Source organism: Miscanthus floridulus, chromosome 15 (genome assembly GCF_019320115.1).
Source record: "Miscanthus floridulus cultivar M001 chromosome 15, ASM1932011v1, whole genome shotgun sequence".
NCBI lineage: Eukaryota > Viridiplantae > Streptophyta > Magnoliopsida > Poales > Poaceae > Miscanthus > Miscanthus floridulus.
In genome coordinates, this window is record NC_089594.1 from 81,751,612 (window position 1) to 81,823,700 (window position 72,089).

Genomic DNA, 72,089 nt, shown 5'->3' on the forward strand with positions numbered 1-72,089 from the left:
TCCTAGCGTAGCTAGCGATGCCCGAGCACCGAGGAGTCCCTGGCGTAGCTAGCGATGTCCGAGCACCGAGGAGTCCTCGACGTAGCTAGCGACGTCCAAGCATCGAGGAGTCCCCGGCGTAGCTGACAACATCCGAGCACCGAGGAGTCCCCGGCTGAAGGGTCGAGATGGCGACTAGAGGGGGGGTGAATAGTCTTTTCTAAAACTTAATCGCGTCGGCTAACCGATACAAATGCGGAATTAAAACTATCGGTCTAGCCAAGACTATACCCCACTATAAATGTTCACTAGCACCTTGCAAAGATAACAATTATGCAACAAAGGTGCCGGACTAGCTAGAGCTCTCCTAAACAATTCTAGGAGCAAGGTTACACAAACCTATGCCACTAGTACTTTAAGCGACAAGGGAGCTCCTACACATGCTAGTAAGCAAAAGCACAAAGCTAACTAAGCTCACTAGCAATGCTCAATAACAAGGCAACCAATGCCTAATTAGAGAGCGCAAATACTTAGCTACACAAACTAAGCAATGTGACTAACAAGGTTACTAAAACCAAATTAGCCACGCAAGGGAGCTACTTCTATGCTACACAAGCAAGAAGGTAATTAGCAAGCTACACAAGCTATCTAATTACAAGAGCAACTACACAAGCTTAATATGTATAAAAGTAATTGCAAGCTTGTGTATGGGGATGCAAACCAACGGGAAGAACAAGGTTGACACGATGATTTTTCTCCCGAGGTTCACGTGTTTGCCAACACGCTAGTCCCCGTTGTGTCGACCGCTCACTTGGTGGTTCGGCGGCTAATTAGCATCACCCGCTAAGCCCGCACGTCGGGCGCCGCAAGAACCCACCCCTTGAGTGAGGGTAGCTCAATGACACGCTTTACTAGAGTTGCTCTTCGCGGCTCCCGCGGGGTGAGCACAATGCCCCTCACAAGCACTTCTCCGGAGCGCCGCACAAGCTTCTTGCGCGCTTCGACGGAGACCACCACCAAGCCGTCTAGGAGGTGGCAACCTCCAAGAGTAACAAGCACCACCGGCTTGCAACTCGATCACCTAGTGCCACTCGATGCAACCTCACGATGCAATCGCACTAGAATCGCTCACTCACACAATCGAATGATCACTATCAAGTATATGTGTGATGGAGGGCTCCCAAGCACTCTCAAGCATGGACACAAAGTCCCCCAAGGTGCTCCACTTCAGCCATGGCCGAGGGCCACTTCTATTTATAGCCCCAAGGGCTAAACTAGCCGTTACCCCTTCACTGGGCAACGGTCGGGACGACCGGACGCTCCGGTCGTGTTGACCGGACGCTGGACCTCAGCGTCCGGTCGCCCACAGACGACCACGTGTCCCGGTTCCAACGGTCACTTGACCTGACCGGACGCTCCAGCACTCAACTGACCGGACGCTGAACCCCCAGCGTCCGGTCGTTTCCAGTAAGCTCCCGAGCATGACCGGACGCGTCCGGTCGAATGCGATCGGACGCAGCCAGCGTCCGGTCACACTCCAGCGACTGCTACACTCCACGTCAGCGCGACCGGACGCAGCCTGCCAGCGTCCGGTGCATTCAGATCCAGCGTCCGGTCAGTTGACCGACGCCAGCATCTTCTCCATTCTCTTCACCCTTGCTCAAGTGTGCTAACCACAAGAATTTGCATCCGACGCAATAGAAAATAGACATTCCATTTTCCCGAAAGCGCCGAATCCCGCCTCACAAGCTCGGCGGGAGGGAGAGAGGGACCCAAACCCATCTCACCCCTACAAACACCACCGCCTTTGTAAATGTGCCAACACCACCAAGTGTACACCACAATGTGTATGTGTGTTAGCAGTTTCACAATCATTTCCCAACGGATGTTAGCCACTCAACTTGCCACGCCACTCGATCCTAGCGACAATGCAAAGTTAGATCACTCGAGTGGCACTAGATGACCGATATGCAAACAAGTTTGCCCCTCTTGATAGTACGGCCATCTATCCTAAACCCGGTCATAAACTTCTCTACACACCTATGACCGGTGAAATGAAATGCCCTAGGTTATACCTTTGCCTTGCGCATTCCATTCCATCTCCTTCAATGTTGATGCAACACATGCACCAACACGATCAACAATGATATGATCCACTTCATATCATCACATGATCATATTGGTTCATCGATCTTGACTCTACTTGCTCTTCACCGTTGCCATCGTCCATCGGCGCCAAGTCTTGCTCAAGCTTCACCGCCACGCGGTCCATCACTCCAAAGCCTTTGACTTGCCCTTCACGCTTGCAACCGGTCCATCAAGCCAAGTCTTGTCTTGATCTTCTCCACCTTGATCACATGACTCAATGTCATGTCTCATGTGCATTTAAGCTCCTTCATCATCACATGTGTGAGCTTTGCAACATCTCCAAGCCATTTTCACCTTCATGGCATATGTTGCTCACACACATGTACCTGTGGACTAATCACCTGTGTATCTCACATAAACACAATTAGTCCACCTAAGTTGTCACTCAATTACCAAAACCAAACAAGGACCTTTCAATCTCCCCCTTTTTGGTAATTGATGACAACTCTACAAAGATATGGAAATTAAGCTCTTTTGGATTCATGTTGCTTGCCCAAGCAATTTTATCATGTGAAAATGATTTTGGACAAGTACCACAAACCCGAAATGGTAGTATTAGCTCCCCCTACATATGTGCTAGAGTATTCGACTTTAAGTTTGCACATATGCATAGATTAAAAGTGTGGGAGAGTAAATACTACAAAATGATGCTAAGGTGTATAGAATAAACCTTTGAAGCGTGTACCAATCGTAGTTGCACTCTTAAGTTCATCCTTAGCACCATGGTTAGCTAGATATCACTTGATAATAAAACACTAGATACCTTGTGAGATCAACATTAAAAGCAAGGTACTAGCATTACTTGAAAAGCATACCAAGTGTCTAGCTATCATCCTATGCATGCTAGTTATCAAATCATCATTCAAGTTTTACAACTAGCATACACCACACAAGCATGCATATTGAATCTTAAAAGTTTATGCAATGCAAGCAAGCACATGAATATGCATATATCAAATGCAATCAATCAAAGTTCATGAGCTTGCTCCCCCTACTTGTGTGCTTCTCTTGTCCAAGACTTGTGATCCATTCTTTTCTCCAATGTTGCTCCCTCTTTGTCCATGTCCATGTCCAACCTCCTAAGCTTTCATATCTTATTTCTCCCCCATTGTACAATCTCTCCTCCATTCAATCAAGCTTTATATCTTTGTACAACTTCTCCCCCTTTGTCATCAATTTCCATAAAAGGTGTGCTTCTTATTGATGCAAAGGTATGCTCTTTGGGGTAGATGGTTGAGACTTGCATTTTTGATGGACATTACTTGAATATTGGAATGACACCACAAGTAGATACAATTTAGAATTTGCAACTTGTACTACTTGTATCTTATCATTCTTATGCATGGGTCATCCATTTTATGCACTTAAGCTCTTGTAGGTGAGGGATGCATTCTTTATTTGATCACTTAAAGTTGAGGATCACTTGTGGAACCATAATCTACTATGTATGGATACCACTTGAAGGAAGTGAATACCATTTGAAAGAATCTTCTAGTATGGAACCACTTGTTTGATTTATCAATAAAGACCATTTCTTGAACATTTGCTATTTTCATGAGTACCACTTATAGGATATCACTTGTGAGTTGAAACATACTAACTAGATATCCATTTGCATTGTTGTCTTGTGCTTGTACTCTTATCACTATCATGAGCTTCTTATGTGACTTGAACTAAATTGATTTGCTTAAGCTTTCAAGTCCGGTTTGAACCAATGACAAGCTTCTTCACACCTCTTGCAAGGGTTATCTTGCCAATGTTGTACTTGTCACTTGTTAGCAATCCAATTTAAGTCAAGTACTTGGGTTTACTAGCTCATGAACCAATTCATATACTAACCACTAGATCAAGTAATCATTCAAGCAATAGTGGTAGGCTATGAATTTCAAACATTTTATTTGCAATGCATGATCCTATGAAGCATGTACTATATGCACTAACCGCATACTAGTAAGGGATGAAATGATCATGCACATTACAATGATACCTTTGCTATGTTGGAGTAGAGGATAGTCATATAGATTCCAATTCATTACTCCAATAGCAATGTGAAGTCCAATTAAAAGCTTGGTGAAGACCAATAGATACCAATTTTGAATTCCATTCTTCACCCATATGAAATGAATACCACTTATGATCAAGTGCACTTTCTTGTTGTGGTTGACTTGCTTTATCTTTTGATCTTTGCTTGCATGAGAGCATCAATTTGAGAATACCACTTGAAATATCATGACTAGCTCTCTTTTGGGGTTTGCTTGCTTTTCTTGATCAACCCTTTTAATTGCTTCAACTAAGCATCTTAAATGTTCCTCGGATCACCACTTCCATGTTAGCCTTCCAAGTACCACACTTGGTTTACCTACACATAGGCGGCAAGCCCCTACACTAGGGAGAAGTGACCTCTCTCCAAGAACCATTCTTGATACTCATTTGAAATGATTTGATTTATTGATCCAAATGATGGACTTATCTTGATGAGTAAACTTGATTCCCTTTTTTAAGTCCTTTTCTTTCTACTTGTTTAAGTCCTTTTCTTTCTACCAAATGATCTCCAATCACAACTAGAACTTAAACTTTATTTTCATCTTGAGTTTGATCTTGATCTTTTAATTTGAGTACCAAAAGTGTGCAAAGTACACTCCTCAATCAAATGGCCTTGTATTCTTTGTTTAACATGATTCTAGATCATCTCAAAACCAAACTTAGGTACCTCAAACACTTGTAAACATGTTTCCAACTTGAGGACCTTTCAATCAAAGTGACTCTAGATCCATCCAATATTTGTCACTTTTCTGATAGATTTTGTACCCTTCAAAGAAATAATCATATATCCCAAAGTACAAATCCAAATACCACGAAATTTGATGGAGATGAGATTCACTAAGTTATCTTAGCAGCCATAAAAATTTTAGCTTCATTTGATCTCATATGAACTGCCAAATTTTAATTCTTCCACCACTGCTACATGCTGAAAACTGCTGCACTATAGCTGACAAGAACCACTCCAAAACCGAAGCATTTCTTATCCAATTTTCATGCCAATCCAATAAGTTTTCAATACTCAAACATGGCTATGATCACAGCTAGCTCAGATTTTGAATATAGGACAGATTTCAAGCAATTGAGCTATTCTTGACCAAATATGAATCAAACTTGATACTAACTTGTTTGAATACTTCCATAAGACATATATCCATTCAAACCACTTACTAAATGTCATCTCATGAATTTATCCAACACAAATCAATTCAAACTTGATTACTAAGCAATTATCCATTCAAACATCTCATAGCAAGCAACATTGCATATTTATCTAATTCAATCAACTCATATGCACCCAAATGAAATGATCAACTAGAGATATACCTTGGTTAGCTCATGATCATCCAACTAGCAAGCTTTATCTCAATTATTTGCAAGCCATCAAATATATCCAAGGAATTACCACCAACTTGAAATTTACACTTGTATGTTATAGCACATTTGGACTTCATTCAATTTGTCATGGCATTGGGATAATGATCATCACTTAGAAATACTTGGCTCAACTACATGATCAACAAGATGAATATCATTTGAACCAAGCCTCCAATGCCGATGGTACCTACAATCAATCATCCACTTTTTGATGGTACCCAAACAACTTTGGGTCCTCTCAAGTTAGGAGCAACATACTTAGGCAACGCCTTAGTATGATTAGCGGGATGTTTTGCAATTGCAACCAATGAGGTACCATTGCCATCCTTTCTAAGCATATCATGATTATCAATTGAAATAGGCTTAGAAATTTTACCTAGGGGACATGAATGTGCCATGTGTCCCCTTTCCCGGCATGAGTAGCACTTCCTCTTTGATTGAGCCTTTTCTTCCTTGCTCATGTTGTGCTTCTCATTGCCTTGCCTCTCATGGATTGCTTGAGCCTTCTTCTCAAGCTTGTTAGGACACTTAGAGGCAAAGTGTCCCATACTTCCACACTTGAAGCACTTGATATGAGCATAGACTTTCTTCTCATTGTCATTCTTGCTCATCATCTTGGCATCTTGTATTTGCATTGGATGCCTTGCCTTTCCACCCCTTCTTGTTTTCTTCTTCTTTATCATCAAATCACCACCATCTTCATGGTTGATCTTGATTTGCTCTTGGGGTGTTTTCTCTTGCTCAACTTGTGGCTTTGGTTGAGGCTTCACTTGTTGCTTCACCAATTCCTTGGTTGGGCACATCGAGGTAAGATGACCCCAAGTGCCGCACTTGAAGCACTTGACATGCTTAAGCCTCTCTTCTTCTTTTAGCTTCTTGAGCTTCTCGATGTTAGGGCAACCATTTGCAAAGTGTCCCACTTCATGACACCGGAAGCACATGGTATGAGAGAGCTTTCTTTGTTGTAGCTTCTTCATCTTTCTTTCTCTCTTCATTTTGCCCTTTGTCATCTTCTTTTCGAAGCCAAGGCCACACTTGTCACCATAGTTTCTTTGAGTTTTCAACATATGCTCAAAGGTGACTTTTGAGTTGTAGCACCTCTCCAACTTGTTGCTCAATTTCTTCACTTCATTTTTGAGCTCATTGTTCTCCTTCAAAATGTTAGTCTCACAAGACATAGAAGTAGAACAAGCATCTATATGTGAAGAGCATGGCATATCTAATAAATCATCACAAGAGGTGGATACATGCTTCTTGCCTACATCACAAGGGTTAGCAATAGTATGTGATTGATCAATTGACCCATGTGATGAGCTCTCATTATTTTTAAGTTTCTTTGTAAATATTTTAATGAGAGAAGCTTGTTTTTCTAATAATTCATCATGAGATGCAAGTAGTGTCTCATGATTCAATTTAAGCTCATCAAGTGAAGATTTATAAGCATTATTTAATTTCTTATGTTCTTCACAAGAGTTCTTTAGAAATGAGTTTTCATTTTCTAATTTCAATGTTTTAGCTTTCTCATTTTCTAAAGACATAGTCATGCTAGCAAGTCTACTAACAAGCTCATCATATGAATCAACATGATCAACCACATCATCATTTGATACCTTAGTGTCACCTTGTGACATGAAGCAATGTGGTGTAGCGGATGGGCTTGTAGTAGCATCATCATGGCTTGAGCATGAACCATCATTACCATCAAGTGTGCATGGGGTAGCATCATCACTTGCAACACTTGTGGCATCATCATCAACCTTGTCAAGTGAACTTGTAGTGGATTGATCATCATCATCCTCTCTTGACAATGAGGTGGAGCAATCTTCCACAATCACCAAATTGTGGTTATGCTCAACACACTCATGTGTCTCCTTCTTGGGCTCATCCTCCTTCATGAATTTTCCATCATCCCATGTGGAGGAATCACCGAAGGTGTCCTTGATGGAGTCCCATATCTCACGAGCGGTCCCCTTATAGTTTACTTGCTTCATCAAATCAAAATGTAAAGCATCCAATAGAAAACAACAAGCATTTGCATCAAGTTCATAGAGGACTCTTTGAGCTTTGGTTAGAGTTCTATGATCCAAGACATGGGAGAGACCACTAGTGACAACCCACCAAAATTTAGGTCCCTTTGCACGAAAATGATCAAGCATGTGATTTTTCCAAAGTGCAAAGTTGGTGCCTTTAAAAATGTGATTCTCACAATCATCTAGCCCATTAGACGCCATCCTCTCGGGTCGGTAAAGACCACAAATGAGAGACCGGGCTCTGATACCACTTGAAGGGTCGAGATGGCGACTAGAGGGGGGGTGAATAGTCTTTTCTAAAACTTAATCGCGTCGGCTAACCGATACAAATGCGGAATTAAAACTATCGGTCTAGCCAAGACTATACCCCACTATAAATGTTCACTAGCACCTTGCAAAGATAACAATTATGCAACAAAGGTGCCGGACTAGCTAGAGCTCTCCTAAACAATTCTAGGAGCAAGGTTACACAAACCTATGCCACTAGTACTTTAAGCGACAAGGGAGCTCCTACACATGCTAGTAAGCAAAAGCACAAAGCTAACTAAGCTCACTAGCAATGCTCAATAACAAGGCAACCAATGCCTAATTAGAGAGCGCAAATACTTAGCTACACAAACTAAGCAATGTGACTAACAAGGTTACTAAAACCAAATTAGCCACGCAAGGGAGCTACTTCTATGCTACACAAGCAAGAAGGTAATTAGCAAGCTACACAAGCTATCTAATTACAAGAGCAACTACACAAGCTTAATATGTATAAAAGTAATTGCAAGCTTGTGTATGGGGATGCAAACCAACGGGAAGAACAAGGTTGACACGATGATTTTTCTCCCGAGGTTCACGTGTTTGCCAACACGCTAGTCCCCGTTGTGTCGACCGCTCACTTGGTGGTTCGGCGGCTAATTAGCATCACCCGCTAAGCCCGCACGTCGGGCGCCGCAAGAACCCACCCCTTGAGTGAGGGTAGCTCAATGACACGCTTTACTAGAGTTGCTCTTCGCGGCTCCCGCGGGGTGAGCACAATGCCCCTCACAAGCACTTCTCCGGAGCGCCGCACAAGCTTCTTGCGCGCTTCGACGGAGACCACCACCAAGCCGTCTAGGAGGTGGCAACCTCCAAGAGTAACAAGCACCACCGGCTTGCAACTCGATCACCTAGTGCCACTCGATGCAACCTCACGATGCAATCGCACTAGAATCGCTCACTCACACAATCGAATGATCACTATCAAGTATATGTGTGATGGAGGGCTCCCAAGCACTCTCAAGCATGGACACAAAGTCCCCCAAGGTGCTCCACTTCAGCCATGGCCGAGGGCCACTTCTATTTATAGCCCCAAGGGCTAAACTAGCCGTTACCCCTTCACTGGGCAACGGTCGGGACGACCGGACGCTCCGGTCGTGTTGACCGGACGCTGGACCTCAGCGTCCGGTCGCCCACAGACGACCACGTGTCCCGGTTCCAACGGTCACTTGACCTGACCGGACGCTCCAGCACTCAACTGACCGGACGCTGAACCCCCAGCGTCCGGTCGTTTCCAGTAAGCTCCCGAGCATGACCGGACGCGTCCGGTCGAATGCGATCGGACGCAGCCAGCGTCCGGTCACACTCCAGCGACTGCTACACTCCACGTCAGCGCGACCGGACGCAGCCTGCCAGCGTCCGGTGCATTCAGATCCAGCGTCCGGTCAGTTGACCGACGCCAGCATCTTCTCCATTCTCTTCACCCTTGCTCAAGTGTGCTAACCACAAGAATTTGCATCCGACGCAATAGAAAATAGACATTCCATTTTCCCGAAAGCGCCGAATCCCGCCTCACAAGCTCGGCGGGAGGGAGAGAGGGACCCAAACCCATCTCACCCCTACAAACACCACCGCCTTTGTAAATGTGCCAACACCACCAAGTGTACACCACAATGTGTATGTGTGTTAGCAGTTTCACAATCATTTCCCAACGGATGTTAGCCACTCAACTTGCCACGCCACTCGATCCTAGCGACAATGCAAAGTTAGATCACTCGAGTGGCACTAGATGACCGATATGCAAACAAGTTTGCCCCTCTTGATAGTACGGCCATCTATCCTAAACCCGGTCATAAACTTCTCTACACACCTATGACCGGTGAAATGAAATGCCCTAGGTTATACCTTTGCCTTGCGCATTCCATTCCATCTCCTTCAATGTTGATGCAACACATGCACCAACACGATCAACAATGATATGATCCACTTCATATCATCACATGATCATATTGGTTCATCGATCTTGACTCTACTTGCTCTTCACCGTTGCCATCGTCCATCGGCGCCAAGTCTTGCTCAAGCTTCACCGCCACGCGGTCCATCACTCCAAAGCCTTTGACTTGCCCTTCACGCTTGCAACCGGTCCATCAAGCCAAGTCTTGTCTTGATCTTCTCCACCTTGATCACATGACTCAATGTCATGTCTCATGTGCATTTAAGCTCCTTCATCATCACATGTGTGAGCTTTGCAACATCTCCAAGCCATTTTCACCTTCATGGCATATGTTGCTCACACACATGTACCTGTGGACTAATCACCTGTGTATCTCACATAAACACAATTAGTCCACCTAAGTTGTCACTCAATTACCAAAACCAAACAAGGACCTTTCACCGGCGTAGCAGGCGATGTCCGAGCACTAAGAAGCCCCCAGTGTAGCTGGCGATGTCCGCAAGGTGAAGTGTGCCCACTTAGTCCTCAAGCATGAAGAATCCGAGCATCGAGGAGTCCCCGACGTAGCTGGCGATGTCTGAGCATCGAGGAGCCCCCCCACGTAGCTGATGATGAAGCACGAGCGACGAACAGTCCGATCAACCGGTCGGCGATGAAGTCCATGAACCTAGCGGTTCGACCAGTTGATCGGTGGAGAAGTCCGAGCACTAGGTGGTCCGACCACCTGAATGATGATCCTACAATACAAATATATAGAATGGGTGGTACATGATGTAAAAATATATGAACTCCAGAGAATAAATAGCAATGGTGATGAAATAGCGTATGCAGCTCGGCAATCAGTTAGTGTGAACACTTAGTGTTATTCTGAAGATGTATTTATATTTAATATAAATCGCCCGACTAGTTAGTGTATAGCTGAGTCTCCAACCCTAGTTAGCCTGTTAACCATAACGCGGAGCGTGGAGCCCGTGTGCATGTAGGAAGAACAAAGCGTCGCTAAGAACCGCTACCGACCACCCATAACGCAGAGGGCAGATGCTCATGCACATGTAGGGAGGAGCCGGAGATAAGGCCGTCTCTGGGGACATCCGAGAGTCAACATGACTGTTCGGGGGTTCACCTTAGGCTTAGCTGTATGTCATCTTTAAGATGGTATACATGAAAGAAAATCATTTGGAGAGCAAACATGGAGAAAATAGCTTGGAGAAATATTATGACGATATACGAAGATTGGAGAATATTTAGAAGAATATTAAAGCTGTGACTTAGCTTGATTCATGACCGAGTTGAGGAGTTGTTGAGTCGTAGTATCCAAGTAAAAGGATGTGGGCTCAATGGCTCGCTTGATGGCTTGACGTAAGAAGACAGCTTGCTTCTGGTTTAGATGGTTTGATGTAGTCGGACGAGTGCGCGAAGTCATAGTCAGGCAAGTACGTAGAGTCCTCGTCGGACGAGTGCGTGGAGTCTCAGTCAGGCTCGGTCAAGGCAGAGTCGGCGAGAGCTGGGACCTAGGAATTAGAGTCATACTTGATAGGATGGAGTCGGCCAGGGCTAGACAACGCTGATGTGCACATCAATCCACCGAGATGCTGTCGCGTGTCGATGTACTTGCAAAACACTGCACACCAACACCTGAGCGATTCGTGCCATCTTGTTGCATGCCCGCATGTAGCCACGTGTAGATGCAAGTTTCATCTTGATTAGTTTGCGTGGCCTGTACACGCGCTCCTTATTGGTCACGACACATGATCCTTGATCATCGAGACCCCGAATTGGAAATTCTTGGTGCGGTTGAGGTCGTCATGCTCCGTGTCGTTTCCATGTTGAACGCTGCCATCGATTCGTCATAGGTGTTGTTGAAGGAGGCCGTCGCAGCAAGATGAGTTGCCGCAAACATCGTAGGTGTTGTAATAATAATTTCTAAGACTCTATGTTGTATGAAATGGACTAAGTTTTGTAAGTTCGCACTCATTATTGGATCCTAGTGTGAAACGTGGATTATTTCAAGATCTCCCATGAGGTGTGCTCGATGGAACTGTTTGATGTAGATAACTTTCAGGGTGTTTAGTATCTAGTGAAAGACGAGCGCCTCTAAAAGAGTGTTATTTCAGGTGGTTCTGCCATAGGCGGCCTGCAGGTGGGGCCGGCCGGCCCCACATGGCAGCCATCTGCCCTCCGCTTCGGTGGTTTGCCTTCTGGAGTCTTCTAGAGTCTTCCCACATCGGTTTCGCTGCGGATAAACGTGATTTGCTTTGACAAATAGGCCCTCCTTGATGATTTTATGAGTAAATCCTCCTGTAAACATAGATTCACCAAAACTTGTAGAATTTATTAGTTTAAACCCCTAGACCTATGTTGGTGATCCTTTTTTTGTATTTATATAAGTTATATTGACGGTTTATGATGAACATTAACTACCATCAACATAGAGCAGAGGAGCCATTGGTGTTGAAATGTTATTATACATGTAAGAAAGTACGACCGCAAGTCTCGCCTTAGTCTAATGTGGAGCAGAGGAGCCATTGGTATTGAAATGTTATTGCACACATAAGAAAGTCCTGACCTCTATACATTTGAACATCGTCTGATAGTATCCTCAGTAGTTTTCTCTGTCTTCCATGTGATGCTTGTTACTGTGTCAGTTTACTGATTTTAAGTTTGGCTAACTTAATAGTAGCATAGCCTAGTAGTACAATTTGGTGGGTGCATTGTAGTGCTTTTGAAGTGTCATTTTTTGTATTTTGGAGTGCCCTCATCAGCATACCCCATGTACCCATGACATTCAAAATCAATATAAGTATTGTACTACAGCTGAATTAATGGATGAAACGGTGACGGGAGCTGTAACACCACCGTAACACATGTGCACACCAAACAAATAATTCAATTTGCAAACAAAACAAAGATGGCACACTAGTTTAGCTAAAATAATGACAACATCCATCATTGAGAAAATTAACATGTCCATAGACAAGCAAACAATATTGGTCCATTTAAAATGCATGATAGAGAGATACATCAAATGCAGCTTTATTTACTGCTCTGCTAATGAATCCAAGAACAAGGAAACATAAGGAAGATAGTATGGTCTGTAGATGAACTCTTTTTTAATGGTATGTCTACCATACCAAAAGACACGAACAGGGATGACATAAACTTTTTTGCGGTCCATGTTATATGCGAAGATTGTTCCATCCTTCCTAGCAAAGAAAATCAAATTTCATTCTAGGTGAACTGTGATCACTATGTTCTCGTCATCAAAATATGGGAAACCAAATCTAATATTAATCCTTCCAAATAGGATCCGCGTGGTGATCATATGCTTCAATATCCAATTATCAGTACCATAGTCTTCAAGGATCCAGGTTGAAAGCTTGGAATCATTGGGACCATTAACAGTACATAAACACAAGTGACCCTGAGCTTGATGCATGGAGTGGTGAAGACCATCTGGCCTATCAATTTTCCTCCATGTGTTTCCCTCCATATCCACTGCAAATATCATAGAGTACCTCCTAGAGTGCCACATAATGTGCAGACAACCGTTAAGAAACACACTTGGTTGTCTGTAAAATGTCACATCAGTATGCTCGCCCTATTCAAATTCCTTATAGATCTATGCTGTAGTTTGAGATGAGTAGATCTCCACACCTGCACACACAGCGTTGACATCCACATATTCAATCACATAGAAGTGCAACAAGGTTGTCGGATCAAATGCCAAGTGAGCCTCACCAACAGCATGGCCAACATCATGGGTGCTAGGCGATAGAATTTTAACTTCTAGGTCACTAGATTGCAGACAACATAGCGGTATCCATCAGCCCCAAGGCACCAGTAGAGGATGAGGCTGTTGCAGCAATCTGAGAGAGCTACATTGTCAATGTTGAAGGGCAATAATTCCAAGGAGCGGGGGCGTACACCACGGACGACGCTGGTGAAGTTTTGATTGTTGTTCTCACTATCGTAGAAGAAGCCAGCCATAGTCTGGGACAATTTTTTATGGTTGTTGGGGTCCAAGATGAGGTTTTTCCAGGAGCGACAGACACATTTGCAGCAGAACAAGGAGCGGATGGGGAGGCGGCGGAGGATCTTGAAAATGACATCCTTTGTGAGGTTGGCCGGTGCATTTCTCTTATTGGGGGCCTCCTCCATTTCGTCAGTGTGCAGTACAATGAGAGCTTCCTCAGTAATGAGATCACTGAAGAGAAAAATAATCCAACAAAGATCCATCAGTGAAGTCCACAACTCATACCAAAGTGTAACTTAAACAACCATTAATAATTTTCATGGTACAACCTCATGTAAATTTAGAGTAGCGCCACATAGATATATATATATATATATATATATATATATATAACTCAAACTAGAGTAGTAGTTAATGGAGCTATAACCATTACAATTTCAGTAGTTAATTGAGCTTCCTCAGTTTTCACAAGTAGAATGTCAGTGAATAAGTGATAGTGATCATCATTGGCATCAGTAGCAACATGTGCAGTTTAAATATTATTGGCCTCAATGATGTGAATGATGGACACAAAGCATTGATTTGCTTTCGATGCCTTCCTCTTATTTGGAACCAAATGGATAACTTGGTTGTCAACAAGGAGAAGACATAGAAAGCAAACATATGAGCTGCATCCTAATACATCCAACAGCCATGTAGACACCATTGGCACAGAAATATGGCCTCAAATATGTTACAAGTTCAAAATACCATAAGGACTCACCGGTGGCACTGGAGCATATGAAACAGAAATATAGAATTAAGTAAGCACTGGACAGAAAAAGTAGTTTAAGGCAGAAGCGAAGGGCCTGTATGTTTGCCTAGACAGATAGGTATAATCAAGTAAGCACTTGATAATTAACAGGCCTAATTGTACATAGGCATTTACAGTAAGAACACTGAACATATGCAGAAAACCAAGACACCAACAGAAAAACAACTAGTGCCACCTCCTAGTTCTTTTCATCAGCATTAGTCTAACCAGATCTGCAACGCTACAATGTTTCTTGTATTTCTCATGTTCAAGCAAGGACCAAAACAGTGAAGACATGAAAAGGTAAGAAAGGAGACCTACGGATCAGATCTGTCGCCTCTGCCGCGACACACGACGTACATGGACGCCAATGCTGCCATGCTCCACCGGGAAGACCCGCTGCCTAGCCTCCAAAAGGACGCCTAAGCCACCACATCACACTAGGGATCCTTCATTGCCGCCGCCGCCGCAAGTCCAATGGGCACAGATTTGTTTCCACTTGCAGGGGATACATACAATATATAAAAGTCAATCTGTCCACACAGAGAACATATACTACTATTAGGACTCCAAAGACATGTCAACACAACCAGGCGTCTAGCGCAATGGTGAAGACAATCTATTCCTTGATCTGGGTCCTAGGTTCGACTCCTAGGTCTCATGATTTTTTGAGTTTGAATTTATTAAACCCCGACGGCAACAAGTAACACGCAAGTCGTCGGGTCTCACAGGTCAGATGGAGATGGAGAAAGGTCCCACTAGCCATCGGGTCCCAAAGGTCGAATGGTCCCACAGGTACACATGACACGCAACCCGTTGGGTCCCACAGGTCGGATGGAGATGGAGAACGGTTTCACAGGTACAAGTGACACGTAAGTCGTCGGGTCCCATAGGTTGGATGTTGAAGGGTCCCGTAGGTACTCGTCGGATAGAGAAAGGACCGAGCGGAGACTTCTATGACGAATTGCAAGCGTCACGGATGAGTAACTATAGGTCCTATAGGTACACGTCGGATGGAGAAGGGTCCCATAGGTACACGTCGCATGGATAAAGGATTGAGCGGAGACTTTTATGATGAATTGCAAGCGTCACGGATGAGTAACTGCAGGTCCCACAGGTACACGTCGAATTAAGAAAGTACAGTGTGTAGATCTATAACGAAGCCATTTATAGATCAAATATTGTTCGTCACAGATATGTAATTAGTTCGATGACGAAGCCTTGTTCGTCATAAGTTTAAATGAGATCGTCACAGATGAGTCGCGCGAGTGATCTATGACGAAACCATGCGCTCTTCTATGATGTTTTTTGTGACGATGCCTGATTTCGTCATAGAAAGGAAGGGTTGCAGGATCGTCACCACTGATCTATGATAAAACAGAAATATTCATCATAAAAACAATCTTCTATGACGATTTCGGATTCGTTAATAACATTTTCGTTATAAAAGTGGATATTTCTAGTAGTGGCACGAGCAAGGTTCTAGACAAAGGTAGGGTGATAAACTATGGGGCTGCTTGGTTCCATCAGCAGCACTGCCTCGCCTCGCTGCATCAACGCGAGTCACAAGGATCTTGCTCTAGCCAGTGAGCTGAATTTGCTATCTCATGTGAGCAAGGAAAATCTTGCCCATGCATTTCTCGAGGTGATGAAGCCAGGAAACCAAACATGTGCCTTGGTTATCTATCTTGGCTTAGCAAGGTGCAATAGTGCCCAACAAACAAACCAAGCAGCATCTACCAAATAGAAAATAGGATATAATAAGGAGTGAATTTTGGGATCTCCTACTTTTAGAGGCTTGAGTAGAAACCTTGCTTTGGTTTAAGTGCCTGTTTTAAAGTCTACATTGTTTAGGTCCCATATTTTACCTATAGACTATAGGTAGTGGTAAGTCTCCCACCAAACAAGGCAACAAAGTAATTACATACATAAATGATGTTTAATCAGGTCACCAGTGGAGTTAGAGACTTGAAGAACCTGGGCATGTACATTACTCCGTCCTGTAATATAGTGTATTCTAGCATTCAAAAATTATCCTAAAATACAATGCATTCTAGAGGACAAATACCAATTTTGTATTAAATACTTTTTATTTATCAACCAATCACCATTAATTATGTTGATGATAGTGCCAGATTAAGAAATAAAATGAGGATACATGTGTCTTTTATATTCTTTCTTAATTTGTCTTAAAATTTCTAGAATGTACTATATTACAGGACAAAGAGAGTATCACTTATCTGATTTTAAGAATCCAAATCCGATTGAAATACGCTAGAAAAAGAGATAGCACCCACGTAAAAAAAGGAGAGGACCAATCTTTTTTATGTCTAAATAAAACGTGATCTTACTACTAATAAGAAGCTGGAGGGACAAACAAAATTAAGGGTTGTGGTTTTCGAAAACTATAGCTTCACATAACTACAATTTTATAAGTCAAAGGGACATAAAACCGTGGTTTAGAAAAAAGAGGTCATGTGTGAAAACTTCAAGAAGACTACAGTTTTAACAAGCCATGGTTTTAAAAACTATAAGATTTATTGCATCCAAACACTCAATAGCTTTTAAAAAACAAAATATTTTGTAAACCATAGTATTTCTCCAATACTAAAAAAAATACTTTACATCTAAATAGGGCCTAACCAAACTCTAACTACGAAGACGGTGAAAAGCTAGTATAGGCACCACCAGCAGCGTTGATTGTTTTTTTTTTTTCACTTGCGAATTTGCACCCCATGGGCAACGGGCTCTCAAAGGTCAGTCTCAAAGATGTGCACTTGACGTCTTGCAAGGACGCACACGTAATTTTGCATACTAGCACCACATTTCCCGAACCGGACCTTCGAGAACCTTGCATTCGTCTCCACGCCCCTCAACTCTGCCCTCCCCTCCACTCCATTATGCCACCCGGGACCCACCAAGCACCCTACCCCACCCATCAGGGGCCAAACCCACCTCAACCCACGTGATGAAACCCCTCGCAAGCATTCCCAGCACGCGCCCGCGACCGGCGACAGCAGGTCACCCCGCGGCGTCTATAAATACCTCGTCCCCATCCCCACCGCCAACTCCCCGTCCGCATATAAGCGCGCACGCGACCACCTCCCCCTCGCCTCCACTGACCTCCCCTCGACGGAGACGCAAACCCTAACCCACACATCAAGCCAGCCTCCCGGATCCCTCCACCCTCCTTCTCCTCGATCTCTATAAAAGACCGCGGATTTCGAAATTCTTTCCGCGGGATCTCTAACGGCCTCTCCTTTCCCGCGCGAATCGGCCTCGGATTGAGCTTTTTTTTCGTCCCGCTGTCGTAGTGAGATTGGGGATTTCCTCTGGTGGTGTGGGGGATTCGGGCCGTGGATGGCGGAGCTGGCGTTGGAGGGGAGCCAGCCGGTGGATCTCTCCAAGCACCCCTCCGGCATCGTCCCCACGCTCCAGTAAGTCAGCAGGACCTTGCTGGATTGGGCGCCCTCCCCCCGAAAGATTCGATTTCTGGTTGGGTTGGGGATGCGAGGCTTGGAACGCCGGCTGAGATTTGGCTGCTTTTGAGTGATTGGTTTGGTTGTGCTTCAGCTAATCATAATCCGCTGGGCTTGGTGTATTTGGCTGGCAGCGAATCTGGTGAAGCTGTAGTTTCAGCGCTTGTTGGTGGTATTGGGGCTAGATCCAGGATTCCAGGGTGGTGGAGTCACAAGGACCAATCCTCATGCGCAGTGAAAAGCTCATGAGTCATGACGATATTGCTTTGACCTGCCCTACTTCCCTGGAAAACAAATCGATTTAACCATGATAATGAAAGCTACACGAATTTGAAATATCGAGCTGGACTTAATGTTGAAAGTTTGAGATTGATGCTACTGGAGTGTTCAGGACCTCCTGAATCTTATTAGGGTGTTACTAGTAGAGAGGGTGGATGTGTATGTCTGAATGTATAACCTTGTGCAAATTTGTGCTGATGCTAATGCTTGGTTGTTAGTATTTTTCTGTATTTGTGTGGTTCTGGACTTCTGGTAGATTCTGGTATGAAAGTGAAGAAGGAATTAACTTAGTACCTCCTTATGTGCTCTTTATCTCTCCTGCTTTCATAGACTGTTATAATGAACTGAACATAGCTGCACATATTTGATTAACTAAGAATTTTACTCTTTTTATTTTGGCTTTTGTTGCTCTGGGGCGATTCTATTCTCTGTTTTTTCTTTGTATACTCAACACAGAGATGTTGATGTCCTTGCTGTGTTCCGCTCTATGCTGTTTGGTCTGGTAACAGGAATATTGTGTCGACGGTCAATTTGGACTGTAAACTGGACCTCAAAGCAATTGCCCTTCAAGCACGTAATGCAGAATATAACCCCAAGGTGGGATTGTTGTTTCAATGCATTTTTGTTTTCATTTTTATTCTGCACGTAGTGCTATCTATTTTGCCAAGGTTCTGTTTGTATGTAGCAACCACTGCTGGTGCTACTTCTCCAGAACTATTTTGTACATGTTTGCTTGTCTGTATTAAGGTTTTTGATAAATGAATGGATCACAGTGCTGTATTTCCAGTGTGGTCCGATTAGCATGTACTCTGGATAATACCATTGATTGAAAGCTTTTCTTTTCCTTTATGCTTCTTATCCCATAGTCATGGTTCATGTCTGTGGATGATGAATAGTCTGGAATGAAAACCATATCATTTCACATATGATAGATGTTGATCCGTGTCTTAACTATATGATTTATCTTCAAATTCATGCTTATCGCCTTGTAAACTTCTAAGAAAATACAGACCACATCTCTAAACAATTTTATCTCTCATTTTTCAATAAGTATTCAGCTATCAACTTATGATAAATTAGAATTCCATCTGTTCCTACATTTTATATGAATACATTTAAAAAATTCATATGCGTGTAGCTAATATGCTACGTTTTGATATACATACACATATTATTCTGCCAACTATGTCTAGCCTATAAATTGAAAATTAAGTACTTGGTTTTATCCCATTGCCACATTCAGTTCTGACATCAAGCAACTTCATTTTCATATTTTATTTTCTTCCAGCAATGTACTTTATCTTTGCTTTAATAACTATTTCTTTGTAAAACAGCGTTTTGCTGCGGTTATTATGCGGATAAGAGAACCAAAAACTACAGCGTTGATATTTGCGTCAGGGAAGATGGTAAGTTTAACTTCTATATCAGTGATGTTGTGCATGTTCTTTTTAAGTACTTCCTCTGTCCCTAAAAGAAAGCGATTTTAGCTTTGAATCTGGACAAGCGTTTGTCCAGACACAAAGCTAGAATCACATTCAAAGTTATATTAGGTATGGCTCTAACTCTCTACCATAAGAAGATGAGATTATCGGTAGCTATTTATGGTTTAGTTGTTATAGCTGTTGAAATTTAGTGTGAACACCTCATAGACACTTAACGGTTACTTTTCAGTTATCCTTTTGCTTGACTGTATTCCTAATGAGCTTCTGTCTAAGAAGTCATCATTTCCCTAATTGTGCACTAATATAAAGAAACACTTGCTGTGAATTATCAGGTCTGTACTGGAGCAAAAAGTGAACAACAATCTAAACTTGCAGCTAGGAAGGTAATTTCGTGTTCTTTTCTGTTCATCTAAATATTCTTAATCTGCTGAGGGGTGTCTGAATAATAACTGTTTTGCTGTTTGCAGTATGCTCGCATCATCCAGAAGCTTGGTTTTCCAGCAAAATTCAAGGTATGTATGTATTCCATTCTTCAAATTTGTGTGCTTTAGTTCTGGGATAAATGGCATTGAACTTTTGTTATTTCTGTGCTGTCAGGACTTCAAGATTCAGAACATTGTTGGGTCTTGTGATGTCAAATTCCCGATCAGACTTGAGGGTCTTGCATACTCTCATGGTGCTTTCTCAAGTGTAAGTTGCATTCCTTGTCTTTTTAACCATACTTCTCTCAGCTACCGTCTTGAATTGTCCTGCCAGTGTTCTGATATTTTGCTTGGCTTTCACTCTCCAGTACGAACCAGAGCTCTTCCCTGGCTTGATCTATCGGATGAAGCAGCCAAAGATTGTGCTGCTGATTTTTGTTTCGGGCAAGATTGTTCTGACAGGAGCTAAGGTTAGAAGCAATTTCCTGTGCCTTAGTCTGTCCTGAATGGTACATCTAAGCTATTCTTTTTTTTCTGACTGCATTAGACTATATCTAAGATTTTCTCTTTCCAGGTGAGAGAGGAGACGTACACTGCCTTCGAAAATATTTATCCTGTCCTCAGAGAGTTCAGAAAAGTCCAGCAATGGTATGTAGCATCTAAGTACATATTAACAGGCATGGGTAAATGGGGATTGCTATTCAACTATTGTGCCTAGTTGTTGCGGTCACCTTTTTTATCATTTTGTTTATGGCTGTTTCTTGATGGGGGATGGGTGATCACATCACATTTTCTCAGGAAACTTAAGGTTGTCACTTGGTGTATGCAGATAACTTATTGGAAGCAAGCAGGACAGGAGTGCTGAATGGGAAATGTTATTTCTGGCTGCCAGCTCCAACTTCCAAGTGTACATATAATCTGGACCTCGGAGGAGCCTATACGCTGCGGTCGCTGCCCATCGGTCCCATGAGACCTGATGCGGTGCACTTGTCGATGCCCACATGGATCATGCTTGGTCGAGTAGATTCATGGTCATGGGCAGCGATTGTAGCTTGCAATGCCTAGTGGAAGAAAGACTGAAAAGCAAGTTTTGGTCTTGGCTTTTCAAAAGTCTTCTCTAAATGTTTACTCCATAGATGAAAAAGGCAAATGTAGTGTATCTACTCCTTTACATGTTATGATGATACTGAAAAATTCGGACTTTTTGATGGATGGACTGTTGCTAACTGCTGTATTCAGAACAACGATAGGTGTTCTGCTTCTGCCATGGAGTAGTTCATTTTCCCTTTTGGAAATCCTTTGCCCTGGGAGGCTGGGACTCTGGGAGTGTAGGTGCAGCCCCAGCTCATGGAGTGACTGGATGTATCCAACTCTTTCTCATTCAGCAATGCTCACCTAACATTTAGAGACAGTAATGCCAGCAACTCCAAGCTTCGCTGCTGAATCTCCGTCGGATCAATTTGGACATCATGTGACATTTTTTTGTTTGGTCTGTGCGTAGCTTGCCCTCGTCACGCACTTTTTCCAACTGGGGTCTGGGGCACCATTCCTGTAGAAAGCCTGGATAAATTGGCAAAAGCCCGAAAACAAGGACGAACGAACGACGTGGCTTTGAGCACACGGAAAATCATGATGGCAGCATGAACCACAGAACCAGAAGAGCATCAGCTTCTTCTCCCCTCCCTCGTTTTTTACCCTCACGCGTTTCTCCATTCGGCCCCAATATCCCGCGGTAAAAATCTGCAGAAGCTTCCATGTTCTTTCCACCAAAAAAAAAGTGCCAGTTTGCATTTGTCTACCTGTAGTAAAATTCCCACTCGATGAATTTCAAGCTTGAGCAAAATAGAAAATGGGGGCCAGTAAGATAGACAGAAGAGGATTGGCAGATTTGTACGGTAGTTACATCTCTTTTGTTTTCTTGGGAAGGATGTAATAAAGGGTAGAAAGGGAGGGTAGCTCACATCACACATGTTTGGCTTATTGGAGCTTGCGTTTGGCGTCAGCCTAGGACCTGACGAAACTGACGAAACACCACACAGGGCACACAGGCCACACAGCACAACTGCACAAGCAAAGGGAGTGCGAGGGAGAGCAGTACGAAAATTGAAAGCAACCGGCCAGCCCGGCACGCCGTATCCGTTTCAAATCCACCACCCATTACCCATAGGCCCGGCACAAAAGTTAATGAAAAAGGGGGGCAGATTTGTTGGGGGATATATATATTTCATCCCGTTATTAATCCATTTCGTTATGTGTACATATGCTTTGCCATATTGCCAATATTTTTCTCTTCGCAAAAAATAAAAAAATGAAAATGTTTTTGCTCCATTAATTCAATTTGATAGACGTATATCAGTAATATATCTAGTGTTTCTATCTATTTATTTATTCGTCTTATTATGCAATTGATGTAGTGATACTATAATGAATCACCTAGGATTTTGATTTTCAAACAGTTGTCTTGACACGGTGCTTCACCTCTAAGAAACTTCCTTTTTAGGGTATTTATATTTACAAAATATCCTTTATTATTTCTATTATCAGAAGAAAAAAAATACTCCTACTAAACTTGCAACTTTTCCAATATATAAATAAAAAAATGAAACCCAAACCATCAAAAGCTCCCACGCAATGCATATGCAACCGACCCAAAAAAAAGCATGAATGAATGGATTGAAGCAGCAGCATACTTTAGGATGAAGCAAGCAAAATAAATAAAATGTGAAAAGAAAAAAACACTGGAAAACCCAAAATGAATTTCCATTTGTAGCCTTTCCACAGCTGTTGCCCAAAACATACCAAAAGAGAGAGAGAGAGAGAGAGAGAGAGAGAGAGAGAGAAGAAAAAAAAAAAAAACAGGAACCCCGGCGCCTTCCCATAAAAGCCTCTCCCTCCGCTCCCAAACAAAAAGCTCCCGAAATCCTCTCACCTACTCCTCTCCCTCTCCTCTCCCTCTGGCAGCGCCGCCTTCGCCGGCGGTTGCCTGCCTGCCTACCCCTTCCGGCAGCGCGTCGACCTCGACGCGCCTCCGTCCAACCGCAAGACAGGAGCATGGACGTGCACCCGGCGAATGCGGCCGCCGACTCCCTCGGAGACCTGTTCCCGCACCAGCCCGCCGGTTTGGTCAGTCTCCTCGCCGCCTCCCCTCCCGCTACAGCTCCCTGTTGGGTAGTGATATTTCTTTTGCAAGAATTTTTTATTCTAGGGTTTTCTTGTCTCGCCAAGAAGCGGCCGTTTTGTGTTCTGTGTGCGGGAAGGAAGTGGAACAGGGGGCGGTTTTCGTTTCTTGGTTCTTGCGCTCTTGCGAGGCAGGGGGTTTAGGCGTCGCCTGTTGGAGAATTTCGGTGTCTGTTGCGCGGTTTCTTGAGATTATTGTCCGCAGAGACCTGGGTCATGGTGTTCTTCCCTTCGTTTGTAGCCTGGTAGCGGTTTTGGCTTGCATGTTTGGGGGATGAAGCGGTTGCTTCGCCTCTGCGCTCTCCACTGCTTCAATCCTCATTTTGGAGCGGTTTGCCCGTGCTTTTGTTCAATTTCCTGTCCACTACATGATTCTTTTGTTCGGGTGGGGGAAATTTACCGTGCAATTCAACTGTTCTTGTCCTGAAGAACTGTGACGGCCCCTGAAATTCAGCTGAAGCTTTCGTCAGGGGTGGAAATTTCCCACAGGAGCAATCGGGCGGTTGCGGCCTTACTCTATTCTTTTCCGCTAGGGTTTGTGCTGTGCTCATCAATGGCATTATTCTCGCAATTAAGCAATGGAAAGGCGTGTCCTTTTTGGCCATTTGTGAGCTGTGAGGTCATGTAAAAGAGGAAGGGTTGGGGGAGAAAATGTGTGCTTGCTACCTTTATTGTTGATGTGCGTATGTTCCTTCCCTCCTGACTCCTGTCATGGTCATTGCGTAAGTGCATCCCATTGTTTAATACCCTGTGCTCCTCACTGTGGTATGATGCCTACTTGAGATTGTGACGGTGATATTTCGGTTAGGTGTCAATTGGTTGGGTGGCACTTGCAGTGGTAACTGTACCACCAGAGACATTGACAAGCAGTTTCTTTGAAAATTATTCAGTTTCTCGGTGGGGTTCTGATGTTGGACATTTAGAACCCAAGGACAGTTTTCGTTGCACCCCCATTCTAAGACAATGACAAGGGGTTTCTTTGAAAATTCTTCAGTTTTTGGGTGGGATTCTGATGTTGATGTTAAGGGATGAAAGAAGATATCATTTCTTCCCGTACCCCCATTTTGGACTTGGTCACATGCTTTTCTGTTTATAAGACATGCTTTGCAAATATAGTTTAGTTCAGCCAGCTTGCAGCATTTACGGCTATTCAGTCGATCTTGCACCAACTGTACTGCTTAATTTAGATTGTAACTGAGAAACTGCCATAGTGTTTTGCGATTTCTTTGAAAATTAATCAGTTTCCAGGTGCGATTCTGTTGTAGAACTTACAGAATTCAAGGAGATATCATTTTCCCTGCACCCCCATTTTGGACTTCACATTTTCTGTTTATAAAACATGCTTTGCGGTTGTCGTTTAGTTCATTCCGTTTCTATTCGGTGTTCATTCCATCGCACTCCAACTGTAATGCTCAATTAGATTGTACTAACTGAGAAACTGCCATAGTGGTTTGCGGTTTCTTTGAAAATTAATCAGTTTCCGGGTGCGATTCTGTTGTAGAACTTACAGAATTCAAGGAGATATCATTTTCTCTGCACCCCCATTTTGGACTTCACAATTTTCTGTTTATAAACATGCTTTGCGGTGGTCGTTTAGTTCATTCCGTTTCTATTCGGTATTCATTCCATCGCACTCCAACTGTAATGCTCAATTAGGTTGTATAACTGAGAAACCGCCGCAGTGGTTTGTGGTTTCTTTGCAGATTATTCAGTTTTTGAGTGGTATTCTGATGTCGAGCTTCCAGAATTCAAGGATATATATATCATTTTCCTTGCACCCCCATTTTGGACTTCTGTCACATTATTCTGTTTATATGACATGCTTTGCGGTTGTTGTTTAGTTCATTCTGTTTGTAGCATTTACTGCTATTCATTCCATCGTGCACGAACTGTAACGCTTATGTAATTAGATTAGATTGTAAATAAGAAACTGCCATAGCTGTTTCTGCTGGCACAGTGACAATTGTAAATGCAGGACGTTTCTGTTCAAATATCTCCTTTTGTCAAATTTATTTCCGTTAATCCCTAGATGCTCCTCATGCTTCATGATTTTGGTTGAGAATTTGGCCTATATTAGTATTTTTGTTATAGAATCTGTTGGAGAGGGGAAATTGATTACTCTACGTTTCTACTCTTCTTTGCGTCGAAGTCTTACTGGAATAATCCGTATCTGAGTAATTTTTCACTTGTTCATAGGCCCTAGAACTAGAAATTCTATTCATGCTTTTACCGTTCTTATTATCAAATTCAACCATGTAGAACCAGAGTTTAAAACTGAATTGTCGGTAGTTATTTTGGCCATTGCATTCTTACTAACTGTTTCCATGCCATGTTACTCTTTACTTCGCAGGAGAGTGATGAGAGCAACATAGAATGGCTCTCTGGCTACGTGGAGGACTGCTTTTCGAGCTCCACATCCTACACAAATCCTGTTTTTGCAAGATCTGCTCCTGCAATGGCAAGCCAGGGTGCTGGAAAACCAAAGTTACCGCCACCTTCATCTTCCAATGGCAGGAGAAAGAAAAGGAGCCTGGCCTCTGTTATGACCAACGACGATGATCAACAATACATCATCCCATTGTATGTTGAGCCACCGCTAATCCTAATTGATCAGAAGCATTGGATGGCAGAGAGCGAGCTGATCCTCCCCAAGAAAGACAAAGACCAAGAGGTTTGCCAGCAACAAGGGCAGGAAGAGAAGTGTGAGAAGGGTGTGCAGCGGCTGGTGAAGAGGTGTAGCAATTGTTTGTCATGCCAAACACCACGATGGAGGGATGGCCCATCAGGGCCCCAAATGCTGTGCAATGCATGTGGCCTGAGGCTTAAGCCAGAGAATAGGTATGCCACCATTTCTGAGGAGCATTGTGGCCAAGAAACCAAGAAAGAACAAGAACCAGGAGCACAGCGAGATAAGAAGAAGATGAAGAAGAAGACATATGTGAATGAGCCCCAGTCGTCAGATCAGGCAGAGAAGCGCTGCACCCATTGCTTGTCCTCCAAGACCCCACAGTGGAGGGCTGGACCTTTGGGACCGAAGACTCTTTGCAATGCCTGTGGCGTGAGGTACAAGTCCGGCAGGCTGCTGCCAGAGTATAGACCTGCCAATAGCCCGACTTTTGTGAGTTGCATACACTCCAACTCTCACAAGAAGGTAATGCAGATGAGGCAGGCTGTTGCGCAGCAGCAGTGAAGCAGCGATGGCCAAGAACATCTCCAAAATCTATGGCCATCACATTGGAAGCGTTAGGGGCTCTCTTAGATCGTAGTTTAGTCGATGCTCAGAAGATGAGAACAGAGCATGGTTATAGTAGGCATCCTCTTGTTAGCTCTAGCAGTGTTCTACCTGAGAGACTGATTTGCTAGGTGTTTTAGACGTCGGATTCAATACAATCTGGTGGTTGCTTGGATATTATCCTGAATTGTCCTATGGGTTTTCGGCCTATTAGATATTCAAGGTTTTAAATTGAGCAGCCTCTGAAATTTGTTTTCTTGAAGAAATCCATGCCTGGGAGTAGTAATCGCAATTGTTTCGTGTCTTGTGCAGAAGCCTTGCTAGAGAAGGGAAGCAATAACTCCAAGACATACCATAGACCGGCTAACTGAGGCCACATGCTGTGTACCTTCGATATCGTGTCTTGTGTGGTAACTTTAGTTCCTGATTTGTGTAAACAGAATTGTTATGAAAAGCCATCGGTTCCTGGAAGATTTGGCCATTTGGGAATGTACATTACCTCACGCAATCTCATCAAATGAATGGCCTTTTCTGGCACCAAGACCTTCAGGTGCAGTGCAGTGCTTTGCTTTGCTTTGAACCAATGGCCTGCTAGTCCCAGCAGGTTCAGAACACAAAGATATTACAGTAGATGTCTGCAGGTCAAGGTCGTGTACCACGCTGCTTTTGGGGTCGAGACAAATCCATCCTATTCATTCATCATGATGTGTGAGCCTTTTCACCTTTTTTGTTGCGCATGGATTCGAATGCCCTTTAATTCTTTTCCTCTTTGTTTTTTAGGTCCAATACAACAATGGCTTTGTGGGATGGGACACAAAGTACAATGCTAACAAAGCATTCTCCTCATCATCATCACTATCCTGGTGTTGAATTGAAGCTCAAGCTAGGTTTATTTGTACCAGTATCAAAATTCCAAAGGAAACCTGGCTTGTGTTTTTGACATCTAGCTCCATGGCACCAATGGCGTGATTCGACTGTCTTTGGTCAAGTCTCTGTGGTTGGAAGAACATGGTTGCAGTACCGGTGCCTGCAGTGCTCATGTTGATGGCTGTATGTACTCTGCTCGCATTGCCAACAGACTACAGTGCTGCCAGGACAGTAGTGGCCCTGCAACACATGAACGTAGCCCTGCTGCATTTACATACACTTTTTTGACTGTTGGGCTCTCTTGCCCTGCCAAAGTGCCAAACCCAGTTTTTTTTTTTTTTTTTTTTTTTTTTTTTTTTTTTTTTTTTTTGCAGCAGGCAATGACCGAGCACATCACTGCTGTTCAGTTTCGTGAGCGCCACTGGCCATTCTTCAATGCAATTCTTTGACGATGTACTACCTCTCCTTACAAAGGAAGGCAACTCTAGATGTATTTTTAGCTAACTTGTCTAAAGTTTAACCAAATATAGGTAAAAATATTAATATTTATGAAACCAAATGATTATAGTATGAAAATATCTCATGATAAATCTAACAATACTTATTTGATATTATGAATATTGATATTTTTTATTTATAATTAATCAAACTCAAGATACTTTAACTTGCTATTGTGCTAGAATAGCATTCTTTTGTGAATGGATAGAGTACATATATTTTAACTTGGTCAACTATAGGACATGTTTTGAACACATGGATTCTTGTTGTCCCAAGAGTTCTAACAAAGCATCCCTGCAAGAAACACAGTTAAGAAGAAGAGACCGCTGGAGTTGTGATGGGGGCTTTTTCACCGTATGCCAAGAGTGGTGGTTGGGGCTTTCTCATTAGAGAAAGCGATGGAGATGTGGTGAATGCTGGATAGGGGCGAGTTGATCACTTGCTCAACGCCCTCGAGGCAGAGTTGATTGCTTGCCTCCATGGTGTCCAGGCAGCATGCAACCTGGGGATTGGAAACTTGATCCTGGAAACGGATGCAACGTTGGCGAAACAAGCTTTGACGACTGATGATCTTGCCAAATCGATGCCTGGAGGTCTGATAGATGAATTAAAGTCTTTAGTGTCATCAAACTTCATAAATTTTGAGTGTCTCTCGGTCAAGAGTTCGTAATAGGGCAGCTCATGAGCTTGCCCTTGTCGGTGGCGGTAGCGTCGCACATTACGTGCACTGTCCCGGATAACGTTCATGTAATTGCCGTCGAGTAATTCTCAACTCAGTTGGAATGAAAATCTACCCAGGTCAAAACAAAAAAAGAAACACACTGTACTGCTTTTATTTCACACTGGCTGACGCAATATACAGAATACAAAGTGTGTCAAATAGTAGTAAACATCACAAGTCTATAAACGATGTAAAACAACGACCACAATGAACTGGACATCGTCAGCAGACAGATGTATGTTGAAATCAACAGAAGCAGAAGGGCACCGAAGCTTTATTTCTGTGATGAAAATGGTGAACATCTCCAAAAACAGTTGCCAGAATTGTGCTCTAGGGCTCGACCACCATGCTCTCTGCTTCCTTCTTGATGGACTGGAACAGCACTGATGAGAGGTAGCGCTCACCAAAGCTTGGGAACACGACCTGCGTTGAGGAACAAATTGGTTTTAGGACTTAAAAAAATCATTCCCGAGCACATTGACAAATCTAAATTTTCTGAAATTCCGGTCAAATGGCGTGTCAAAAGAATATACAATTTAGTATTTTTTAACTAATGGGCGATTCAGTTGATCTTCGTCTACAGAGTGTTGGAAAGCCTTAGCTGCCAAATTGGGCCCAATTGTCTCAGTCCAGCCGAACAGATAGGCCCATCAAAAGTCACAACTAAGTCAGGTCTCAAAAGTTCACAAACTATCACTGAAGTGCAGATGTTGCATTGACAAAACGACTGAGTTTGGTATCCCCCCCCCCCCCCCCCCCCCCCCCCCCCCCCCCAAACCCCCCATAGGGACTTAGGTCTAAATATACAAGTAGAACTATTCATCTGTGATTTATTAGACATCAGATGAATTTCCATGAAAGACTCATGTGACTGAAAGAGCTACACACCTTAAAGTGCTAGAATTCAGAGGGAGGAAATGTAACACTTACAACAAATAGCTTTCCGGCATTTTCAGGTCTCTTGGCAAGCCTAACTGCCGCAGCCGCAGCTGCACCAGAAGAGATTCCAACCTACAGAAGTATAAATCATCAATAACCGAGGCATGCAAATTATTAGTTCTTAATAGTAGAGAACAATGAGACCTACCAACAACCCTTCTTTCAAAGCAAGAGACTTGGCAGTTTCAATAGCTTCATCACTTGAAATCTGGGAAACAATTGAAGGCACCAAAATGTTATGCCAGGTAGAAGAAAGCAAACGCAAAGACACTTGAGTACAAGATAAAAGTGGATCAGCCATAAATTCCGTTAATGAGGGGAAAACAGTACTGTAACCAAAGAGAGTAAAAAATAGCATGCTTGTTTATATACTTCATAATATGTTACCCCACATCCAATTTTTTATGTGGTTAGTGTCTAATGAGGCAATTCTAACTAAGGACAACATGATCAAAAGAAACTGGGTTGGTGATCCAGACTGTTATTTTTGTGAATGCAATGAAACAATAGACCACTTATTCTTTAAATGCTCTGTAGCCAAGGTGATTTGGGCATGTGTGGCTAGATGCATTGGTGCTGCGGATATCCCTGGAAATCTAAACCAATGCTGGAGTTGGCTGGAAAAGTGGTTGCCTCTTGACAAAAAATTCCATGTATGTGGCACAGCAGCCATCTGCTGGGCTATCTGGAAGGCTAGGAACAATGCTTGTTTCAATAACAAGATCATTAAAAACCCATTAGAGATTATCTGTCATGTAGGGGCGCTAATGAAGTTCTGGGCAGGACTTTATGCAGAAGTGGACAAGGAAGCGATGAAGGGGCCAATTTAATGCTAAAGCTGGCGATGGACATTCTTGCCGCCAAGAAACCCAAGCTGGAGACTAAAGGGAATGAAATTCAAGAATATCAAGATGGTGACCAGTTCAAGGAATGATCAGGGTGTTGAGCTGATGCTGCCCTCACCATCGCTCCATGGGGTGCAGGAGGAATACGACTTCTATCTTTTCTTTCTGATGGCTGCTATATGGCGTTATTGTGTAACGTTTTCAGTTTGGCTTACGATGGCTTTTGCTGGGAAGGTGATAGGCAGTATTGGGTGGATGTTATTAGAACTGTCTGTGGTTAGCTTAAGTCACCTCTTGTGCAGGAGGTTAAGCGCAGTCTGTTGGTTGGTTGGTGATCCTCTTGCGCTGGCGGTTAAGCGCACTTCTGTTAGCTGTCTGGTCTTTTCTTGCTTCTTCTTACATGTCTAAAAACTGCTTGTATTTCCGTTCATGTAATGGAAATGGGGAACATCCTCGATTCTAAAAAATAATGAGGGATATATAGGTCTGACATGATATTGGAATCAGTGCACCACTTTGACTAATAATACTATGAACATATACCATTTCAATCAAATAGAAGAAAGTAATTACAAAAAACATTTTCCATGATGACTCTAGTAATAACACCAATATTATGACGTCAGTCCATATGGTTCTTAGAAATCAGTGGTCAGAGCTAAAAAGGTCTGACCAACAATCCTAAATGGACTTAAACATGGGATCAGAGGTAGTATGCCCTTTCTACAGCCCAACTTAATACAGAAGAACATACCTGTAGAGTTTCATCAAGGAGGTCAACATCCAAAACTCCAGGGATAAAACCAGCTCCAATTCCTTGAATCTTGTGTGGTCCTGCATTATGGGCACTTATATCTCATGAGTCCAAAACAAGAAGCACAATAATTTGTTGGAAGAAAATAGTTCGCAGGGGGGTTACTTCTCCAAAAGAGATCTGTATTTGTATAGTTGACCCCAAAAAAAGCCTTACAAGGTCATGTCAGAAATTATTAGCTATCTGATATTCTTGTTTCAAACCACAACTATCTGGATACCATTTCTTATATCTCCCTCACTTTTAAAATGCTTCACATGCCCAAGTGCTAAGCAAAGCAATTTATACTACCATACACTCATAATGATAAAAAAAGTCTATGTACTTAGGAACATATTCAAGGTGCAAAAATTACCAGGTTTTCCACCATTCAAAACAGCACTCTCCACTGGCTCCACACCATAGAGCTACATAGAGATAAACAATAACATCTAACTCATCTGGTACATTGGAAAAAAAGAACAATTATCAAGGTGTCAGCTAAAACTGCCATGCATACTTACCTTGACATTAGGATTTTGCTCTCTGAGGTATCGCCCAGTACCAGTTATGGTACCTCCTGTCCCGATACCAGATACAAGGGCATCAATTTTTCCTGCTGTAGCTTTCCAGATTTCAGGCCCAGTAGTCTCATAGTGAATCTGTGTAACATATTTCAGCATGAGACTTCAGAAAGTAAATATCAACATGGCTAACAGAAAATTGTCCAAAATAAATGCTATGTTATGCTGCACCTTTGGGTTAGCTGGATTTTCAAATTGTTGAAGGATGTATGAGTTGGGAGTCTTTGCTTGAATCTCTTCCGCCTTTTTGACAGCTCCTTTCATTCCCAGGAGTGGGTCAGTAAGGACAAGTTCAGCACCAAAAGCCTTCAATATGATCCTCCTCTCCATGCTCATGGAGGCAGGCATTGTCAGTATAAGTTTGTAGCCCTTGGCAGCAGCCATAAAGGCCAGTCCAATGCCTGTGTTGCCGCTAGTTGGTTCAATCAGAACACTCTGGCAACAATTGACATGGAAAGCAAAATATTAGTACAATCTAATACCAACATCCTGAAATTTATACAAATATAGATTTACAAGCAGTTTGCAGAAAGTGTTGACTATCCTATAACTATAACTGAACTCCCTTGCTGCTACTGCCATAGAGAGTTAGAGACTCAGTTAAACCATGTATAAAACAAGAAATCAATCATTTTTAATCTTATATAGATGGTTAAAACTAGATAGACACTTTAGCAGGTCATTCTAGCATCACCGATCAAGCGAAACAAATGGCTTCAGTTTTGTACCATGGGAGTCAACAATACCAGGTTAGGCACAAGCAATGGTTGCTTAGGTCATTTACGATGCAGAATAACACCGATGCAGGATAATACCAATTGGATTCTCCATCGAGGACTAGGAGATGTATGCTATTGTAGGATGGGGGAAGAGCTATCCAATAACTGTAGGTTATAAAAGTGCAGCCGAAATGGAGAAGGGAGAAACTGACTTGCCTTCCTCTAAGAAGATATATAAAGCAAGCTTGCTTCTTGTACTTAAAATATATATACTCCATTAAACAAAGGCTCAAAGCACTATGTTAGTGATGTCCATGGTACTCTATCTAACAGTTGGACAGATGAGAGCAAACACTTTTTTAAATAAAGCATCTGCTCCAACAAGGCACTACTAGGCACAAAGCAACGCAGAATAAACTTATAATCCCAAGTACTCAACAACCACAGGACATGATAACTTTCTTATGCAAGCTTGATGCTTGAGGACGAAAATGGCAGCTAGCACGTGCTTCTGGATTCGGCAATATAAAATTAGCATTCCAATTGAATATAATAAGGCAGTGGGCACTGGGCAAATCAAGAACCCAAGCTATTTCCCTAGAAACAACAAAGGAAATGCTCCAAAAGGTTCAGTCACCCACCACGCCTGGAGTGATCAGCCCCTTCTCCTCTGCGTCTGTGATCATGCTGTAGCCAATCCTGCACAAATACAACACGCACTTTCAGTCAAAGAATACTGAAGTAAGGTAAAAGGAAGACCAAAACTTCCAAATAAAGAATAAGGAAAAGAAAGTTAAAATCATTGGTGCAACATCTAATATTTTACTCAAGTAAAACATCGACCTGAAGTTAAAATATACTCAAAATAATAAGGAGAAATATGAAATTTTACAGAAGCAAAACATCGATCTGAAGTTGAAAAAAAGAGCCTTCGGTCAGAGAAAGCAGAAAGAACCGCACCCCTCGTGCTACAGCAACAGGGGTGAGAAGTGAGAGAGCTCCTTCAGAATCAGAAGCGCTACCTATCCTTGACGCTGGAGCAGGGCTCCATGGACTCGAGCTTGGCAACGACGCGGCCGACGCACCCATTGGTCACCTTATTGAGGTACACCAGCGGGGTATTCCCGATCAACTGCGCACATCACAAAAGAATCAGCTTTTACGGGGCCACATCGAAATCGAAGCAACAACCGAATCCGCCCCCGAAAGAAACCGGCGGAAATGGGCGGCGGGCGCTCACCTCGGTGATGTCCTTGGCGATCGACGGCGAGGCCTCTCCCATTGGGTCACGAAGCTGAAAAACCAAGGGGCCGGGAGAAAAAGATCAGAACTTATCCAAGATAGGCACACCAATTGGTTTGGTTTGGTTCCCTCCGCGAACTGGCGAGAACAGAGAGAGAGGAAACGTACGGATTCGGCGCAGAAATCCTGGGGGTTCCTTTCGCGGACGGACTGGCGGCTCTCGTCGGAGTTGGGGGTTGGAGAACTTTGGAAGAAGCCGTTGGAGATGATGGCTGGCTGGTGGCTTTATGCAGGCGAGGCTGCTGGCGCAGAGGAGGAGCAGCTCGGGGCGCCTGGTCCAAGGTGAGCCGTGTCGCTGCAGGTGGGGCCCCGCGAGGAGATGCCTTCGATGGCTGGTGCACGTGGACTTGGCACGGAGCGGAGGCCGACGTCGTTCGTTGAATCTGGACGGCGTTTGGCTCCGGCCTCCGGTATCCGGATGGAGTGTGTGGAGTGCTGCTGTGCGCATGCCCTTGCACCTTGCTGCACGATGCTGGATTTAGATAAATAAATAGGTTTATTACAGCTTTGAGATTCTTGTTTCTAGATGATGCTATATAAGTAGGAACTGTAGCTGGGCAGAGTAGCAACAGTGTTCCTAGCTGGTTTGTTCGGGAGGCCGTAAACGATCGTGGATTATTTACTGCTGGCTGGTTTGGTGTGAGAGAAAAAACACTGTTCCTAGCTAGAAATTTACGATCGTTTACGAGCAAGCGAACAGGCTTGTTTGCGCATTTGAAAAATGTGTTTAGTACTGATCTTGTTGAAAATGTGTGGGTCACATTATTTAGGTAGAGGTAGACCTGAACATCCATTCATCCATGGTAGATGCAATCGAAAGTCCAAAGCGACAATAGATTTCTATCTCGCACAACAAAATCAGGTAATCCCTCTGTTCAGTTGTAAGGTCTGTTAGTAAAAAGCCCTTCAGGCTCAGGCTTCGGTACAGCAGAGATGTACGGAACCGAAAAAATGTTGCTCTTCTCATGGCTCGAAGTTATTTTTGGCCGGCACGGAGCCTGCTGTTCACTTGCTATAGTGATCTACAGTGAGCCAGAGCCACTAGAAGCGGCACCTGAAGGCTCCTAAGACATTTTGACATTTTGTTTGGATATAGTCGGATTGACATCAATTCACGAATGTTGGGGTGGATAGAAGTGAAACTTGAACTAATAAACTTCACCCTAACATATGTGGATTGAGGTGATTCTGACAACATCCAAACAAGACCTAGAAATGACAAAGACATAGATGAATTGATCGCAGATCATCGGTTATATAGTTCAATTTGATTTTGTTTTTTAAATTTTGACCAGATCTATATAAAAATCCACACATCAAGCTAGTTCCGTTAAAATCTTCATATAATAATAGAGCATTTATTTGAAGTCATAGACATCGAGATATATATTTTCCTAGCTAAGACGAAGTTGGTCAAAATTAAAGAAATTTGATTTAGAAATGGTAAAACCAAGGTAAACTATAATTTAGAACATAAGGATCGAAACAGATAGTGCAGTAATAGCAGTTACGTTATTTACGTATAAGTCAAAGTCATCTTAATTACATCACTATACACAGTCATCTGGAAATTATGGATTACTCTACAACATGGCAGTAGTGAGAGATGTTGCAAGAAGTAACACCGACGGAGCAGCCTGTATCGGCCACAAATCCGTCGTGGATGTGGATATGAATGTGCATGACGTGTTGTCCATTTCTATCAAGATCTATGTGTGTATGTATGGACGCTGGCGCAGGGCCAAACCTGCATCTTTCGAGCTAAGCATGCATCCTACGATGCAGATTTTTTGCAGCCTGTTAAATACGAGATATACGTTCGCATACAAAGTATTTCGAAGTATTAGATAGATATAATGGTTTTTTAGACACTTGGATTTTTAAAAGTTGCTGGCCAGGTGTTTGAATACAACGACTTTGTAGTTTACTAGCAAACAATCCATGCGCGAATCTAATACGCTTAGAACTAGATACGAGCTGTTCTAACTCATATGAGCATGGATCACGAGTCCAGGTCGTATATAGGACACAGAAGGCGCAAGGATATTTTAAAATTAAAAAACAGGATAGAAACCCTTCACTTTTTAATGTTATTAGACAGAGATATAGATATATAGGCTTTCTAAAGTTTAAGAAACTTTATTCATGATTTTTTAACTACAGTTTTATATTTCTCTGAGACTTATAATTGCAGTCGTATTAGATAAATATAATTTTTTTTCAAACCCTTGGATTTTTAAAAGTTGCTGGCTAGGTGATTAGATACAAAAGACTTTGTAGTTTACTAGCAAACATGCATACCCATGCACGAATCTATCTAATATGTCTTAGAACCGCACACGAGTTGTACATTCTAACTCATATGAGCATGGATGATCACGAGTTCGGGTCGCATGTGGGACAAAACGTGGGTGCAAGGATATTTTAGGAATAAAAAACGGGTTCTCTTCACTTTTAATATTATAACTAGAGATATATAGATATATAATTTGGTAGAGAAAAACTATAGTTTTGTTGAAACCAGCTTAGTGTTTTTGAAGTTTTATATTTCTCTGAGACTTATAATAATTACAGTTTTATGATACCATAGTTTTCGAAAACAACTGTCATCAAACCTCCGGCGAGCTGTCCAACGGTGATGGCAAGCAGCCTGTTCGGCAGCCCTGAATTGGTTGGCTGGAGCTGGGGCTGGACCAGCAAGCCCAACCAGCCAATTCCAGCCGCCAGCCATTCCCAGCTGATTATTGGCGCCAACAACAGGTGGTTTTCATATAATGGCGTCAAACCACAATGCACATAAGATTGTTTACAACACATTTGCAATCCGCAATTCATAGTTAAACAAGTTACAGGTTCAACCAATAATTCACAGTCCATTTGTTCCATCCATACAACACAAAGATCATACACTACAAATACCACAGCAGGCATATATGCAACACAAACATTGTGGCCTTCATGATCCCACTAACCAAAATGCACGCATACCTGCAACCTACAGGTGCACATACACCACCCGCCTTCGAGCTACTCCTGCGATCAGTACCCATTGTCACTCATAAACAAATCCATAACTGCCTAATTCAAATTGAATTACTAAAGTAGCTGCATTACCTTAACTTTACTAAATCAGATACCACTCCACACAACCATAGATATCGACTCCCTAACTGCAGAGGTTTGGGTTCCCCGATTTAGCTCAACCCACTCCGGTAGCTCATACGAAGGTGGATCAGCTCCGTACTTAAGCAGCCACAAGTAATTTTCTAATGCAAAGCATGAAATGATTATCATAGCCTGCTTCTTCCTCTTGCAGTACGACACCCCTTTCAGAATATGCCAACGTTCTTTCAAGCCCCCAAACCTCCTTTCGATGACATTTCGCAGCTTCGCATGAATGTAGTTGAATTTTTCCTCCCGCTGCAACCGATGCAAATCTACGCCCCTAAAATCGTTCATATGATACCTTGTGTTTCTGAAGGGAGTCATGTAACCTGGCATGTCCATGTATCCCGCGTCCGCCAGGTAGTACCGGTCTACAAGAAATGACAACAGATCACCAATTAGTCCTACTGGATGAGGAAACACAACACAACAGATGCCATTGTGGTTTGTACTCACAACAGAAACACCTAAAGACAACTCTGGACTATGAATAAGGCAAAAAAATAAGTAGTCCGAGTTGCATCAAACTAACTTATACTGAGCCAAAAGGTACCAACATCTAGGTATAACAGAATAATCTTCACCACACATATATTACTGCACACCTAGATAGTGTCCAAATTCAGATCAAACCATTCCAACAAGACCACAATCTTGACCTATTTACACAAATAACCAATCCAATTGCATCAGCTACTGTGTACCACCATGTACTTAGCACACCCAACAATATCGTTGCACCACCGGTAATACTTATATTCATGATAACCTACGTAACTATTGTCATACACAAGGAGTGGGAAAGTGGCAACTATTGAATCATTAGCATTTCATCCAATCATCTCAGGCAATACATGATAAAAACAAACAACAAGCAATCAAGGTCCTTGTAACCTATGCAAGCATTGTCATACACAAAGCTATATTTAAGCACTGCCAAGTAAAAATCAGTAACAACATGACGGAATTTTTTTTGCTAGGCATCACAAACCTGCTGGGGGATGCGGGAACCAACCGTCGTCCGGACAGTCTTTCAACACCGCCATGTCATGACATGCCCCCGCCTTTCCGGCCCCCACATATGTGAAACGGTCATCCATATCCACGATGACACAAACATTAATTGTTGTTTCGTCTTTCCTATTGAAGAAATTAGTCTTTGCTTCACGGTTAACCTCAACCTTTATGTGCGTGTCATCTATAGCACATATGCATCCATCAAACCATGGTGCATATGCAGCAAGTTTCTGGCTTACACGTGCGTACTTTCTATCTGCGGGCACTAGGACAGGTTAGAAGAACGGCTAGGTTGATAAGTCCAATACCAACCAGCCCAACCAGCCACATTCAGCCCTACCGAACAGGCTGAAGAACTAGAGTCCTACTACGTCAAAGAGCAACATGTCAATTGGAGCACACGTTGTTTTCCATGGACACCGAGGAAGGAACAAGACAAGCAGCGCGCAAGAGGATGGATGCATGGATGCACAATTGCTCATATGCTTGCCAGGTCCATCCGCGTGGTGTCCATCATTCACGACGATGCTCGGTCCTGGTACGGCACATCGCAGACATGGAAGCATTATATATAATATCTCCATTGCCTAGTCTAGTTACTAACTTAATTTGCTTCGCGTACAACTGTCCATTACATAAGCTATAGATGGATGTAATGCATTATTGATGTATACATTATTGTTTTTCTTTTTTTCTTTTTGCGAGACATTGATGTACGCACATGTTATGTGTATATATATTGTCATCGCTATTATCGGTTATTGTGGGGCATGTAAACCGCCAAAACTCCGCTGCAGCGCCCCCTGAAATCTCAGAGAGCCATTCCAGCCGAACTATATATGATTGGATCACACTACTTTTAATTTAGTATAGTAGCGAGGTCAACATATTTTGAATCTAATAACAAAGTTTGCGAAATTTTAACATTTATGATACATCGGAGTCGTTATAAAATATGTTCTTATAATAGGAGATATATTTCGTGTCGTAAGTATTGATATCTTTTTTTTTCTATATAATTTTTTTAGATTTTAGAAAGGGCCTGATTAAATATAGATTTAGAATAGTATGATAGTAGTACTCCATTACGTACTAGCTAAGCACTACTATACGCGCAGGAATATTCCTTACCCCGTGGAACATACATAAAATATAGAAAGAATAAAAAAAATTATATATATGCAAGGGATACCAGCCGAGGTACGTTAGCGTCGTCAACGATGAGCAGGCGCCGCGTTTCGTGTAATCCCAAACAAGATGCTGCAGGACAGGCTGTCGTCAGTGGCATATATCTTCATACGCGGGTTGCCAAATGCCAACTAGCTATATTATATTATATGTATTGTGTGTGTATTATATTATTTTATTTAGTGTTTGTTTCACTGTTTCTTCGCCGGCCTCATCTGCAAGTGCATTGCAAAAACGTAGAAACATACAAATCCGTCTAGATGCACTATGCCTTATAATAAATCCTTCCCGGCTACAAATTGATCACACATTCACACTATCTCAGTTAAAGCTTCCGTTTGCTGCAAACTGAGAGTACAGATGTACAGAAAGCCCTCAACCAGCTTGCCCAACTGAAGACTTCTCCCTCCGTCTCAAAAAATTGTAATCCTGTATTTCAAATCTTTGTCTCAGAAAGAATGCAATTATAGACATAAGATCAACTTTTCTAATAGGATCCACATATTAAAATACTATTATTTTATCTATCTATGAGAAGAACATTCTAGAAGACAATGATTGTTTTTCAGTTTCTACTTATGAGGAGAATGATGGAGGAGGGGTAAATACATAATTTCACACCTACACTAATCTTAACTTGAAAAATGAGATTTATGTTCTTTTTGAGATGGAGATAGTACCTTTTTAGCCTGGCTCAAGCACGGTCTAGCCCGATGATGGCTGTCTGGGCCAGCCAGCCAGATGACTAGGGTCATGTTTGGGCTGCTCCCTAGGCATATCAGGTGGCACGACATGACATGGCCTAGTTTTTTTGCAGCCCCAACAAAAGCCCGCTATCCCAAGTGGCTACCATATATATAAGGCGTGTCGGGACCGCTTAAAATCAGATTTTGGATGAAAATAATCAAGAATCCTACACTACTTCAGAAAAATCTAACTGAGGCGGGCAAAAATGATTAACCGAGGCGGACATCCAAAGGTCATGGTTAATCCAGCCTTAACGGAGGCGCTTGGTCGACCGCCTCGGTTAATTAAATTAAAAAAAAGAAATCATGTGGACAAGCCCAGCGAGCCCACCCACGGCCCACCGAGCCCATCCACGGGCCATCGCTCTGCTCGTCGGATCTGCACCGTCGCCGCGTCCGCTTGCTAAAGGAGGCCACCCGCTCGTCGGATCCGGCCGCTGCTCACCGGAGCGCCCCACGCCACCTGCGCCGCTGTCGAAGCACCCGTCAGAGGGATCGCTCGTCGGATCCGCTGCACCGGTACCGGATCCGCCACTCCCGAGCTGGATTCGCCCCACGCCGTTGGGATCCACCGGGATCCGGCTCGCCACCGCCTGGAGAACCTCATGCAAGATGGATCTGCTGCTCGGAGGTGCGCCGCCGCCATCGCTTCGGTGGGGGAAGGAGCGCCGCAACCATCATCGGGTGGAGGTAAAGATGGCAACAGGGACCCGATCCCCGATTCTCCGCGTGGACTTCCCCGATTAGGGGCTGGGTACGGGAGCAAATCTATCCCCACGGGGATCTAAACGGGGCTAAATCCTTCCCCGTCAAGTCTAGCGAGGTCGGGGATGGGGGAGCCATCCCCATACCAGCTCCCCGTGGAGCCCCGTTGAGCACTTCATCAGCTATGCACATCCACCATCGGTCCGCCATAGAATTCTATCCATACGTCCCCTCTAGCCCTAACGAATTCCACTCGCACCCACCCTTCTCCTGAGCAAGTCCCACTCCCACCCGGGCGTCGCATCCCTTCGACAGCACAACCCACCCTTCAACGTTTCTGCACCCCATCGCTCCCGCCCCTCCTGTCTTCGATCACCCAGCTCGAGTACTCAACTATTCGAGGGCCGCCGGTGCCGCTCGTGACCAGTGTGTCCTGTCTCCCACTTGAGCAGCCAAGCACACACCTACCCCTCCCGTCTCCAATCTCAATCTTGAGTCCGTCGCCTGCCTATAGATGCAGATCTTCATCTTAGAGCCCGCCCATCCACTCCACTCGAGTTTGCCGATGCTTAGTCCTAGCGCCAACCTCTCATGGCTTCACCTGGCTTCGAGGCAGGTGAGCAAATGTAGATGAGCTAACTGTGAGCACGCCCTATCTTCATCTCTTTTCTCTAGCTACGTTGGGCCCGGGGACCCTGTCAGGTTTGGAATCCCCGTGCGAGGGCGGGGATGGGAAGGAATCCTCCCCTGCGAGGTTAAACGGTGACGGGGACAGAGGATTCTTAGCCCCATTAGGACGGGGATGGGGAGGCGTTCCCTGACGTGGAATTCCTTGTTGCCATCTTTAGGTGGAGGAGTGGCTTCGATGGGGGAGAAGCGCCACAGCCTAGTCAGGTGGAGGAGTGGCACCGCCACCACGGCCTGCTCGGGTAGGGGAGGGGCGCCGCTGCCGCTGCCTGCTCGGTGGAGGGGTGTCGGGAGGGGAGAGAAGGGGCGCCGCTGGAATCAAGAAGGGAAGGGAGGGTGCAAGTTGAGGCTGAGAGAGTGTAGCTAAGGGAGATAGATAGGTGAGGGAGAGAGTGGATTTAGGGTTTCATTTTATTATATAGTGTGACCTGATTTCTGAGCTCAATGGGCTTCCTGGTGGGCTCGGCCATATTAACCGAGACGGGCCTTATAAGAGGCCCACCTCTAAAAATAAGGGTATTTTTGGAGCCTGCCTCCATTAATATATTTTAGGAGGTGGTTATTTTTTAACCGCCTCTGTAAGTCATTTTTATGAGGCGGTTGATTGTGACCGCCTCTGTTAATGAGAAAATGACCGCCTCGGTTAATCCCAGGCATTAACCGAGGTGGTTCAAGTGCTTGCCCGCCTCCAAGCCCCTTTGCCAAATGCCTTGGTTAAGTTTTTTTGTTGTAGTGCCAAACTACTTAATCAAATTTACATTGTTTAGAAATTGGACGATTCAAATAATCGAAGTTTCAACTACTAGCGGTGTTTTCTATATGTGGGGGCTGGTCACAACTCCAGGGCCCATTATAGTTGAGCAGGGTCCAGATTGGCAGATTCCCCAACAATTGGCGACATCCATATGGGAATGGGACAAGGAGAGGAAATCATGACCGATAGGGCACATGAAAACCCTAGGTAACAAAGCCTCCAACTCTTGGGAGGATGTAAAGGGTTGAGATTACTTATGACCTTCATCTTATTTGTAATAACAAATTATATCTTTCTTGTTCTTGCTTGTGTTCTATGATTCACATGCAGTGATTAGCCATTGTAGAGAGGTCAACCAGCAGCATGATTGATAACCAGAGAAGACATGGTGTTGTGATTATAGGGTTTGGGTCTTTGTATCTTTCTTGTTCTTGCTTGGGTTCTATGATTCACATGCAGTGATTAGCCATTGTAGAGAGGTCAACCAGCTAGAGCATGGTTGATAACCAGAGAAGACGTGGTGTTGTGATTACAGGGTTTGGGTCTTTGTATCTTTCTTGTTCTTGCTTGTGTTCTATGATTCTCGCATGCAGTGATTAGCCATTGTAGAGAGGTCAACTAGCAGAGCATGGTTGATAACCAGAGAAGACGTGGTGTTGTGATTACAGGGTTTGGGTCTTTTTGAATGGAAGCCAGATCGTGTGTCATTTTTCTACCATATTCATAGTTACCTTCATCTAATGGAAGAACGTTCCCTCTCGTTCCCATCACAATACCCCCCTTCACTAGACAACTTGTTTTTTCCAGTCTCTTTAAGAGTTGTCTCTATGACCCTACCCCAATTGGCAATATTTCTTGATTTAGGGTTGATTGAAGGGATACGACTATGGTTTGGCCCATAGTTGGACTCTTGTTTTGTTTACTTATCTCTTCTAGGGTTTTTACTTTACCCCCACTACACCCACACACCACCAGTTGGTGGCCTTTTGTGATCTAGGGTTTTGCATCTATACGTTGTCACCCTAGTTGGTAGCTTGTTTAGCTTGAGGGTCTCTTCAAGGGCTGTCTATACTTTTTTGCCCCTCCCCTCATATTGACACCATTTTATTATTTTGGATCATTTTTTGGATTTTCACTATGGTTTCCCCCAAGTTTGCAGCTTTTACCTTTTTATAAATTTCAATTATATGTTTTCATTTTTGTTTTATCTTTCTCAAATTCTTTTTTAATACATTTTTTCTTTATTAGTTTTGGTACATTTTGTTGTTATTTCGACACGCAGAAGTTTGTATGCATTAGGTCCTAGCTTTTTATGTGTAGATAGTCACCTGATCTTGTTGTTAATTTGAAGATATCATTGTGATATTATCAATAGCCCACTTGTTATGCTTTAATCCATGGCCCAACAACCACTCGTATTAACATTTGGCTACCCCTCCGCGAGAGGAGTTCCACAACTCTGTGCGCTCGGTGCTATCTAGATCCAAGTGTCTCGGCCCCCGCGCATGCACGCCGGCTAGGCTAGGCGTCGGCTGGGTGACCGGGGCTGCGGCTGGAGGCCCATGTAACACCCTAAAATTTGCTCTTTTTGAAATAGGGCTAAAAAGATTTAATTTTGTATTTTTGTGCTCCTAAAAACATAGAAAAAATAATATCTTTCAGTAAATTAAAATTTATCATGAGGCTTAGCAATATTTTTGTGCATTCGTGCTGATGCATACTTACTTTTGTGATAAGTGGTTTTGTCCAAAATTCCAAATAATTTCAAATGCTTTTGAAATGGTTTGAAAATGGATTTGAAAATGGATTTGAAAATAGAATTTAGAAAAAGAAGAAGAAGGACTCTTCCTCCTCCCTCTCTTCTGGCCTAGCTCAGCCTTGTTTCCTTTTACCACAGCCAGCAGATGTTCGGCCTGTCTTCTCGTAGGCCTAGTTCGCTGCTCCCTTCCCGCATGGCCCATCACCGCTCTCCATCTCCCCGCCCCGCCAGATCGCAGGCCCAAGCCGTGCGCCACTAGCCTAGCACCGCACCGGCCCACGCGCCGTTTCCCTCTTCCCTCTCTTCTCACTCTCTGCCGTTGACCAACTAGGCCCACTGGTCAGGCGTCATCGTCTCCGCGCCAGACTCTCCGCCGCCCTCGAGTCCGTGTCTGTCGCCGCCATGTCTCCTCCATTGCCTTGCCACCCAAGCCACCTCTCTGCATCCCGTTTTGAGCTGCAGCTGCCATCACCATCCGCTTCGCCACCACGCCGCCTTCGTTCGCTCCGCACCTCGGTAAGATGACTCATTGAGTTCGACGCCTTCTTCTATACCTCCCGGTGCTTTTCTCGCTTCGAATCGAGGCTCATAGGCCGTGTTTCCCGTGGGCCGCTCATCGCTGTCAATGGCGCCGCCGCCAAGCTCGCCATCAGCCACGCCAGTCCGCTCTCTCTCTCTGATCTATTCCTAGCCATTCAATCTTGATCCAACGGCCGAGATTGGCCGGCACCCCTTCGTCCGACAATCTTTCAAAAGAGCCCTTGCAGTTTTGCGTAATAGAACCCGTCGTCCCTGCACTTTTTCTAAAGAACCCCTATACTTCTTCTTTATCATGCCCGCCGTCCCTGGCTCAGTTTAAAATCTGATTTTATTAATTTAAATTCTAAAATCAAGCTCCAGCTATTTACAGAAGTGCCGCTGATCTTGTTTTAGCCATAACTTCTCTGTTTTAACTTTGATTTGACCCGTTCAAGTTGCGTTAGATTTGTAATTGCGTAATTTATATGTTTATCCTACTGTTAAATATATTTTCAACTTTTGAAATTTGAGGTTAGATTTAATCTATTATTTTATTAAAGGAAATCTTGTTTAATTCATAACTTTTTTTGTTATGGCTCTGATTAGAGTGCTTCTCGCGTCTATGTGTTCGTAATAATGTGTAAAACATCTTTAAAACCTTTTCACTCGCTGTTTCACATGTCTGGTGTACTGTTGTAATTTAGTTCTATTGTTTGCTTCGTGTATGATTGCATGGATGCTTGTGTGGTGCTTTATGATCATGTTCAGTCGGTGAGCTCTACGTGGTAATCCAGAAGCAATCCTTTGAAGGTTTGGACTAGAAGAAGGATCTGAGTTTTAAGACAAGTATAGCATGGGATTATCCTTGTTACCTATTCACCATTAATCACTTATCATACTGTATGTGTCTACCTTGACAACCGTAGTAATTTTTCTAGCTATTTGATATCTTGGATTCCTTGATACCTATGGGTTTATGCATTGGGTAGTATGATGCTAGTGCTCAATTAAAGCCATGATCTTGTAACTTGTCTAATGGTATATGCAATAAACACTAAAAGATGTTTTAGCAACATGGAACAAGGAGGCTAGAGCATTGGGCTATTTTATGGTGCTCTAGATTTCTCTCCCTAAGGACTTATCTGTAAGCAAAAATCCGGGACTTACAGTACAACTGTGAGGGCTACATGGCTCTAGCTTTAGTCAAGTATGAGGACCTTTTCTAGCTTGTTAGTGGTTACCTTTATGGCGTAAGAATGGCTCGACGAATCGGGTATTGGACAACCTCTACTCTTATGTGTATTGCCGTGATGGAATTGTGCCATTTGATAGGAGGGTTCCTATATCTGTTTGCCAAGTGAATCTAGCGGCCCTAACTTGTTAGACAAACCTTTGAAAGGCTTCGTAGTGAGCCCTGCTGACCTTCCTTGGTAGTGGGTCAAGAGACTGATCACCTCGGGCGAAAGGGTAAATCATGACTCACAGTGAAAGTGTACAACCTCTGCAGAGTATAAAACTAGTATATCAGCCGTGCTTACGGTCACGAGCGGCCTTAGCCCCTCACGGAATAGATGATGAACATTGATGATACGGATGATGAAGATGCTCACTAATAATTACTATTTATGCTATTCATTATTCATGTTTACCTGATCATGTGTTTACATGGGCTGGTGATAAACTTGTTGCTACTCAATTGCTAAAATTATGACAATTAAAAGCTAATAGCAGTTAAGCTAGTGTCAGCCTTTTGAGCCTGATCAACCCCATGATATATTTGTTGAGTACGACATGTACTTACGCTTGTTTTATTTTTTTAATTATTTAGATAAAAATCCTGGATGGGTACCAGATTGCTAAAGTTTGGAGAAATTAGGCTTGTGATCAACCAGTCAGTTGTCCCTATGGAAGTGGAGTCTTCACCTGAAGATTAGAGTTGTCTTTTCTGCTGTCTATACTCTGAGGTTGTATTCTTTATACTAATACGCTATGTCTATACTTTGGAGGAATTCCGCTGTTTTAGCCAATATCGAGCGCTTTCACGAACAGTTCCCGTCACGAGACCGTTGAAGTAGCAATATGTTAAAAGATGTATTAGCCCTATGATCTTATTATTGTATTATAGCCTACATGATTCTGCCTCATGCCCACTGATATTAGTAATAAGTTAGGGTAGTCGAGTCTATTGTTGTTTCTACGGCCTGCATGATTTTGCCTCATGCCCCACTAGTCATAGCGATAGATAAGATCTAATATGTTCATTAGATTTATCTCTATTAAATGGTTGAATGATGATGAGCTATTTCTTTTATAAAGGGGTTCTGTTACTTGTAGTCATTGGCTCAGTATAAGCTAATTATTATTAATATCTTATTGCCATTGACCAATATTTGTCTAAAGAATGATATTCATCCTGAACGATAACCGATTCTTCTTATACAACCCTATGAGCTTTAACTGATTTATTCTTATGAATATGCTGGAATCGACTATTTAGTCGATCTCCTTTCGTATCGGCTCTCAGAGCCGCACATTCAGAACTGTCTGGCAACACCGGCATGTTCCATCCTAGATTACTGATAAACTTTCTCTCCTTATCAATTGTAGGGTCAAATTAACTGGCATGTCTCAGGAGGAGTACGCAGGATTGACCACCCCTGCGCTGAAGCTAGGCGGATCTCCAGCTCCATCAAGTGGACCCTTTCGGCTTGCTCGTGTGTCCTCGGCATGGGACGAAATTCCATGTCGACACATGTTTCTGGCATGCCCAGTGGGATCCCACAATCATCATGGTGGTTCACAACAACAACGACATCCTTATGGTACATTATGATGATCTACCTGATGGAGATAAAGTTGTCATCGGCAAATCTACAGAAGAATTTTAGAGCAAATATTTGTTGTCCTACACCAAAACACATGACAACACAATTGTTCAGAAAATTTCCACTACCAAGAGTTCTACTACACGGGCAGACGATACATCTGAAGCTGAAGACAGTCATTTCTTTACAGAAGTTGTAGACAAATCTGTTCGTGATGCCATATCAAGCCATAATAAAGCTTTCCAAGACATGTTCCACAACGCCATGAAAGAAGCGATTCATGGGATTCCAGTTGGTCAAGTTGAGCCAGCTTATTACAATATTCCAAATCTGTCGACCCAAGGGACTAATCAAGTCGGTACCAGCCATCAAGAAGCAGCACCGGCTGGTAATGATGATGTCCAGGCAGTTCAAGGTTCATCTGAACAAGCTCAAGGTACTACTACGAATCAGATACAGTATAATCCTGGACCATCAGTACAGCATGTGCAACAACCGGTGGGGCAAGGTCAGAACAGATGATCAATTTTGGCACATCAGGCCACATACCATCGTCAGCTCAAAAAATAGCACCCTTAATTCAAAGGATTCGTAGAGATATAGATCCTTATGTCTATAATTAGAAACTTCAAGCAGCAAGCCAGCAAAGGACCCAACAGATAGAGATTCCACAGGGTTATCACTATGGCATAGATTATAACACCCTTCATATGATTCCAAATCTAGGGTATCAAGGCACACGGGATTTCAATCCACAGATGGGTCAGCAGGTATAGAGAAATCCAAATTCAAATGCTGATGAGTTGCTGCTGAGGGTGACCGAGATGATGAAGAATCAATTTAGTCTGAAGCCAAAAGGGTTGACCTTCTCGTACAAATGCCCATATCCAGAATGGTATGATTTGGTCGCTCTTCCTATAAATTACAGGTTCCCAAAGTTTGCTAAGTTCACTGGCGAAGACAGTACAAGCACGATAGAACATGTCAGTCGGTATCTTACACAATTGGGTGAAGCATCAGTTGAGGATGCCCATCGAGTTCGTTTCTTCTCTTTGTCCCTATCAGGGCCAGCCTTCACTTGGTTTTCATCATTGCCAGACAATTTCATTACCAATTGGGCTGACCTGGAGAAGAAGTTTCATACATATTTTTACACTGTGACTGGGGAAAAGAAGATAACCGATTTGACAACTATAAGGCAAAAGACTAATAAATCGGGTACTGAGTTTCTTCAGAGGTTCCAAGAGACTAGGAACTTGTACTTCTCATTAAACTTGGCTGATGATCAACTAGCTGCTTTAGCTATTCAAGGAATGCTGCCAATGTGGAAAGAAAAGCTGCTAGGACAAGAATTTAACAACTTGGGTCAATTAGCTCAACGTGTGGTAGCACTTAATAGCCAATTCCAGAGTATGCGCAGAGATAACTGATTCCAGAAGAGTACCACAGTGGCCGAAGCTTATAATCCATACTCAGTTGATAACGGCTATGATGATGAAGAAGAAGAGGTTGCTATGGCTGAATGGAATTGGGGCAAGAAAATAGTAATGGTGCCAAATCCTTGGGGAAGAGGAGTTGAGGAGAGCTATGACTTTGATGTCACTAAATCAGACAAGCTCTTCGATTTCTTGCTTGAGAAGGGGCAGATCAAGTTGCCCGATGGTCATGTTATGTTGCCCCCTGATTAGTTGAAGAATAAAAAGTTCTACAAGTTCTATAATGCTACTTCTCATTCTACTAATGAATGCAGAATTTTCCGACAGTATATACAGAGGGCAATTCAGCAAGGAAGGCTCAAATTTGATACACCTCAGAAAATGAAAGTTGATGATAATCCTTTCCCAGGAGGTCAAAATATGGTTGATGTTGGGCTACTCAAAGGAAAGACTAAGGTTCTAACATCAACCAAATCAAGAGAAGCTAGAACAGTCGATCCCAAGATGCAAATATCGACTGACGAGTATAGAGAGATTAGAAGATGTCGCGATAAGCAAAAGAGCCGATATGAGCAGAGAGAAACGCCAAAGGATGGGGCGACAAAGCCACGAGTTACATCTCAAATCCTATTGAATAAGTGGCGGCGGCAGAAGGAAAAGGATTATCAGCATTGGTTAAAGGATCAAGCATACCAGCGTCAACTGGAAGAAGAGAGGTATGAAAGGAAACAAGCCGAATCGCATTGGAACTATCCTTTCTTCAGACATTGCTGGAATGAAGGTTTGAAGTTGCCAACCAGACATGACTGTCCAGAATGTAGCAATCAATATTAGGAGTTTAGACAATCTTAGACCAACTGTCGATCTATCCATGCTCAAGATGCATGTCATCATAATAATATGGATCGGCGCTTAAAAAATAAAAGTGTTCAAGATCGGCTTAGAAAATGAGTTGTTGACCAAGACTGGGCTGATTATGAAGAAGAAGTCAATGAGAGAAAATGTATTTGGCAGGAAGGCCAATGGTGTCCAGGAGGTTTGACAAGAAGCTAGAAGAGAAGGGTGCAACGCCTAAGGAATAAAGAGTTGGAACAGGCTTAGGCATCCAGTAAACCTCAAGTGTGGCGTACTAAGCAAACAGCCGATAGAAAGCAACCATCGGCTAATATCCAAATGGCTTTTCTGTTGCCATCAAAATTCAGAGCTCCAGCAGATCAAGAAGTGTATTCGGATTTTGATGAATCAGAGTATGAAGAAATAGTTGCCAAGTTGACGGTTGTACAACAAGCAATATTTGATAAACCAGTCAAGCATCGACACTTAAAGGCTTTATATATGAAAGGTTTTATTGATGAGAAGCCGATGAACAAGATGTTGGTAGATGGAGGTGCTTCTATCAATCTTATGCCTTACACCACTTTTTGTAAACTTGGCAAAGGACCAGGAGATCTGATGGAGGCTGACATGATGCTTAAGGATTTTGGAAGTAATGCATCTAAGACCCAGGGGGCAATAAATGTCGAATTGATAATCAGAAGTAAGACTTTGCTCACCACATTCTTCATCATCGATGGAAAAGGGTCGTACAGTTTGCTCCTTGGTTGTGATTGGATTCATGCGAACTATTGTGTACCATCGACCATGCATCAGTGTTTGATTTAGTGGCATGGAGATGATGTCGAGGTGGTTCGCGCTGATGAATCTATGAGCATCGCAATAGCTGATCTAGTCTTTTGGGAACTAGGAGACTTCGAGTGCTTTTCTAGCAAGTTATGGGAAGGAGGCTTCATTAAAATCAGCAATGAAAGCCAATGGCCGATGCAAGCAATCGGCTCTGAGAGTTTGTTTTAGTGAATAGTCATGGATTCACGTCGGCCATTAGATTAAGGAAAAATAAGCATTAGTTCTGAGTATGGGTTTAGGCCGACGTATGAATGCTAAATGGAATCCTAAGTGCGGATCAGAATCGATGGATTTCTTAAATGAAGTTTGTTGCACTTAATGAAATGCTTGCTCTAGGTTGATCAATCATTTAACCCTTGATATGAAAAGTTCAGCAGCAAAATATTTAAAGGAATATTATCCTAATATTTGATCAACACTTGATAGGCGATTCGTTTGGTTGTCGGCTCTAATAGCCGGTACTAGAAAGGTATCGCCTCTAGTTCAAAAAATGAAAATCTTCAAAGACAATAAAAGCCGATATGATATGTATCGCCTATAGAGCAAAAAAAACAAAAACAGTCATACACAAGGGCATTGCGCTGAGACACATTCATGAAAGAACAAGGGTCTTTGTTCGTCAAATTACCCTAAGTACAAACTAATCAAAGGCCTTGTTCACTACATCCTGAGCGGATGTAATGTCCACAATGGCCTCCATGGCAACGCTGAATTCTTTGAGCAGGTCCTCATGTCCCTCAGGGCCGTCGCCAACCGGGAAGCCAATCTCCATGGCGTGGAGGTCATGCCTGGTCTGGACCTACGCCGCAGTCAGTGCCACCGACGCGCCATGACGAACGCCATGGAGGGTGATTTCCCGAACATGGGCCGGGATATCTTGGAGACGAGCATCAATGAGGGAACCCCGAGCATTGATGGCGTCCACGGTCGCGTTAGCCGCCAGTTGGAGAGATTCTGACTACACCGTCAGGGCTGACAATCACAGAAGACTATCAAGGTAAAGACGGTGGAAACCAGAATAGAAGCATTCATGGAAATCATCTTACCTGCCACCACGGCGTCAGACTCAGCTAGCCGCGCTTGAATGGCACTGGCCTCCTCCTCAGCCACATTGAGGGCCATTTAGAAGACCCGTAGACGGATCTCGAGCTGGCTGTTTTTCTGAATTGCCTCGGAATAACGGTCCTCGGCTGCCCTCCATTCTCGGAAGAAGTGTCGAGCATCATCTCCATTGTATGAGTTGGAAGAATCCGATGATGAAGCCGGCGCGAAAGATGTAGCGTCAGAGGGCTTGCCAGCCCTGGGGAGAGGATGAAGACTATCATTTATAACAAACCTATAGGCGAGTTAGAATAGTTTGTCGTCATAAACAGGAAATATCAATCTCACCTCATGCGTCGAAGACGCTGGTTCATCGGCATGGTCTCCTCTGGGATCTCCTCCACTGCACGCTTGCCTCGGTTGTCCTCGCCGGCCATGAAGAATGATTGGATCTATGAAAGGGAGAAAGAAAACCACTACAGGGTTTTGGCAGGCGGAGGAAAGCAAAGGAACAGTTGTGGATGGAGATGTGTTTGAGGACGAAGCCCTCGGCTGGTATTTGAAGACATGAGATGAAGAGGCGGACGCCTTGGGATGCGCGAAAGGCAACCGCAGTTAATTGAAGGTGAAGCACCACTTCAGCAATGCCGAAGAGAATACGACACTAAGTAATTAAGGGCAGAAGATTGAGGGATTCACTTAATGAAGGCCGTGTTTTCAAACTTAATTGGATTAAGATTAGAAGTCTGGGATCGGCTGTATCAAATCAGCTCTTTAGCCGAAACAAGAAGCGCAATTAAATAACGGAGAGTATGATCGATTCTACACAAGATACGTGTTGACATGGAGATTTCAAGTCTGGAACATCATGGATCGCTCTCAACATTTCTAGCCGAATAGCATCAGCTCCCGCGATCTGTTGTTTGCCTTCTTTGTCTGATCCTGAAATGCTCTCGAGGCTACTTCGGATGGCTCTACCTTCTCTGACTTTAGCCAACGGATCCCGTCTCTTTTGTTGAATGGCGTCAGGTATTTGGGCCAGGATGGACTTATGATGATCAATGGCAAGAAGACTCTGGAGAAAGCTGGGGATGGATTACCCTTGATGGCCAAGAGCAAGAGAGCCAGTATGGTCGCCTAATTGGGAGAGACCTTATCGGATCAAACGTTGTGTGCCTGGTAATACTTACATTTTGGAGACACTAAGAGGAGAAGAAGAATTTGGCAGAGCAATCAAATGGGGAATATTTGAAGGAATATTACCCTTACGGTTGGATTAGTATTGGACAACCAATTCGCTCGGTTGTTGGCTCTAATAGCCGATACCAGAGGGGTGTCGCTTCTAGTGCGAAAATAAACCCAAAGGGGTAAAAGCCGGTACAATGTGTGTCGCCTATAGGAGTGAAGCAAACATGAACAAAATGATGTGTATAATGTGGAATACGAAACAAAAGAAAAATCACTCAAGATGGAGAAATTGTTTGCTAATATCACCTATTACAAACTACGGGCCAAAAAACACTTTGGCTACTATATCATCGGCCTAGGAGATAAAGGCTACGGAGTTAGCAGCACTGAAGAAATCCTCAATCAGGCGTTCATAATCCCTAGGGTGCACCATGGTTGGAAAACCATGGGGAAGGAACCGAAGTTCGTGGCTAGAATGGGCTTGCGCAGAAGCCAACGCCATGGCGTCACCATGGCGAATGCCATGTAAAGTGACCTCCCTGACACGGTTCGGGATCCATAGCCAATTGGAGGTTCTCCAGTTGAGCAGATGAGTCTAAAAAGATTCAAAGGGGAGATGATCAGAGTCTTGAAGATGAAATTGAAAGGAAGCAAAGGTCATGGCAGATATCTCACCCGTAATTCTGGCCTCGGCCTTGGCTAACCTATCCTCCACTGAATCAGCCTTGAGAGGTGATCGACATCGAACCATGGCCAGAGCTGATTCTATGAGGGAGAGACATTCAGTGAGACACTGGCCATGCCGATCAATGGAGGCATGCAGATCGTCGTTGTCAACCCGCCTCCTTTGATAACAAGGGAGCTAGCAACAAACTGTTAACAAAGAGGACCCTAAAGGCCGAACGGAGTCGGTCCTATCCCCTGAGGCAGTGGGGGCATCACGGGTTGTACCCTCCTGATGATGAAGGCACTAACACGATGATGCAGGTCCTTTGAGGGCTTCCTTAGCAAACCTTTTGCTGTTCTCCATGATCTCAAACCTACAAAAAAGCAGGAACTATATGAAGGACACAGAAGGTTTGAGGCGAAATGAGTTGTTTTCCGATCCCCAGCCGTGGCCCGTATATATAGCCCGGGAAAGCGAAGAGATATATTTCGCCGGGGGTGTGAAATTGAAATCAGATATGGAAACAAATCGATGCTCTGGGAATTTGGGGGACAGATAACGAAGAGATAACAAATTTGGGCTTATTGCTTCCCCAAGTTACAGAATATCGTGGGATGGATACAAAAGATTTACATTGACCAGCAATCAGCCCACCAAGGTTTCTTTGGATTGAAGGAAGTTGGAATCCCGACGGGGCCAAAAGTCATCATAAACCGAGTCACATCGGCCCGTTAATAAAATTATCACAGAGAAGGGGAGAAGCCGCCTGCCTAACAGATGCCTAGCTGATTTCTCAGTGACTGGGAAACCGCTGGAAAGAAGCTTGTGGCTTTCCCAATGGACATTTGAATGAGCAAACAAGGGGAAGGTGTCCACACATTTTAGCCCTTGCAAACACTAGAACAACTCTGCGAGCATGGAGAGAAGACCTAGGCGATATCACAAGAATTCTTCTAACCATAGTAGCTGATTCTCTTACTCAACAAGATGCTAACATGGGAGACACAATCACCCTATGCACAAGAATTCTTCTAACCGCTCAAGATCTTCATAGCAAAAAGATAGACCATGGAGGGTCTGGTGAAGTTAGAAGCACTCGAGGGGCATATGGAAGAGAAACATAGCTGAATTGTTGAAGTGCTCTCGCTAGGGTCGGATAGACATTTTTATAGCCGGCTTGGAAGGATAAATCCAAGTGCCTGTGAAGCAATAATGTTCTCGTAAAAGTTTTGAAGCATAAGCTCATGGACTGACATAGACGGCGACAAACAGTAGACCCTAGATCAAGATTTTTTACCCGTGATTATGGACCAATCGGGGATACAGACATGATAATTTTGGAATAAAATTACTTTTATCCCAAAATTAGGGGGCTTGTGTTTACACCAAAATTTTGGAAGAAGAGTCTCAGGGACTTAAAAGCTCCCAAGATCATGTCATCAAGGAATCAATCACATACATGACAGTATTGATTGAAATGCAAAAAACTAGATTGGCTTTCTTCAGATAGCGCCAGCAGATAACAACAAAGGCTACGATTGGCGCCAGGACAAGACATGTTGGACTCTACAAAAAGTGAACGATTAGAGTCTAAGTTATCTTAAATTAGAGATGTTTTCTCTAGGGTCAAAGATTGTGATGAGTCATGCTTAGATAGGAGTCATGCGTACGTCCCGGGTATAAATATCAAAGCCCAGCTATTGTAAAAGAAACACAATCAATCAAATACAAGTTATTTACTTTTTTCGGCTCTGGCCACCCCTTAGGAGTAGGAGTAGAGTAGATCTCGGCGAGTTCTTCAGCAAGTACGGTTGCATCGATCCGGTCGACCTCCACTGCTTGTCTATAAGTACCATCATGGCTTATACCTCTGTTTGTACGGCTGCATCGATCCGGTCGACCTCCACTGTGACTCTGGTATGAGTTAGTTATCGACTCTTGTCTAGTTCAAGTATGGCTGCATCGATCCGGTCGACCTCCACTGCTTGAACTAGATTAAGGTCAAGTTATCGACTCTATCTAAGGGTGGCATTCCTTAGGATAGATTCATTATGTTACCGATATTGCTTATTGCTTCCATTATTTATTTAATTGCAGCAATATCACTTCGGCCGATTGGGATTGATCTAGATCGGCCTTATATCCTTTTAACCCATCGTTTGCTAATCTAAACTGATCTAATCTATACTTTAAATGATGAGTTATGTTTTATCGGCTGTTTTATATCAATCTTGATCGTGCATAGCGTGCGGTTAAGGCATGTCTGATCTTGAGTAGATCTATTGGCTAGCAAAAACCGTTCCATGGACCGTTATCATGGTCTATGTGATTTTGCCTGTCGATACGGGACTCATAGGATACCCCATAGGGAAGGGAGAAGATCTAGTCTAACTAGGATTCTTTCCATGTAATCTTAGTAGTAGTATTATTCTGTAATCCTACTAGAAACTCTCATTGTAAACCTACTAGGACTCTAGCCTCCTGACTATATAAAGGAGGGCAGAGTTCCTAGAGAGGAGACTTAGACAACACGACACTTTACAATCAATCTAACGCAAAGGCTAACACCGACTAGACGTAGGGCTATTACTCAATCACGATCGAGGGTCTGAACCAGGATAAATCGACTGTCTCTTGCGTTTACCGTCGAGTTCTGCATACACTGAAGTCCAAACAAACTGCCCCAGGTACCCTCGTGGTAGGCTATCGGTGGTGAAACATCGACAGCTGGCACGCCAGGTAGGGGCTTTCGGCGAATTTGCATCCGAGAGCTCGACGGACCTCGACAATATGATCTTCTCGATGGGATCAACCTTCATCTTCGGTTCATGGATCTACAAGGCAGGCGACGATGGCAAGCTCCAAAGCCATCTCCTCAAAGATTTGGATCACCATAAAGACCTTTCTATTTCGGCGACTACGACAGATCAACTCGCCGGAAGATTCGTGCAGCTCGTGATGTCCGATCCAACTCAGATTTCACGGCTTTGCGCATCCGACTCAAACTCAGGCTTTGCATCCAAGATGGAGTCTTACCCGAGTTCTTTTGAGAAACCAAGTTCTTTTCTGGTAGGGTTCCAGAATGCGGCCTCGGTCTATCAAGAATTCAGCTTGGAATACACTCAGAGTCCTTTCAAGAAGTCGGGTCCTTTTCCGTTCGGACTCCACAACATGTCAAAATCTTATCAGGCATGGCCCGAAGGATCCCTTGATTCGGTGCTTAGAATGCCACTGAAAGGAGCTCAGGAAGGTCTCATATTAACTATAGCATCTCAAGACTGCATCGTCCACTGGCCAGGTTCCGTTCCTGAGGATAGCGGTACCCGACTTGTCGGCACGACGACAACAACAATCCTACCCTACCAAGAAGGAGACTTGATCTACGACCTTGAAGCCTCTACTAAAGTTATCAACGACTCCGACAGTATGAAAACCAATGTCGATAACAGAACAATTCATGTACGAGAAGTATTCATGGTTCGCCATCCTCGATCACCATTGGTCCCCCCCCAAAAGCACCTGAGATCAAGTCATTGGATGAATCTAAGTCCAACATATCACCCTTTATCTAGGGGCACGATGGTGAGACCAAGAATCAGAAGCAAGCTAGAGAAAGAAGAAACAAATTGAAACAAGGATGCCAACGCCGTGCTAGGCAGCGCAAGGAAGCTTGGGTCAAATATGAGTCAGATCTGGCCGAGTACAATAGAAGAAAATCAGAACAAGAAGTCAAAGAAAGACGTGCAGCGAATACACCCTACAATAGGATCCGAGAAGCACTAGAAGAACTCGGAGCGACATCACTTCCCAGTGAAAAACAGGAACAACTCTGGGACCTTCTCCGGTCAACAGCCCTAAGGGCACACGATGGAGGGGCCCGCTCAAAACTACCTGCTAGGTCAATGTCTCATGGACAGGAAGATCAAAATCAAAGGAAGTCTGCTTTCGAAAGACTCGGACCAAGTGGAAGTCACAATAGAGAAAGTAGAAGGGACCATAGTCAAAACTACCGAGTCAAACAACCAAGAAAGACCAGAAGCAAAGTACCTATTCAGACAGCCCCGTAGAACTACTCTCACCAAGACAACAGTTGGCTAGAAGGAGGTGCTGAATCAGAATACACAGAAACCAGAACGCACGACAGATTCCCCTGTTTTGCAAACAGACTTGCTTCAATACGACTACCTCACAAGTTCAAGCCATCCAACCACTCTAAATATGATGGCAAGACCGAACCAAGGCAATGGCTCAGGATTTACTCGCAGTCGATTGAACTAGCCAGAGGAGACGACGATATCAAGGCCTTATTTTTTCCCATGGCCCTAGAAACCATGCCCCTCCAATGGTTTGACAAATTAAATCCAGGATCAATCAGAAATTGGGAGGACTTGCAAAGAGTTTTCTGTGAAAATTTCACAGGTATCATTACGCATCCCATCACCCACGCATAATTAAAAGGACTCAAGCAGAAAGGAGGTGAAAGTCTCAGAAATTACTATCGACAATTTGGCAAACTACGTGCTCAAGTACATGACATCACCGAACGAGAAGTAATCGAAGCTTTCTCTCACAGAATTATGGCTAAGTGGCAATTTCAGGACTTCTGCAAAGAAAACCCAAGAAATAATGAAGAATTCAAACACATAGTAGAAAAGATGATTACTGTAGAGGAGAAGACACGAGAAAGGTTCCCGGATAGAAACAACCAAGACAACCCAGACAAGCGAAATCATCGAAACATCATACATTAGGAAAGAAAACGTGGACCAGACAACACCGTAGCGGTGGCTGACAAATCAAGAAAGTTTTCCAAACCCAGAAGGTATGACGACATTGAAAACATGCATTGTATCTGGCACCCTAAAGGAAATCACACCATTGGAAATTGCTACACCTTCAATGATCGATACATAAGAAAAGATAATAAGGTAAACACTAAAGAAGACAATTAGAAAAAAGGTGAAGACAACCACGAAGACAAGGGATTCCAAAAATCCAGGGGGACAGTAGCAGTAATCTTCGCTGGGGCCCCAGATTCCAAAAGCAAATATCAAGAAAAGCTAGCTCTATGAACCATCATGGCAGCAGAACCGGTTACTCCAAGATATCTCAATTGGTCACAGTATCTAATCCAGTTTTCAAGAGAAGACCAATGGACTAGCATAGGAAACGCAGGCCATTACCCACTGGTTTTAGATCCAACTATCGCCGGTATGACTATCACAAAAGTACTAATCGATGGGGGAGCCGGAGTCAACATCATTTTTTCAGAAACGCTAAGGAAGATGGGACTACAACTCGCCGGGATGATTACACCAACGAGCACCCCTTTTTATGGGATAGTACCCGGCAAGGCAGCCATGCCACTTGGACAAATCACTCTACCTGTTACTTTTGGAACTCCCTCAAACTACCAAATAGAGTTCATCAAGTTTGAAGTTGCAGATTTTGATTCATCATATCACGCAATCCTCGGGCGCCCAGCACTAGCAAAATTCATGATGATACCGCATTATCAGTACCTATTGCTTAAGATGCTAGGGCCTAACGGTGTCCTTTCCCTTCGAAGTGATTTGAAGCGCGCTTTTGACTACGACGTTCAGGCAATTCAAATTGCAGCCAAAGCACAAACCGCTAATGGTAGAAAAGAAATAGCCACTATTGCCACAGAAATGAGCCCAGAAGAACTAGAGATACTGGCTAAAAAGCCCAGCATCCTTGCACCACCAAAAGAAGCCGACGTCAAGCAAATCGACCTGGGCACCGGTGATCCCTCCAAGACGACAACCATCAGCGCCCACCTCTCGGCAAAATAGGAACTCACGCTCACCAACTTTCTTTGGGACAACAAAGATATCTTCGCTTGGAAGCCGGCCAACATGCCAGGTGTCCCGAGAGAGTTGGCTGAGCACAGAATCGATATCAATGAAGGCTCCAAGCCTGTGAAGCAACGGCTACGATGATTCTCACCCAACAAGAAGGCAGCAATTAAAAAAGAAATCACAAAGCTAATGGCAGCCGGATTCATCAGAGAAATCCTTCATTCAGACTGGCTAGCAAACCTAATTCTAGTACAAAAAAAGAATACGGACGAGTGGCGCATGTGCGTCGACTACATAGATCTCAACAAACACTGCCCGAAAGATCCATTCGGGCTACCACGCATTGATCAGATAGTTGATTCAACAGCAGGATCATCCCTATTATCCTTTCTTGATTGCTATTCAGGATATCACCAGATTGCATTAAAAGAACAAGACCAGAGCAAAACATCTTTCATCACTCCGTTCGGTGCCTACTGCTACAAGACCATGTTGTTTGGACTCAAGAATGCTGGTGCCACATACCAAAGAGCTATCCAAACGTGCCTTGGTGATCAGATCAACAAAAACATAGAGGCATACGTGGATGATGTAGTAGTAAAAACAAAGAACCCGTACACACTAATTGAAGACTTAAAGCAAACCTTCGAAAACCTAAGAAGGTGGAGGTGGAAATTGAACCTAAACAAGTGTGTATTCGGAGTTCCTTCAGGACAACTACTCGGATTCTTGGTCAGTCATCGTGGAATCGAAGCCAGCACCAAGCAAATTCGAGCCATAACAGAGATGGGGCCTCCTCGAAGTGTCAAAGATGTGCAGAAACTAACAGGCTGCATGGCGGCCCTCAATCGTTTCATATCAAGACTCGGCAAAAAAGGGTTACCTTTCTTTAAACTACTAAAGAAGATAGACAAGTTTGAGTGGACAGAAGAAGCCAACGAAGCTTTCAAAAGACTTAAGGCATACCTCACCTCCTCGCCCGTCCTCACACCTCCAAAGAAATACGAAGACATGATGCTGTACATTGCGACAACTTCTACTGTGATCAGCACAACGATAGTCGTAGAAAGAGAAGAAGAAGGGTGCGTATATAAAGTACAACGCCTAGTATACTACATCAGCGAAGTACTATCAGAATAAAAAATTCGGTACCCACATATGCAAAAACTACTCTACGCCCTCCTGACCACTTCACGCAAGCTTCGCCACTATTTTGAAAGCCACAAGATTGCCGTGGTGATAGATTTCCCACTCGGAGACATCCTACACAATAGAGATGCAACAAGGCGCATATCTAAGTGGGCAGTTGAACTTGGTGCTCTCAATATCGATTTCACCCCACGGAAGGCAATTAAATCTCAAGCCCTTGCCGATTTTGTTGCCGAGTGGATAGAAATTCAACAACCTATGTCAAATACCATCCTTGACCATTGGAAGATGTACTTTGATGGATCACTCAAGCTAGGCGGAGCCGGTGCAGGTGTTCTCTTCATCTCTCTAGACGGAAAACAACTCAAGTATGTCCTTCAGATATTATGGCAAGCTACAAACAATGAAGCATAATACGAAGCCCTTATCCACGAGCTCTGAGTGGCAATTACCCTTGGAATCAAGCGATTACTCGTATATGGTGATTCGGCAGTAGTCGTCAACCAAGTCAACAAAGATTGGGACTGCACCAAAGAAAACATGGGCGCTTACTATGCTGAAATACGAAAAGTCAAAAAACATTTTCAAGGATTGGAAATTCTACATGTCCTGCGTGATTCTAATATTGCGGCTGACGTCCTCGCCAAGCTCGGATCGGACAGGGCGAAGGTCCCACCTGACGTATTCATAGAGGAGTTATCAGCTCCCTCTATCAAACAACCCAGTGAGATAACCCCTAAACTCCTAGCTAAAAGCACCAAGATTTTGGTAATCATCACCTCATGGACCTAGGTTTTTATCGATTACATCAAAGAGAATAAGTTGCCAGCAGATAAAGCGGAGGCTACCCGAGTTGTTCGCAGAAGCAAGAACTACATCCTAGTAGGGGACAAACTGTATAGAAGAGCCGCATCTTCAGGAGTACTCCTAAAATGTGTCTCGTTTGAAAAAGGCAAAGAGATCTTAGAAGAAATACACTCAGGTTGCTATGGAAATCATGCCGCTTCAAGAACACTAGTCGGCAAAGCATTCCGCACCGGATTCTACTGGCCAACCGCTTTGAAAGATGCAGAAGAACTTGTCAGAAAATGCAAAGGTTGTCAAATATTCGCAAGACAAGCTCATGTACCAGCTCACAATCTCATATGCATCCCACCCACTTGGCCTTTCTCCTGCTGGGGGCTGGATCAAGTAGGACCTCTCAAGAAAGTAAAGGGCGGTTTCGAGTACATCTTTGTAGCAATTGACAAGTTCACCAAGTGGATTAAATACAAACCACTCGCAAAATACAGCGCAGCCAAAGCAGTCGAGTTCATCCAAGACATTATGCACCGTTTTGGCATGCCCAATCGAATCATCACAGATTTGGGTTCTCCTTTTACAGCTACAGAATTCCAAAGTTGGGCACAAGATTGCGGCTTCAGCATAGATTACGCATCAGTCGCACATCCAGAAGCCAACGGACAGGTAGAAAGGGCTAGTGGACTCTTACCAGCCGGATTAAAACCAAGATTGTATGAAGAACTAGTAGACTATGGATCCAAATGGATTGAAGAATTACCCAAAGTAGTATGGGGGCTACGAACTCAAATAAGCAGAGCCACCGGATATTCACCTTTCTTTCTAGTTTATGGATCAGAAGCCATACTACCTACCGACTTGATCTAGACGTCACCAAGGATAGAACAATATGACGAAGGAGAAGCAGAACACACCCAAAGCTTAGAACTTGACAGTACAGAAGAAGTCAGAGTAAACGCTACCCTTCAGTCAGCCAGATACCTCCAAGGTTTACGACACCACTACAACAAGAATACCCAGCCTCGATCACTCCAAATCGGAGACCTAGTATTAAGAAGGATACAAAAAACTGACGGACGCCATAAACTACTCAGTCCATGGGAAGGTCCTTTTACTGTCACAAAAGTCACCGGACCAGGCACGTACAAGTTGATAACTGAAGATGTAAAATAAGTCAACAATACATGGCACATCAGCCAACTAAGAAGATTCTACGCATGAAAACAACACAAGGAAGAATATATATACAAGCCACAAGAGATCGACGTTCATGATCAATAAAGATGGTGTTCCTCGACAACATATGTCTTATTATGGCTTTCCCCCAGTTGTTTTCACTAAGCATGTAAACGTTCATGATCAATAAAGATGGTGTTCCTCGACAACATATGTCTTATTATGACTTTTCTCGAGTTGTTTTCACTAAACACACCGACTGAGAGCAAAAGAGCTGAAAAGATGCTTGAGCCCGCCGATGAGGGTAGCTAATAAGCTAACACCCGATCCAAAAAGCAAAATGGCTAAAATTATGCCTGAGCATACCGGCTGAGAGCAAAAGAGCTGAAAAGATGCTTGAGCCCACCGATGTGGGTAGCTAATAAGCTAACACCCAATCCAAAAAGCAAAATGGCTGAAATTATACCTGAGCATACCGGCCGAGAGCAAAAGAGCTGAAAAGATGCTTGAGCCCGCCGATGAGGGTAGCTAATAAGCTAACACTCAATCCAAAAAGCAAAATGGCTAAAATTATGCCTGAGCATATTGGCCGAGAGCAAAAGAGTTGAAAAGATGTTTGAGCCCACCGATGAGGGTAGCTAATAAGCTAACACCCGATCCAAAAAGCAAAATGGCTAAAATTATGCCTGAGCATACCGACCGAGAGCAAAAGAGCTAAAAAGATGCTTGAGCCCACCGATGAGGGTAGCTAATAAGCTAACACCCGAACCAAAAAGCAAAATTGCTGAAACTATGCCTGAGCATACCGACCAAGAGCAAAAAAGCTGAAAAGATGCTTGAGCCCGCTAATGAGGGTAGCTAATAAGCTAACACCCGTATCGATCCTAAGATGTTTTTACAACCAGGGAAAGAGCCAGATGCTGGCCACATCTCGAGTTAAGCAAAAAGGCTAAAAAGAAGAAGCTGAAGATGCTTGAGATCGCTGGTCCTAAGTCTTTTTAGTACTAACAAGAACAAAAAGGTTGTAAAGACAAAGATCTACTTACCACGAGTTGTTTACACGGCAGCCTAACAAGCACTCGACAAATCAAGAAAGTTTGTCAAGATAACGATCTACAAATACCGAGTTGTTTACACGGTGCAGACGAAAGCCTGACAAGCACTTGACAAAATCAAGAAGATTTGACAAGACAACGATCTACATATACCGAGTTGATTACACGGTGCAGATAAAAGCCATACAAACGCTCGACCTATCAAAGAGCGATCCTACAATGGATGAAACAACATGACCACCAAAACTGTGGATGCGCACCACGACCAACAAACAACTACTTGGAAAAAGTTCCGATCACTTGGACAACTCATTTAAAGAATAAACAAGGTGAAAACATCAAGGCAAAGAAGACATCAACAAAAAATAAAGGATCTTCATTCAAAAAGAAGTATAATATCCTATTACAGAGGCTAGAGTACAAAGGTCAATTACATCAAGCATCGTAATCAGGAGAAGAAATATCAATATTAAGATTATCTACAATCCTCCTGGCTAAATCTTCGACCTCAGGCTCCACCTTTTCAACGGCATCCAGATATTCTTGACTCTCGGCTTCCTCTGCAATCTTGGACAAAGGCACCTCCGGAGCAAGAACCCGGACCTAGGCAAGAACATTTCTGGTACATAGTTGGGCGCACCTCTTCACAAACTCCTGGAAATGAGTTGGAACTTGAGGAATAAACTGAGCCCAAGATTGACCATCATTTGCTAGAGTCTGGATAAGATCGGCTACTGATCGAAATGATTTCCACAAAGCATTCTAGTTCTCAGTAGCCGTCGCCAACTTACCATTCAAGACTTCAACAATTTTTTGGACCTGCACAAGATCCTTATCAGCTCCACACCTAATCAACTTGGCAAGCGCGAGTTCTTCTTCAGCACAAGTAATTACCTCTTCAGCCCTGTTGTGACTATTGTGAACAAGTATCTTCATTTCCTCAATACCCTCCGAGAGCTTCTGTTTTTCAACTTGGAGAGCTAGACCAGGCACCAAAAAATAAGTCAGCAGAAAGGGAAATTTGAATACAAAAGGAAACAAAAAGAACCTGCAATACCATTGCACTCATTCTTCATGGCCTCCACATTCTTCAAGGCCTCCTAGACAGCAGCATCCCTCCGCTTTTCTACCTCAACCACCCGGGCACGGAGAGCCTGTTCCTCCCTTTGGTGCGTTTGATGCTCGGTCTCCATCTTAGCCCGACAGAGGTCAAGCTCTGTTTTTAGGGCACTAACCTCTGAAGACAACTTTTTCTTGGTTTTAGACGAGAAAAAGAAGCCGGTATGATCCCGAGAAAAAGATTGAACAAAGGAGAGAGAGAAAAACAAGACATAAGAACAGAAGAAAGATGAACATCCAAAGAAAGAAGTTCAGAAAAAACTTACCTGGAGTTTTTCCCCAAAAGAAGTCACAAAGGTTCCCTAGGCAGCGGTCAGCTCTGACAACCGATGAGTGGCATCAAAATGTTGCACCCCATCATCATCCAAACGCTAAATGCCACTAGCAAGAGGAGCAGAGGGAGAAGCCGGCCGAGGCAAAGAAGACAGGACTAGGGCCGTACCCTGGGAAGCCCCGGCTACCTCCTCAGATGGCTCCACCGCCACAGCCACGTTCACCTCCGGAGGCAGCAAATCAGCAGCTGCGTGATCACCAGAGAACCCTGTCTCCCTCATAGCCACCTCGCCCACCGTACATTCAAGATCCTAAGACTCAGTACACGGGGGCAAACCAGAAGACTGACAAGAGGTCGACTGAGGGTTAAGGGAAGGCGAGGGTCTGCAAGATGATAAGGAAACTCGACGATAAGAATATGAATCAGAAAGAAGAACAACAAAAGCAAAGAAACAGAACGAGGATTCACTCACTCAGCTATCTTCTTCTTTATAAAACCAACAGAAGACCTTAGAGGGGGCACTATAGTAGCAAAAATATCACCACCACCTTGCGACAGGAGTGGCATGGTCGGTACCAGAGCCCTAGAAGAACTCGAGCTCGACGACTGCTTACTACAAGAGAACAAGGCCAAAGTTAGAACAAAAAGAGGTGTTCAACAACAGAAAAACAAGAAAACAACTCACCGACGCATGACAAGGGCCGCATCGGCACCCTCATCTTCCTCACTCTTAAACAAGCCAACCACAACGCCATCTGAAAAGGGAGAAAAGTACTCGGTTAAAGGCACAAACAAACAACAAAAAGACAAAACATATTAATATGCTCACCTAGGAGCACGCTACCTATAACTTGAGTACCTGGACGAGTACTCAATTGGCAAGACTTCTTGGTAGCAGACAAACCAGAAGAAGAACAATCCGCGCCCCCCCTTTTTCTGACACTACGAGGAGCTCGAGGAACTGGACGAGGAACATACTCTACATATGTGTCAAGAACTACGGAAGAAACACCAGGAAACATCATGGTGGTTTGAAACTTACTGGTTAAAGATGCCCCAGCAAGATTCTCCCCGGTTTCCACACTGGCAGGGCAGTCATCAAGGGGGATCGGATCAACGAAGTTACGCCCCAATTCCTATAAAAGAGTAAAACAACCAGACGAGAAAGATTAAGAGAAAAGTGGAGACAACAAAGGAAATACGAAAAGTACCCGTATAAGAAAAAACAACTCACAGCAGGGGGCGGGTTGTTAGCACAATACTCAGGGACAGTATGTGGGACGACGCTTACTCCTTTCAACATCTTCTGAAGGTGCCTAAGCACCTCCTCACCAGTCAACTCAAGGGCAGGGACCATACAAGAAGGGTCCTCTGCCCTAGAGTATTCAAAACCATAATTCTCTCGCTCCTTTAGAGGTTGAACACGGCAATGAAGAAAACTGGAAATGATCCTGAAGCCGGTCAAGCCTTGCTGTTTTAGAGTACATGTCCTCTCAAGAAACGGCTTGATCGCCTGGAGCTCATCCATCGTTAGGGGATTCTTTTCCCATCGGTCATTAACCATGGGACCAGAACCAGAATGAACAACAAGAGGAGGAATCATATTAGCGGCATAAAACCAGTCGGCACGCCAATCCCTCATAGAATCAACCAAGTCATAATCAAAGAACCTACTCTTACGACCCTAACGAAACTAAATCCTGCAGCCACCAAGAACATGGGTGTCATTGCTGTAGGGTTGGGGCTTCAGACGGAAGAAGTAACGAAAGAGAGAAAGAGAAGGAGGAATTCCAAGAAAAGTTTCACAAAGATGAACAAAAACAGAAAGTTGAAGGACAACATTGGGAGTAAGAGGGTTCAAGCTAATCCCAAAATAACTGAGAAACCGATGAAGAAAAGCAGAAGCAGGAAGACAGAGTCCAGCACGGATAAAGGAGACAAAAAGAACAATCTCACCAGGGCCTAGAGTTGGGACCTGATGCTGGCCTGGAGCTTTCCATTCAGCAATCTCCTTGTCCTGGATCAGACAATCACTGACAAGCTCGCGCAATTGATCCTCAGTCGTAGTCGAAGCCGGCCAGACCTTCTGAGTAGCCCTCATGGCCATGAATTCTTGATTTTCAATCACAGAAAGTGATGCCTCCTCGTCTACAAAGGTTGTCTAGGACTTGCTCGCTGATTTCTTCCTACCCATATACTAGCGAAAGCAATAAAGCACTAAGAAACGATGATGCTCAGACGGCGGCGCTTAGATGACGGCAACAATGGCGATGGCGGAGTGAGGACTAGGGTTTCAAGGCAAAAGCAGGGCAGCAAAGAAAAAGAAGAAAGAAGGCCTTTAAATAGATTTTTACATCCATAAAAACACGGCCCACTAGGCCCGTTTAAACACGGCATGAGAACGCAACGGTCCATTTCCCAACACAACTGACACAGCTGAAATGACGGACGATACACTTCTACACAAGGGTATAGTTCAACGGGCAGATTTTAGACTTATCCATCCAGCACCACGGCAGAGTTATCATATTGCTACAAAAAGAACTCATCCACTTCTTCAAGACAACAGTTTTCAAACAACATAAGATTCAAGACCCTCCAACTTTTTGTTTCAAATAGCAAGAGGCCCGAGGGCTACACTCAGTGAGTGCACTTTTTTCTTCGAAAAAGCGCACGTCACCAAGAAGACTTCTTCAAGACATATCACTTCAAGGCCTCACGACAAAAAGAACTCGGACCAAGCTATATCCAAGTTCTTTTTGATAAATAACCCGGGTATATGCTCGAGATCCCTTCGACGAAGAATCAGAACAATTTCAAGACAAGACCCTCTAGCTCCTTGTTCCAAATAGCAAGAGGCTCGGGGGCTACACCCAGATGGATGTACTTTTTCTTCAAAAAAGCACACACCACTCGAAGATCCCAAAAAGCGCTACACGGTTTCACTCAGGAAAGCACTTGGACGACGCTTGTTCCTACTCGGCAAGACCTGAAAGAACAAGATGAGGCTTCCAGAGCTCAACCATGAAGTGCTCGGGGGCTTATCGATACGGGACCCACGGGATACCCCACAGGGAAGGAAGAAGATCTAGTCTAACGAGGATTCTTTCCATATAATCTTAGTAGTAGTATTATTCTGTAATTCTACTAGGAACTCTCATTGTAAACTGACTATGACTCTGGCCTCCTGACTATATAAAGGAGGGCGGAGTTCCTGGAGAGGAGACTTAGACAACGCGACACTTTACAATCAATCTAACACAAAGGCTAACGCTGACTGGACGTAGGGCTATTACTCGATCACGATCGAGGGTCCGAACTAGGATAAATCGACTGTCTCTTACGTTTACCGTCGAGTTCTGCATACGCTGAAGCCAGAACAAACTGCCCCGGGTACCCCCGTGGTAGGCTATCGGTGGTGAAACATCGACACTGCCTCACACCCCACTGATAGCACCGTGGAGTGGGGATCGTTATTTGGTAGATCCGTTCCTGAAAGGACATGATCTTAACTGTGCACTATGCCTGAATCGACTGTTTTAGCCGATATCGAGCGCTTTCATGAACAGTTCACGTCACGAGACCGTTGAAGTAGCGATAGTTTGAAAGATGTATTAGCCCCATGATCTTATTATTGTATTATGGCCTACATGATTCTACCTCATGCCCCACTGATATTAGTAATAAGTTAGGGTCGTCGAGTCTATTATTGTTTTTACGGCCTGCATGATTCTGCCTCTTGCCCCATATGGTCATAGCGATAGATGAGATCTAATATGTTCATTAGATTTATCTCTATTAAATGGTTGAATTTTGATGAACTATTTCTTTTAGAAAGGGGTTCGGTTACTTGCAGTCATTGGCTCAGTATAAGCTAATTATTGTTAATATCTTATTGGCATCGACCAATATTTGTCTAAAAAATGATATTCATCCTGAACGATAACCGATAACTGATTCTTCTTACACAACCCCATGAGCTTTAACCGATTTATTCTTATGAATATGCTGGAATCGACTATTTAGTCGATCTTCTTTCATATCGGCTCTCAGAGTCGCATATTCGGGACTGTCTGGCAACATCGGCATGTTTCGCCCTAAATTACTGATAAACTTTCTCTCCTTATCAATTGCAAGGTCAAATTGACTGACACATTTCGGGAGAAGTGCGCAGGATCGACCACCCCTGCGCTGAAGCTAGGCGGATTTCCATCGAGCGGACCCTTCCGACTTGCTCGTGTGTCCTCGGCACGGGATAAAATTCCGTGTCGACATGAGTATTATGGAGCACCGGTCCATCCATATATATTATTTTGCTCTGATCTGGTGCTGCAGTGGATCGTGCAGGTCGAACCATTCTGAGGCAGCCAACATTCCCAGCACAAATGGACGATGACACGTGGTTCCCAGATGAGTGTGACCAAACAGCTGCTCAAAGCAAACTTTGACAAAAATATGCACAAACTAATGCTGATGGTCTGAACAACAAATTGATCCAAGCAAAACAATATCTTGTCATGTGCACCAAGATCTGAATCTTACTGGTTGAACTCTCAGTCTAGCCCCAAATCCTTCATAAATCCTCATAGATTAACTACCAAGTGACAAAATCTTACACTACCGCAACACAGAAGTCGCCCAAAATCGCAACAATGACGCCTAAGAAAACAATAATATACCAGACTCGCTAAGACGAAGCTGAGGAATGAACACTCCGACGGAGCTCTCAAAGGTGATTCTGCTTGAATCCCCTCCCAAATTTCCACATAAGCACAAGCAGCAGCAAAGGGGAAATCTAGAAACTAATCCCTCCAACCGGACGAGAACTCGAACAACACGGCGGCGTCCGCACGGCTCGCCAATGGCACCACGTGGATCCACGCAGACAGCACGGTTTGTCCATGGGTGGGTACAGCGGAGGAGGAGGTGCACTTGTTGGCGGCTGATGGCGCGGAGCGGCGGAGGAGGTGGATCGACCCACCAGACCCTAAGGTTCTCATTATGATCCATTGAACCTAAGCTCCTTCGTGGATTGGAGGCTGTACAACGCTAGATGTCGTTATTCCGTTTTCCTGCCATTGTGGAGCACAGCCTGGACAACTTCTGGCGCTTACGGACGGCATCGCCGCTCTGCCAAGCAGCGGCGCTTCTCGACCGGCGCCAGCGTAATCCCGTGAGAGCTATTCAGTATGTTTGATATACGCTAAGCGCCTACAGCATGACTTTTGCATTGTAGATTAAGCTTTTAAAAGAGGCGCATAATGACATGTTTCGGTTTTTTTTGCTTTAAGCGTTCCTTGCGCTGTATGTGCCTTAGAGTCTTTTCTACGAGCCGGTTCTCATATCCACTGGGTCGAACCGCACCGTCCCATCTTCACATGCCTCGCCATGTTACTGCCGAAGCAATCAGTTCTACAAGTGAAAGCTGAAACATGGTATTTTAGTTTCCTCCAATATTTCAGAGTTTCCCTATCTCTTCATATACTTATAGTTACACGATGGAAACTAAGGCATTCGGGTACAAGTATATATAATAGTACTTGGCATTGATTTAAGTTGTAACTCGTAGTCATGCAAACCATCGGAGGAGGTTATTCAACAACCAAATGATGATGCATCATTCATTTATCATGAGTATACGCAGAAACCATCATGCATCAATGTCCATCTTGACGAGTGTTTTGTATGCTTGGTGCCCATGCGTTTGACATTAAGGAGGTGAAGAACAAACTAGAAAGGCGCTGAACTGCTAGCACTACATGTGCTTTGGTGTGAGTGTCATTAGCTTTAATTTGCCTCCCTGGAATGAAAATCTTTATCGTCACAGTTGCCGAACTCTCATGGTTACGTAGTCCGAATTAAAAAAAAAATCAATTGGCTAATAAGAACTAGGTGGTTCAAATTTGAGCCGAAGCAGACTCAAACTATAAGGTGGTTCCAACTTCCAACACAACCATTTGAGCTTGGCTTACTCACTTTCTTATGTATGTAAGTACGAATTGAACAGGACTAGACACTTGGCCGGGAGTTGTCTGTATATGTAACGCCCCAGAGTCCAAACGGCTTCTAGAATCCATTCCACCATCCCCGGGTTAATCCTTTTACGCGAAGCGATGACAAAAACGTAATTGGGATGGTGGTAGGTGTGGTTTGCTCAGCGTGCAGAGTGGATATGAGCCATTTGGACTCTGGGGCGTTACAAATGGTATCAGATCCGACCTTCGCGGCCACGGGCGCGTGCGGGTCTGGTGTGCGGACATGGGGCTCATTGCGCGTGTAGGCCCTGCGGGGTGCACGGCGTGGCACATGTGCCGGCACTAGATGCACGGTCGCGTGTGCTAAGAGGGAACATTCCTGGTCATCGTTTGCCCGGTTGTGGGTGTGTTGGGCCGACGAGGACGTCGGTTCCTTTGGGGGTGGGGGTGTATGTCACATCCGGTCCAGTTTGGAATTTGGCCCATAGTGGCCCAAAGTGCATGTTATTGAGATGTTGTGGAGAGTTTAGTCCCACTTTGGTTGTTAAAGGTTGGATAGACCAACATATAAGGCTTCTAGAGTCCATCCTACTATTTCCGGGTTAATCCTTTTACGCGAAGCAAGAACAAAAGCGTAAGTGAAATAGTGGTAGGTGTGGTTCGCTCAGCGTACAGAGTGTGGGACGTTACAGTATATATAAAAAATGCAACCTCTTCAGACTGCCTGTTGCCACCGCTGCACACATGGCTGATCGATCGGTGCCCATATTGGCGCGGCCGGAGATCCCGGTCAATCTTTACCAGGCCTCTAAAAAAACATCCTCTGCAGTTTATTGGGCCTCCGCTTGGCCCAAAAAGTTGGCCGCAGACTTTAGATAGCTCAGCGGCTCTCTGCTAAAAAAAAAAGATAGCTCAACGGCTCAACTTCGCAGCTCCTTCCAAACTGGAAATTGTACGCATTCCCTTGATTTTGCCTAATTGTGGCATTAGTGCTTACTGGCATGCTTAGCAGTAGCACTCCAGCGGCTGAAGAGTGGCTATGTCTGCGTGGATGGCAATTATTCTAATTATTTTTTCTCAAAACAGTTCCAAATATTTTACAAATACTAGATGAATGCCCGTGAGTTGCATGGGGCCACTAATTTTTATACACACCTACGATGATAAATTTAACCACGACAAACACCAACAGTCACGTAGTCCTTGTAGTTGCCACAGCCACCTAATGCATGGTACGCGCACCCCGCAGGCTCCATAACCACTGCGATAAAAACGATTTATAGAGAGCAGCAGCGCACGGTAGCGGCAGCGCATGGAAGCTCCCAGCTCGACGCATCTGTGTAGCGTTCCTCTCTCTCTTCTCCGACAACGAGCATCTGCATGGCAATGAGGAGGCTACGGCTCCCGATGCGGCGTGGAGGCCCGACCCCTGGTCATGGCGTGGAGGGACACCCCAACGTGGGTCGTGGCAAAGTGGCTCTGGCCCCTGGCATGGCGCG

The 72,089-nt window shown here is 43.8% G+C and overlaps 4 protein-coding genes across 6 annotated transcripts; 2 read left to right on the top strand and 2 right to left on the bottom strand.

Moving 5' to 3' along the window:
• Positions 1–13,560: 13,560 nt before the first annotated feature.
• LOC136507775 (uncharacterized) lies at positions 13,561–13,932 on the bottom strand. Its single transcript, XM_066502394.1, has one exon. The coding sequence runs from the start codon at positions 13,930–13,932 to the stop codon at positions 13,561–13,563; it is 372 nt and encodes a 123-aa protein (XP_066358491.1).
• Positions 13,933–17,625: 3,693 nt separating this feature from the next.
• Positions 17,626–21,406, top strand: LOC136506676 (TATA-box-binding protein 2-like). The gene is made up of 9 exons (XM_066501571.1): positions 17,626–17,977; positions 18,808–18,895; positions 19,633–19,704; positions 20,073–20,123; positions 20,208–20,252; positions 20,338–20,430; positions 20,531–20,632; positions 20,737–20,810; positions 20,992–21,406. Coding segments are annotated over exons 1-9 (603 nt in total). The 5' UTR covers positions 17,626–17,900; the 3' UTR covers positions 20,993–21,406.
• Positions 21,407–21,760: 354 nt separating this feature from the next.
• Positions 21,761–26,746, top strand: LOC136506675 (GATA transcription factor 15-like). Of its 3 annotated transcripts, none has more exons than XM_066501570.1 (2): positions 21,761–21,894; positions 25,690–26,746. In XM_066501570.1, the coding sequence occupies exon 2, from the start codon at positions 25,795–25,797 to the stop codon at positions 26,527–26,529; it is 735 nt and encodes a 244-aa protein (XP_066357667.1). In that variant the 5' UTR covers positions 21,761–21,894; positions 25,690–25,794; the 3' UTR covers positions 26,530–26,746. The 3 variants fall into 3 exon arrangements, with proteins under 3 accessions (XP_066357667.1, XP_066357665.1, XP_066357666.1); XM_066501568.1 differs by lacking the exon at positions 21,761–21,894 and adding an exon at positions 23,035–23,330; XM_066501569.1 differs by lacking the exon at positions 21,761–21,894 and adding an exon at positions 23,053–23,285.
• A 1,997-nt stretch (positions 26,747–28,743) lies between these two features.
• Positions 28,744–34,152, bottom strand: LOC136506674 (cysteine synthase-like). Its single transcript, XM_066501567.1, has 11 exons — positions 33,948–34,152; positions 33,778–33,831; positions 33,560–33,669; positions 33,179–33,236; positions 31,990–32,253; positions 31,759–31,896; positions 31,611–31,662; positions 31,196–31,275; positions 29,745–29,804; positions 29,588–29,668; positions 28,744–29,080 (listed from the first exon to the last, which is right to left on the bottom strand). Exons 2-11 carry the CDS (start codon positions 33,817–33,819, stop codon positions 28,988–28,990), a joined length of 978 nt encoding a protein of 325 aa, XP_066357664.1. The 5' UTR covers positions 33,820–33,831; positions 33,948–34,152; the 3' UTR covers positions 28,744–28,987.
• Between the last annotated feature and the right edge of the window lie 37,937 nt (positions 34,153–72,089).

What these genes read in the sequence shown, in the direction of transcription:
- LOC136507775 (XM_066502394.1), bottom strand. Translation starts at nt 13,932, where the DNA reads ATGGAGGAGGCCCCCAATAAGAGAAATGCACCGGCCAACCTCACAAAG.
- LOC136506676 (XM_066501571.1), top strand. Translation starts at nt 17,901, where the DNA reads ATGGCGGAGCTGGCGTTGGAGGGGAGCCAGCCGGTGGATCTCTCCAAG. An exon ending in GGCATCGTCCCCACGCTCCA is followed by an intron (nt 17,978 to 18,807) that starts GTAAGTCAGCAG and finishes GTCTGGTAACAG; the next exon opens with GAATATTGTGTCGACGGTCA. An exon ending in GTTTTCCAGCAAAATTCAAG is followed by an intron (nt 20,253 to 20,337) that starts GTATGTATGTAT and finishes CTGTGCTGTCAG; the next exon opens with GACTTCAAGATTCAGAACAT.
- LOC136506675 (XM_066501568.1), top strand. Translation starts at nt 23,214, where the DNA reads ATGGACGTGCACCCGGCGAATGCGGCCGCCGACTCCCTCGGAGACCTG. An exon ending in CCGCTACAGCTCCCTGTTGG is followed by an intron (nt 23,331 to 25,689) that starts GTAGTGATATTT and finishes TTTACTTCGCAG; the next exon opens with GAGAGTGATGAGAGCAACAT.
- LOC136506674 (XM_066501567.1), bottom strand. Translation starts at nt 33,819, where the DNA reads ATGGGAGAGGCCTCGCCGTCGATCGCCAAGGACATCACCGAG. An exon ending in AAAATCCAGCTAACCCAAAG is followed by an intron (nt 31,897 to 31,989) that starts GTGCAGCATAAC and finishes TATGTTACACAG; the next exon opens with ATTCACTATGAGACTACTGG. An exon ending in AGCAAAATCCTAATGTCAAG is followed by an intron (nt 31,663 to 31,758) that starts GTAAGTATGCAT and finishes ATCTCTATGTAG; the next exon opens with CTCTATGGTGTGGAGCCAGT.